General features: G+C 44.1%; 2 protein-coding genes across 2 annotated transcripts in view; one reads left to right on the top strand and one right to left on the bottom strand.

Annotated features, from left to right (window-relative positions):
• LOC136943113 (gamma-aminobutyric acid receptor subunit pi) overlaps positions 1 to 12,179 on the bottom strand; it is a 16,581-nt gene extending 4,402 nt beyond the window's left edge. The window contains exons 1-4 of the mRNA XM_067236314.1: positions 12,127 to 12,179; positions 2,630 to 2,742; positions 1,372 to 1,439; positions 904 to 1,121 (exon numbers count right to left, since the gene is read on the bottom strand). Of these exons, the coding sequence (XP_067092415.1) occupies positions 904 to 1,121; positions 1,372 to 1,439; positions 2,630 to 2,742; positions 12,127 to 12,179 (452 nt within the window). The remainder of the gene's footprint in view (positions 1 to 903; positions 1,122 to 1,371; positions 1,440 to 2,629; positions 2,743 to 12,126) is intronic.
• Positions 12,180 to 30,091: 17,912 nt separating this feature from the next.
• On the top strand, positions 30,092 to 66,265 carry LOC136942740 (cilia- and flagella-associated protein 46). Its single transcript, XM_067235710.1, has 59 exons — positions 30,092 to 30,140; positions 30,253 to 30,377; positions 31,383 to 31,514; positions 31,777 to 31,841; positions 32,751 to 32,915; positions 33,044 to 33,167; positions 33,269 to 33,363; positions 33,972 to 34,130; positions 34,306 to 34,405; positions 34,906 to 35,004; positions 35,273 to 35,463; positions 35,559 to 35,787; positions 36,462 to 36,582; positions 37,817 to 37,937; positions 38,539 to 38,711; positions 39,100 to 39,170; positions 40,143 to 40,255; positions 40,472 to 40,684; positions 40,950 to 41,175; positions 42,413 to 42,562; positions 43,024 to 43,134; positions 43,355 to 43,536; positions 43,897 to 44,028; positions 44,229 to 44,394; positions 44,519 to 44,564; positions 44,875 to 45,022; positions 45,343 to 45,526; positions 45,829 to 45,982; positions 46,250 to 46,470; positions 46,609 to 46,746; positions 47,176 to 47,337; positions 47,744 to 47,892; positions 48,590 to 48,688; positions 48,816 to 48,879; positions 49,441 to 49,593; positions 49,756 to 49,956; positions 50,057 to 50,163; positions 50,274 to 50,456; positions 50,647 to 50,782; positions 52,285 to 52,491; positions 53,646 to 53,834; positions 54,101 to 54,226; positions 54,521 to 54,703; positions 54,957 to 55,130; positions 55,371 to 55,468; positions 55,908 to 55,984; positions 56,668 to 56,846; positions 57,153 to 57,259; positions 57,670 to 57,734; positions 58,252 to 58,422; positions 60,733 to 60,812; positions 61,157 to 61,217; positions 61,322 to 61,354; positions 62,091 to 62,193; positions 62,436 to 62,548; positions 64,817 to 64,898; positions 65,135 to 65,271; positions 65,407 to 65,511; positions 65,679 to 66,265. Exons 1-59 carry the CDS (start codon positions 30,092 to 30,094, stop codon positions 65,807 to 65,809), a joined length of 7,878 nt encoding a protein of 2,625 aa, XP_067091811.1. The 3' UTR covers positions 65,810 to 66,265.
• The last annotated feature ends 4,042 nt before the right edge of the window (positions 66,266 to 70,307 follow it).

The following is a 70,307-nucleotide window of genomic DNA, read 5'->3' as shown; positions in this document are numbered from 1 at the left end:
TGCCCTCCTCCTGACACACGTCCTCCTCCGCTGACAGACTGAGGAGCCTTGGGTGGAATGGGTGTGTCTCCATGTCTGGAGGAGAGCCTCCATGTGGCTGCAGAAACACACACACATACTGGCATAGGACTGTGAAGAAACCCTCAGACGCACCACATGAACACACATGCTGTAGACGCTATAGATAGAATGCCGTAGTGAGCCGTCTGCAGAGGTTGGGTGCGTTCAGGCCTTGTTACTGTCATGCCCATGCAAGTCTAAAATGTGCACGCTGGACATGAGGCCCCACAAACGACATCATGCTTGAGTAGGACTCACGATAAGCACTGATTAACCATATGCATGGACACAGTTAGGATGCACAGCAATGCAGTGTGAAATCTTGGCTTTGTACTTATGGTAAACAACAGTAGCAATGGTGGTAAAACAAACAGTAGGCAGCTGTCCATTCAAAACCTCATGAGCATTCAGAACCATGGACAGCAATCATGGACACCAGCCCTTTAGCTCCCGTAGATTACCAATTACAAGTCTGTATAAAACTGTGGATCACAGGGGAATTCCCTCTCTTCTTCTTCCCTCAGAAGACCTGGTACAGAGCTGTCTATAATCCATTTGCTTCGTCCAATCACTGGCCAATATGCCCCTTTATCATGTTTCTGCTACACTTGAGCTCATCTAGATTATCTATATGATCTAGCATTCCTCAAGACGGGTCTACTGATTTCATTTAATTGGTCTGCAAGGTCAATGGCTTCGATGGATCGCTTCTTCAGGCACACAGTCAAGCACACCGATTGAGTATAAAGGTCTGCCCATGTAATACTGTCGGCCTAAACAAGAAGAGATATTGAACCAATCACTACTTGACACCGTTTGACTGTACACTGTGTAGTCCCTCACCTCAAGGCGTACAGGACAGTTCCGTTGGGGAAGATGCGGATCAGTCTGTTCTCCACCGTGATGTCGTGGAGGAAGGACTTCTTGGAGTCCACGATGAAGGTGTCGGGCACCCACAGCAGCTCAACCAGACGGCCGTCCAGACTCAGGCTCTTGTTGCCCTCGAACACCAGACGCTCATCCGTCCAGCGCTGGCGCAGGAAGATGGTGGCTGTGTAGTCCTGTACAGACAGTCGAAAGTCTTTTGGTGTGTGTTTTGTGACACAAGGATAGGGAGTTTGCAAGCACAGCAGTAGCATTTACTAAGATATGAACCAGCCACCGTACACAACAAACAGTCTTGTTTAAAGTTGAATCCTGGCTGGACTAGAAAAAAACACATGCTATAAGGATGATTCTTGGATCACATCGCTATGAACCAGTCAGGGAAAAGTTTAACTGTAAAGTAAAACTAAAAGCTGCAAGTCTCACCATGTTGATCTCGGATATGGTGTCAATGCTGGCAATGTCCAAACTCATACCCACTGTTACAGGGCCATCTACACAGCAGAGAAAGTACAGTTAGGGGAAAATGGAGAGAAAATGGAGAGAGAGAACACATCATGTGCATTTCAACAGCAGTACCGTAGAATGAAAAGGGAGTTATGCAAAATGCCTTAGGCCAGCAAGTTGGAAAAACTTGAATGCTGAAACTGAAAACTCCACATAAGAAGTTTTAACAGCCACAGTATGTTGCGTGTGGCTCAGACAGATGGGAATTACCCAGTGCTTTTCAGCAAGCCATAGCTTGCAGCTCTCTTGTTTTCTATCTCTACACCACACTGTGCCTAAACCACAAGAACTAACCATAAGAATTGAGCTCCAAAGTGCCCATTACTGAGTGAGTGCGCGTGTGTGTGTGTGCATGTGTGTGTGTGTGTATGATTGGCTGTATCCATAGTGCCTTCCAGGAACCTCTCCTCCAGGGGTTCATGTCCTGAGAAGCCCCCAAAAATCTTTCTGATGTTTTCGAATTCGCTTCAGTCTCTGCGATCACTGATCAAAGTGGGCAAACAAAGCCTTATCACACTGTCATAATCTCAGAGCCAGATATCAGATATAATAAATGAATAGACGAAGCTACAACAATGAGCTGGTGATCAAAGGCTACACATACCAACACTGTATATTGTAATGTTTACCCTAGGAAAGGCAGTTGTTTCAGGCAGATACAAGCAGCTTAATTCTTAAGTAATGAGACGTCTTTTTAGAAGACAAACAGGAACTATATGTACCGTATATATACCATACAGTATATGAAGTACTCAATTGAATACCATCTTGTGTAGTTATGTATTCTTCTGTATTATTCTTCCTTTAGAGATAGTTGTACAGGTTGTGTGTAATTCTCATGGAACAAGGCTACTTTTTATTTTTCTACTATTATGGTTCTTGATTTATTTATAGCCTTGCAACAAAAAAAAATCCTCAAACACATGCAGTAATAGGAAAAATAAATTCTGCAGCAACCTCTTCCTGTACACCCACACACACACACACACACATGCACACAAACACACACACACACACACACACACACACACACACACACACACACACACACACACACACACACACACATGCACACAAACACACACACACACACACACACACACACACACACACACACATACACACAGGTGCTTTGAGCAGCATCTCATTTTCCATGGCCATGTATAGTTTTTCTTACTGTCAAAGAAGGGCCTGAGGTACTTATTGTATCCTTTCATCAGCTTCTGAATGGTAGGAGGCAGAATCTCTCCCTCTTTAACCTCAGCGCTGAGCAGAGAGTTCTCTAACATCCTGGGGAAAAGAATTCACAGAAACAGGGAGAAGAAATGAAATTATTTAGCTCCACACTCCAAATGTATTCCTCCCCAGTGGACACCTTGCATATTCCCTATTAGTCTGCATCTAGAGACAGAGATCCACAACAACGCCTGAAGATGTGAAAATAATCTGTTGAAAGCATCCAAACAACTTAAGGTGACAGGAAAGAAAGAAAGAAAAACGTCTCTTTTCATAATTGGATTACTTTGAAGCTGTGAGGGTCCAAACACTAAAAAGGTGTCAATCAGCATTATTTAACTTTGTGCTCTTGCAGCTCATCTGTCTTTCCTCCTCTCACTAAGCACTCCCACTGATTGTCCTCTTCAAAGCCACGCAGCAGAGCATGAGGATCAGATTTGACCGGGGATCAGGAAGGGATTTCAATCATAGCGCCATATCCTGTCTCTTTGCTTTCTTAATGTACAGCACTGTATCGTATGTACTCTGGATACTACAAAGCACTGCAGTGCTCCACAGATGTCGCAGAAAAACCCAGTTTGCTCCCTATGCCAGATGTCCCCAAAGTGGAAAGGCAAACTCATCCTCAGCTCTCACTGACAAACGATATACTGGAATTTGCTGACATGAGGTCAGTGTTGTCCTTGTGCCTTCGTATTGCAGTGTTTTTTGTTGTTGTCATTTAGCAGCTCATCTGTTTTATCCCTTTCCTAAATCTACAGGTATACACTGCTCTGGAAACTGCTCTGCTCTGGAACCAGGAATTGTTTTACGCTAAAACTAAATAAACAAACTCAGTTGTTTTCCACATATGCAGTGGAATGGCTTTCATTGCAACAAGCACGGAACCTTAATGACCTTAACTGCAAGACAGTGTTAGCATCATCTCCAATGAGTCAATTTGAGGAAGCCTTCAACTGAATTTTGAGTCACCAACATACTGTCAGGCAAACACTTCACCCCCACACAAGCGCTCCTCCCCTCCCCAGACATGTGCAGATCCAGATGCATTCAGCTGCATTAGGAGCAACCACGGAAATAGACTGATTTAGGAGATCGGCAAAGCACACATAACAACGAGATATTCAAAATATCCTTGACTTTCACCTGACTGTGTCCCGAACACTTAGAGACCCCGAGGTGGCATTCTGCCGGCGTACTGTTGCTATGCTCCATGTATTCTCAGTCATTGGAGTGGCAAATCCAGCCTGTTGTTAGCCCATGTAACATTTTAAAGACACAGTGACATCTCCTGAGATGGAAAAGATCTGTTTGTGACAGTGTGCTGCCACTGGAACACAGCATTTTAAAACTGGGTCAGCTCAAATGACCTGCGTATCTCCATGCATGTCTTCAGCCGTCACAGTGCGTGTGTATGTGACTGGTGCCAAAGCCCAGCTACACCTTTGGGAGACATGGAAGACATGCCACAAATAGCTGAACTGAACTGTGGGTCTTAATTACTAGACAAAAAGCAAGAGTGGACAAATTCATGTCAAAAGAGAGGAAACATTTTTAAAACCACAGCCCAAAAGTGATTGATAGCTGAAAAAAACAACTTTGAGATATCCATCTATTCTGGTCATCAGTGCCAATGAATTCTTAAACATTAAAAACATGTTTCAATTTCCACCTCAGTGTTTCCCTCCAGTGCAGCACTGTGTTGGAGGCTGTGGACTAACTGCACCTCAGACCATCCACCCCACCACCTGCCAAACATCTTACATCTTCATCCTATTCACTGAGCCCTGACACAGTAGGAAGACAGAAACATCATTTGAAGGTCCCTGGAGACAGCCAGGAAACAAAGGCTAATAGCAACCATTAACCAGCATTTATCAACCATTCACATGCTAGCCGCCATTCGTCCAACACTCCTATATTGTACAGAAGAGAGGGAGTTTTGAAACACGGTATTAGCATATGTCTATCACAGCAGGATTCTCCAAAGCTCTATTCCCCCGATGAAAGCATGCTCAGTAGAGTGCTAAATCCCAGAGTGCTAGCCGACAGGAACTGCCACACCTGCCACGTGGGCCGACCATCAGGAATAACAAGCTGACACTTGGCTCAGACAACAGAAGAACTGAACAGGACCTATTGTGCACAGTTGGCACACCCCAGACTACCAGAAAAGCCTTGAAAACAAATCCAAAATAAGATGGAGGAAGCTCCAATTTGACATATCAACAGTGACTGATCATTATGGATGATGAAGTCTGCCTTATGACATAACTAGAAGATCATCAAGTTCCCTGATGACTTTGCTGTGAAGTGACTGCCTTTAAACACTATTTAAAAGACTTGATCTATGGTGGCACATTTTGTGTTGACTATATTATTAGCATGGACATGTGACACCATGGATCTAAATGTGCTAATTGGCCTCCTCATTGGCCTCGCGTGAGTAGTCACAACACATCTTCTTCAGCTCAGTGTTTAAAAGGGCAGTTGTTGGCTAAACCTCTCCCTCTCTGTCTCTCATTCCTTATCTTCCTTTCAATGTTAATGAGAAAATTAACAGTGAATTATAGTCTACCTCTACATTCTATTGCTAATATGCTTCAATCACCTGATCACCTTTGATCAGGAAGTAGATGAGTGAACACACAGAAGCATGCTTGTTCACTGTTAAACTCCAAAACTCCAATTGGCCGGTGTACAGTAGGCTGTGTGTGTGATTTGACTAATGGAAGTTTGATGTCAGACTTTGGGGGTGGAGGAAGAGGAAGGAGCAGAGATGGTACCACAGTGTGGTGGGGGAGATAGTGGGATGTGTGGGGGCGGGGTGGGGTGGGGTGGGTCAACCCTGTGGGAGCATCCGCCGTTTCAGATCCTGTCTCAGTGAAACAGGCCCCCTGGAGACTCCTCCCCCTCCTACCCGGGCACAGACACAGCTGAGTCTAGCATCGGTTCGGACCATGCTCTCGAATTTCACAACACATTAACTCAGTCCAACATGGCCCCTTCAGAGAAATGAGGAAGCTTAACGTTCTGCACACTCCCACTCTGTCTTTCACACACACACACACACACATACACACATAAGACAGCACATTTCTCCCAGAGCTTTCACCCATCCCCCCGACTTCCAACCCCATACCCCTGGAGAGATCCCCAAGGCAACTAGCAGTCCCCTGCCCGCGTGCAGTTAGAGTGATATGATACATACCATAAGTATAGAAGGAAAATGACTAACTGTAAAATTATTTGATTGAATGGGTATCCCCATTCAAGAACATGTTCAGGATACAACAGGATTTGATGAGACGGGGGCTTGGTTTCACCATAGGGATGATGTTTTCCTTTATCACATGTCCAAGGACCGGAGTGTGCAAGTCAAACGCATTTGTTCACCGTGCCGACAAGATACATTGTTGTATTTCTTTGGAACTTATAATTCCCCATATCCATCTCCACATCCACCAGTCTAATAAATAAAACATCATGTCTTTCAATACGGTGTTCCCTTTGAAATTGTTACTTTTGAGTCCATCAGGGTCAATCTATGTGAATCTAGATTCATGCATGAAGTTCGGTTTTCAATCCCGCAGCACATTTAAAATGTACGTGGGCAAGATTCCTTAAAACCCAAACAATAGTTTGAATTCATGCATATGGAATTCTACTCTAACCATCATTCTCTGTATAGCCCTCCATGTACAGCAAGGTCAAATAATCAGTCACGCTCATTCATGTAAAAACACCAGTTAATGACGATTCTACCGATCTGTGCTAAATCACATGAAAGCCCTTGACAATGGTTAATGTTCTGTCTGCATATGGGTCAAAATTAGATTAACTGTTTCACTGCGCATGGACCTTGAGCAGTAGACCTCGCTACAGAGCAGCCTTCTGACCTGCTCCCTGAGCCCGGGGCTCAGTCATAAAAGGCGCCGATCAGAGACAGGCGAGAGTGAGGGGGGGGGGGGGGGGGGAGAGAGACAGGTGAAAACATATGGCACAATCCTCGTCCTCAAGGTGCAGCAGAAATATTTGCCACACACCGGAATCTTCGCCTGTCAGGCCGAATTAAACCATCTTCCTCTCTCCTTTGCTCAGAATATTCATTTTGCAACTGTGAAATGGGATTTAAGGGAAGTCAGAGCTGCTCTCTTAGGTGGAGATTATTCTCCGCTGCACAGCTGGGACTAAGACATCCTCAGACCCTCACCTCATTCTCTCAGTCGACAGGCAGGGTAGGCAAGCCACAAACAAGTGGCACAGGAGTATGTAACGTTGTATGGATTAAGACAGATGTTTCTTTCTCTTCACGCTAGGCAGCTCCCTAAGCTCCCTCACAATCATGGTGGAAAGACAAGAGCCCTCTCTTTCCTCCCAAAGGCATCACATTTTCCCTCTCAGTCACACCTGCTATGGGAAAAACTGGCACCCTTCAGTGAAGCACAGTCCAAACAAATCCTCCAAAGGCTTTCCTTCAATCTCTACCCAGATCAACCAGGACCTACACATTTCTTTCATGTTAATCAATCAAAAGAATTACACCAATGCTCACATTTAGTATTGGCTGAATGGATTTGTTGACTGTATCTGTAACTGTGCACCTTCACTGTTTTTCTACATACATTTTTCATGAGTTTACCGGGCACTGCGTGTGAAACATGTTTTCTACTGCTGAGATTGACTTGCTTGTGGCTGATGCAACAGAGTGAGCAGATCCGAGTGGTCCGGAGATTTTGTGAGGAGGAGACAATCGTGTGGCGTCTCAGAAAGGTAATGTTTTGTGTCAGTACCCAGAGCTAATCAAGCTGAAGAAATGTTGCGGCAACGACTAGTCAGGGACTCTACAACTACATTCAGCTAAGTATTCATTATAAACCAACCAAAAACAAAAAAACGACCTCATAGAGACAGAATGTGTATCGTCATTCGCTGCATAGTGTTGAGTTGCCATCTGAGTGCATACCATTTTTACATTACTGCCACTGTCCAATGCATTGCTACTGTCATAACAGTTTAGTGATGTAACTTAAGATAAGAGTATTGCTTTCATTTCATTTCAACAGTCTTTGTGTTCATAACACATTAACTGAAACTGTGTAAAATGATGAAATGCCTACCTTGGAAAAGGACTTGTAGACAGAGAGAAGATTTGGGAAACAGGCCAGATGACATGTTGGCAACATTAAAAAGGAATTGTTCTCTTGCTGATTACTCTGAAGGTCTGTTTTGGCCACCTACAGTGAGACATACCTGGCCTCTGGGGAGCATTGAGTAGCTGCTTGGTGTCTATTGTGTATGGATCCATCATCAAGTCTCTGAGTGCCCATGTGGCCCATGCTTGGTAGAATCAGGCATGAGTAATTGATTGGATGCGTGCTCAGCCTCCTTGATGGGCTCCAAAGGAATGTCTGCTGTGGTTGAGCAGATCCTCACGCTCCTCTCCTCCACATTGGCCAAAAATAACGGCCTGTGCAATAATGCAATTCCCACAGAGTGCGGTGATGCAAATGTGAAAGTCTGGTCCTGTGAGGACAAGCTCCAGATATTCCCATCTCCCAACAGCTATAAAAAAGAGCAAACCAAATAAAAATAGCCCTACACAGATACTTTTTTCTTGTGTATTTTCTCTGCATGGATTCACAATTCATTGTTAAAATATGACTCTAAGTTAGAAAACATTATATTTACTGTGAATTGTATGGACTCAAAAAAGAGATTATGATAGAAGGCGAAGTTCAGCTAAATAATCCCAAAACCAGGCTAAGACATGATGCAAGTCTAGAAAAGGCCTGTTTACTGTGGCCTTTGGTTTAGACATGTGACTGCTAAGTGTTTGTCAGTTCGGTACTAAATTTAGTTGCATGCAGCTCAGTCCGGCAAATGTGAAATGCCTTGTACAGCTCGGAAATGCAAGTTTTGTGTTAACCCCTGTCTACACAAAAACTAAGCAGGGGATGTATTTAAGGCAAACATATGGTAACTGACAGTGGAAGTGTTTTGTTATGGAGAAGAGGGTATAGGTCAGGAAAAGTCTAGCTGTACAGTCTCTCCTTACATTTACATTTTGTCATTTAGCAGACACTCTTATCCAGAGCGATTTATAGTAAGTACAGGGACATTCCCCCCGAGGCAAGTAGGGTAAAGTGCCTTGCCCAAGGACACAACGTCATTTTGCACGGCCGGGAACCAAGCCGGCAACCTTCTGATTAATAGTCTGATTCCCTAACCGCTCAGCCATCTGTTCCCCCCTGTCCTTGATTGCCAGATTGCCTTGGAATAAGAAAGAGGCTCCTCCTATACCAAGAATATCAAACTAAAGAAACAAACTCCCCTCAAGAAATCCCCTCAAATGCTAAACTGAGTAATCTGACAAAGATGTTTTTGTGGAACACTGTAAGAGAATAATTACTTGAAGAGACGTTCCTTCTCATTATTGTGTTAACTTAAATTGTTACTTAATGACGTGAAGCGGTTAACCATCCATAACGATCCACTAAACAGAATAATCACTATGGTTTCTTCCACAACACTGGACGAAACACAACAACAAGCAAGCTAAAGCTAGTCTGGCCCAAAATATACTGCAGCTCAGCATCAAATGAAAAACCAAAGTAGCTGAAATTCAGCTTGAAATATTAAAGTCAGTCAAGCTTGTAAATAAATCCCAAACATTTCAGATTTATTTAAGGACATCTCAACACTTGACCAGTGTGCAATATTATTTTTTGGAGTTGTCCTTCAACAGGAATATCTGAAACTTAAATCACATAATTGTAATAGGAGGTTTGGGCATAATTTTCACACTGTATGATCCAAATATTTTCAGAGTTGTATACTCATGGACACCAACAAACTACTGAAATGTAGTGACCACTCCCAAAGGAGGCCGGGAGCTCCAAAGGAGTTTTAATACTGTAACTTCCATGTTGTGGAAACTTAAGTCATAGATTCATTAAGTAAATGGCTCTTGAGAGTTTTAATAGGAGAAAGTGTCTTGAATGTAATTTTGACATTTATTTAAAAAAAAACATTTTACAATACAACTGTATTGTGTATATGCAGGAAAGATCTGAGGGCTTCATGTAGATGCTGGCTAGATCAGATAAGACAGAAATAGTTAAAACAAACCATCCCCTTAACAAGTGACTTGGACAAGCCTGGGACATACATTCACAAAGAGCATGACACAAAAATGTGCTGTGTGATCTGGGATTATGTATGATCTATGTTAGGGGAAGAAGATATCTGCAGAAGCCGCCTGCTGAAGACTGAAGAACATGTGCTTCTTCAGTGGGTCCTCTGAAACAGTAGTCTCTGAGATGCTCCTGACTTTGAGAGCACTAAAGGAGGCTACAATCCCTAAATACGACGAAAAGCTCTGCTATTTCTTAATATGACAAACCGAACCATTAGCATATTAATAAGAGCTTAATCCATGACTCTAGCGCTTCTGCATGGGGATTTGCAGGGCACTTGGAGGAACTCTGGTACTTCAGTTCAGTGATGGACTCTCTCGCACATTGATTTATTTGAGGAGTTCTCCAACCAACAGTGGTTCGTCGTACAACAGATTTTCACCAAAACCACCAGCCAGAAGCAGTGGAACTGGAGCTTGCTGTGACTTACAGTTGGGTTATGTGATTTAATAGCAGTATAAGAGATCAGGGTGTTGTCTGTGAGCTCTCCACCGCAGTCTCCCTGTGTCTGAGATCAAAGACTGGAGCCAGGAGACAGAGGCAGGGGGCACGACAGGGGACAACACTCTACATTGGCCTGTGATCTTTCCTGATCTGGTCATGTGTGTTTGAACCATTTGTTCAGTCTTAAATTTGACCCAGGATTAGCAAGTGTTTTGTAAACATTGTTATTTCCCTGTCAAAACCTTAGCTAGTCTTGTCTTGTGGGAACACATTTCAAAGCTTCTCAAAGCAATGTCTTTAAAAGCCACCCAGCTGAGATCCAGCCTCTCCCTTGATTCTATCTCTCTTTGTTCTTCTGACTGGGAGGAGAGAAACAAGGCTGTGATGTTGCAAGGGTTTTCGGCAGGAGAGACAGGGACATGTGAGCATGTCCCTATCCCTGAAATTTTCTAAGGCCAGACTCACTCAGACTGTGCCTGTGCTAAGCTTCTCGTGCAATCATCCGATAATGGCGACACATTTTCAAAGCCAACATGCACTGCATGCCTGATTTAAGACATGTGAGCTCTCAAAACCTTCAACTCTCCTTGTGACGTAGTGGCTTTGAGGAGTGAATGCTTTTTCAATAATCAATAATAGGTTATTGCAAATGGTATGTATAAATGAACTTTAACCTGCATAGTTACATTTTGCCATTGTCTTTCTTACATGACCTCAAGGTACTGTGTTGATTTACTCTCAGTTCAATATTGATCAGGTCATACAGTAGGTCATGTATAAATGGGAGCAGCTCAATGGTTGTTAGAACGCCATAATGGTCAGTGCATTTCGAATCTTTCATCTAAAACATGTCCAGCTGCAGGTAACGTTAGTTTATGCCACAAGAGATCTCTGTATAACCACATCAAGACCTTTGTGGGAAATAAGCATAATAATAGCCTCTGCTATTAATAAGAATAATATGCTTATAATGAGGTATTAATCACCTCAGTGCAAATTACCCATCAGTGACTGCAACAAAATGGGATGAATGAATAAGATTGATGACCTGTCATGTCACAGACTTATGTTGGGTGGGGCACTGTGGACAACAGCATCTATACCAAGTGCAGATGGCACAGACCACTGAGACACCATGAGTGCCAGGCAATCTCACCAGGGATGGTGCCCTTGGCTGCTCTGTCATGGGCCAACATATCATGCCATGATGCCAGGAAGTGGTGTTTCCCACTGGGGTTCTGGTTATCCAAGTTTAGCGAAGAGTGTGCCTATTTTTTTCTCTGGAAAAATAGGGCAGCTGAAGGAGGAGAAAGTTCTTGTCCCGGTACAGGCAAAGCATGCACCAAGACATCCCATCATCTTCTCTGCATGACCTCTGTAGCCATTAGTGCAGCTGATTGGATGCAGTACATGGTTAATGCAGTGCAAGGGACCACCTCACTGATGCTACACAGCGTTTCTGTTGTACTAGCATGGAATTTCAATACCTCTGGTCTGACACATAGTGAGTCTTTACTGATGTCAAACAAGCTATCCAATGAAGTGTCTCACAATATTACCCACTGTCTGTCTCTCCCTGTGTCTGTACCTCTGGCTTACACGTTCTATCACTCTTCCCCTCTCTCTTTCAGTCTCTCTCTTTTCATCCCTCTCAAGTTCACAGACTGCAAATGGTTTTATAAAAGGCGCAAACTAACCCTTAGTAAAATTTTTAATTCACTTCCCCTTCACTTTTTTGACTTTGAGTGCCCACAGGAGCCAGATTTTGTGACTCTCCACCTAAAACCTTTCTTACCTGCTAATGAGGAGTAGAACAAACACAGTTCCTCCGGAGGGAAACAGAGCCATTGTTGAGGGGGTTGTGGAGCCGTCAGAGGTCTATCTGAAATATAAAGGCACAAGGAAGACAGAAGGAATTGCCATTATTTCGGCTGCTTGACTGGGGCTATGTGGATATACTATCAATATGTTAATCAAGGACGTCTGTTGTATCAATGGAATGACAGTTGTATCAGTTGCATCTCTGAAGCAGTGGCGAAAACTCCCAAACTCTGGTATTTTCAGGTGTTGTTACCAAACCAAAATCAGCTGAGGGGCATCACAGATGGTCTGCTCTATTTATATCTCTAAATAAACGGTACAACATACTGTATACTTAATCACATGAACAGATAGAATATCATCAAATGTATGTAACTGATATTATTATTGTCTAGATATTTGTATTTTTTTGTCAGTGCAATTTTGTATGTGTTGATGTCAACCCCCCAATTCAATGAGTCATAGTCTTCACCTGAGGGTATCTGCTCAACTGCATATTCATTTAACAAAATTGACTTCTCTGAAACTTCACCTCCAGTATTAAGCTTCAGACTTTGGTAAAAGCAATAAAATATATTGCATTTCAGTCATCCTTAGCACAAAATTGTCCCCACACTGCAAATCTCTCTCTGTAGTAGAAGTCTCCCTAAAATGAAAGCAAACAGAAATTCTCCCCAAATAGCTTGAAAACCCAGGTGCTGTGGACTGTTGGCTGAACTGTGAAAATATTCTACATACAGTAATATAAGTACTGGTAAATAGTAACAACTGCCATCTGTGCTGAAAATTGGATTATTATGGTTTAGATTACATCTGGAGACTGAAAAATAAGTTAAGCTACAAGGAAATAGCATACCTCCCGTATCCACCTCTCTTTCAATATAGTGTGTGTTTAACACACTATATTGTGTATTGTTGTGTTGCTCCTCACTTTTGTATAAAAACAGAATGGACAAATGGATTCAACAAGATCATTACCACTGAATTATTTCCAGAAGTCAAAAACGACAATAAATCGAATTGGTAGAGCCGAACACTGATTACGCAGAAGACCCAGCAGAGCAATTGATGGAAAAACAACAGGAAACTAACAAGTTGTTCTGAAATTAGAAGCTTTGATCTTCATTCCTCGTCTCTGGTCAGCGTTTTGCTTTATTGGATTTTTTCTTCATTTGACCATAATTTGATTTGATGTTCTAAGAAGCCAAGGATGGCGGATCATATCTTGGTTTAACACGGTCGAATACATCTATCAAATTATGACATGATCTCTTGTGGTGATAAGAGTGCTCTGATTGACAGCTGTCAATCATCCTGTCCTCTCATACCCTCTGCACAAAAATAACTGGTGAATACACTGGCAAACACTGAGGAAGAAATTGTTTTCTGTCTCCACTCAAACAGTGTGATTATCAGTTCAGATTCTGGGTTTATAAGTGTTAGGTAACCAGCTGATTGGAGGGAAAGTTGACGCACACCTCGACAAGAATGATGACCAGATTGAAGTATCAGGGGAGTCAGGTGGCTGAGTGGTTAGGGAATCGGACTAGTAATCTGAAAGTTGCCAGTTAGATTCCCAGCCGTGTCAAATGACGTTGTGTCCTCGAGCAAGGCACTTCACCCTACTTGCCTCGGGGGGAATGTCCCTGTACTTACTGTAAGTCGCTCTGGATAAGAGCGTCTGCTAAATGACTAAATGTAAATGTAAATCTCTCGCATGAAGGTCAGAAGATGGAATTTTGAGAATAGAGAAAACAAAAACAACATATAGCCAACAGGTGTTCCTTATTCAATCAGGCAGACACTTCATCATAGACACATGACTTATGAGTACACAATTTTGATAACAGTAGGAACAACATATATGAACAGATGATTCCCGCACACAAAAACTCACACCACAGACACACAAAAAACATTTTTTGGAGCAGTTTAAAAAAAGTAGAAATGTAGTTGAATGAAATGTCATCTTAAGCTCGCTGGTATAATCATTCCTAAACCACAAAACACTGCTCACTTGCTATTTTAAGATGCATGGACATATTTCCTTGACTGTCTCAATCTCTTCCCAACAGCCTTGCCTAATCTCCCCTGTCCAGCTGTTCTGATATATCATCAGTCTACTAAAACCACCAATGTGTATGTTCTGGAAAGTTCTCCCCTGGAAGCTCTCCTTTGCTGTGAGGCAATTGTTATCCAATCTCCTCTCAATTATTTGATTTTAATATGACATGAAAAGGGCATGTCAAGTTAAAACATATGACACGTTTCAGGTCCTGAGTCGCATGAGAAAAATTATCATCTCTTTCTACCCTCTCTGGGTAGAATCTCTGGGTTTCTGCCTGCCAGGATAGATGAGTCAGTTCTGTGTCACACCCCCATGTGGTCTTGGCATTCCCTGTACTTCAAAACCTGCTTTCTTTGAGACCCGCACCCCTGACTTTCCCACACCGTGATCCTGATGAATGGGACTTTGCCAGTAAAGTGTCTGCAATGTATATTTTGCTGCTTGACTTGTTAACAAGCGCACACATAAGCCTACTATACAGAATGAATCTCCCTTACACCGTGGTCCATCTTACGCAGCAGCTTAGAGGCTTTGATTTAGTCCCTGATTGACTTGTCTTCCTCATCAGTCCTGAAGAGGCTCTTTCTGAAGTCACCTTCCATCAGCATCAGGAGGCTAAGTGGCTAGTCGTGCTGCAACCTTTCTCTGGCCCCCTTAAGGCAAATGGACAAGTTATCTGCAGAGGCTCTCTGAGATTTTAATGGTTTAGGAAAGAACAAAGCATGGAGATGGTGGAGATGAGGATGATGATAATAATGATGGAAGATGACCATGATGATGACAAAGATATATGGAAAAAAGTTGACGATGAAATCCATTGAGTGAAATATGACGCTTGGTGTGTGGGAGAGCATCTGGAGCACTGTCCAACCTTGACAGCATGATGACTGATCATTCACATGTAATCCTTGAGATCCAAAGCCTGAGAGGAACCAGTCAATCTCAACAAGTATATCTGGACACTGCGATAGCCCGAGGGAATAAGCAGCATGAGGAGTACTTTTGATCTCAGATCTTATCACCATTGACAGATGACAGTGCCACCATGACAAGGCTGCCTGTCAGACTCCTTGCAGACAAATCCCAGGGGCACAACATTCTAGTTGAACTGCCAAGCCAACCCGAACTGACCCTTGCTCCCTGGGTTTGGGAGTCAATGAGGGTGATGGCGATGGAGGTGATGGAATTCATCAGTCTATATCAGGGAGGTGAGACGAGTCACCTGATTCTCCTGTGCCACCTTCTAGGCTGCAGCTGTTACCTTGGCACCCAGCCTCATTACAACATAGCACTGCCCTGCACCCGACCACACTTTGCCTCTTCCCAGCCTTCTGACAGCAGGTAATGGGCACAGAAGGTCAATAATGGCACACACATTGAGGGAGGTAATAGAGGAAGAGAAAATAGAGAGATAGGGGATACTGTGTACAGTTCTAACCAGAAGCCAATCCAACCAGTTCCAACCAGAAGCCAATACATTCCAAGTTAAGCAATTATAGCTATGCTTTTCTGAGACAGTCTGGATGCAGCATATTGTTGGTAGCCTTTCAGACAGTTTGTTGATTTTGGTTGACTTTCTCCAAATGCTTTTAAATCTGCAGTGTTGTCATGGTGAGTGGCAAGGGGAAGTTATATTATTAAGTTCTGGAGTTTTGATGATAACACAAGCATTTTTTATTGTCTGCGCACAAGCTTGTTTATGTTCATCTAATTCACTTCAGTGCCCTTTCCTTCTTTGAATGTTAAGCTTTTCTGAGAACTAAATCTGCTGATGAGAAAGTAACTTTTTTGACAAACAAAAAATATATTTTAAAAAGTATATCTTAGTATAAGCTACACTTTACTAAGCTCACACCTATCAAGTGTTTGTAGGCCAGGCAACATTATGTGAAAATACCAGACATGTAGTTGTTCCATGTTCTGCGCACACACTGTTTATGACTATACGGGTTGTATTAAATCAATTTCTCACGTAAACCTGTCATCTGACATGGGCATACTTATACAACTTAAATTAACTACGTGGACAATGGAGAACACCGCAATTTATTTGGAGGTCTTGACCATAGACATATGACCCTGGCTGGAATGTTGACCCCTTTGTCTAATGAGCTCAATTGTGACGAAAGAATTTGCCCTCCACTAAAAATGTAGCAGACATCTTGAAGCATATGCTTAATATGGTTAATAATGGTTTACCTCCCCATGCCATTATGTACTCGAGTAGAATCACGTACGTAGCCTACTCACTCTTTTAGGCATACACTCACACAGTCGAGATAGGTTTTTGCTCAATATTAAATATGCTTACGAAATTGTTTTGTTCCGCCCAAAGCTTGATGCATGAGATATTGCCACGAATGATCAAACGTCTTACTTTTGCGTGGCCTACAGTAGGGTGCGTGCTTTTTTACTTATATGAACCACGTACGTCATACAATGTAAACGTTCATTCTAGAAATGCTATAACGCAAGGCGCACTTGGTGAGCAAAATACGTATGCCCTTAACAACAGTTTTTTTGTACACGAAAATAGGAGCGCCCCATGTTCAGCGATATTTTGCAATTCATTTTATAAGTGATGATATTTTTTAAATGTAGTTAGACATATGCTTAAGTTTCTTACCTGTAGCAGTTGATTACCGAGCGCATTTCACAAATCTCAACGTAAACAAGAAAAAGCAGTCCGTGTCATAAAAATGTTCTTAAGCATTCAATTCAATATACTTATCACCGACACTTCAGTCCAGTTTTGTGGCAAGCGGCACCTGCTGTTGCGCGAACATCTGCCCGCGAAAACAACTAGTAGTGCTGCTCTGTCAGCGAATTCCCAGCAACTATAAGCTACGGTGATCCTAGCGGCCGCCGCATGCGTAATGACGCATAATATGGACCTGCAACACAGTAGCTGTGGATTTTCACAATTTTACTTAGATCTGTGATTTCGACTAAGACAAAAAAAAAATCTATTGTGCAATGGGCAAAACATTTTTTTACCGAAATTCGTTGTGATTTTTAGACGTCTGTGACGAATAACAAATCGAAGAAAAATGAAGGTGTGAGGGGATTGTTTTGGAGATGGAAATGTGGTTGATTTGGAGAAACAATTTAGAGAGTGCTTTCACTATGTGTGTTTTAATTAAAAGATATAAACGGTAAACGATAAACGATCTAACTGCAAGTAGAGCCTATACCTAGTGATACATTGTTTTAGAATCAACATAATATCTTTGTTGATACACATCTGTATCCACTACAACAAATTACTTGTCTGGACAAAGAAATTACTTCTAGGCAAATGAGTTCCAAGTAGGTATGGGATTAATCACACAAGGACTCAACCTTGAAGGTCACTAACCTCTTCACTGTGTGTCTGTCTTTGATGGATGTCCCCTCAGACCCCTCTCAGTTTTATTTGAATCCAATCTGAACATTTCCATCGCACTCACCTGCATGAGCCCCCATCTATCTGCTGAGTGGCTACTGCCAAACCACTTTACGACTCAGGGACATGTACCATGTTTTATTTATGATGTTTACACCACCACTATTCTTTCAGTTCTGTCGCTTCACACATGGGTCACCAGGGGAACCCTGATTAGAGAACCACCCAGCAATCAACATTTAATCCTGTTTTGTAGAGTGATCTCTTTTCCATAGCTTGGAAGAAGTCAGTCATACTTTATATCACATAACATGTATTTTTTATACGTTAAGAGTAAAGGTTAATCCATCCCATGTTTGTATGAAAGGCATGGCAATGCTAACGTAAAAGGGGTGAGTCACTGGGATTGTGTTAGACCAGTGGAACGACATAGATTGTCTTTCCATCCGTCACTCAACCATGCAAAACTGTAAAAAGCAACAAAAAGATTTCCCGGGAAAATAACATAGTCATTTAATTATGACGGGAAGTCAGGTGGCTGAGCGGTTAGGGAGTCGGGCTAGTAATCTGAAAGTTACCGGTTCGATTCCCGGATGTGCCAATGACGTTGTGTCCTTGGGCAAGGCACTTCACCCTACTTGCCTCAGGGGGAATGTCCCTGTACTTACTGTAAGTCGCTCTGGTTAAGAGCGTCTTCTAAATGACTAAATGTAAATGTAAATTATTCTGTATTTTCTGTCAATTTTCTGTTCAACCTGTGCTTCACACTGAGATGGCTCCTCTTTGAATTCAATATGGATGAAGAGATTCCATAACATTTTCTACATCCTATGTTTTCTATAGAGCATAACTTTATTCATCAGGGAAATTCACATGACCAAATGGTTTTCAGTAGAAATCATTACGAGGTATTGTAATGGACATGGAGGATTTTAAAGGTTTTCTTGCTACCTTAATAGTTGTTTACCATGGTTGACCAGTTGATTACGTGTCAGTGTCACACATTAGCTCTGAAGCTCTGCCTCAGACCTGATTTCAACCCCACAGACAGGTCAAGACAGACCCATTCAGAACCATGGACAAGGCTTGTGCTCAGCAGGCAGAATCACAATGGAGACTTTGGCTATTCCTCTCCCTCTCGATAATTTAACCTGGGGCAGTAACTGTGCAATATTGATTATGTTCTTTTACAGAGCAAGACCACAATTTCCCTCATTTAGCTGTCAGTCAGGACTGCCAAAGTTATTGTCAGGTAGATGAACCTAACTGGCAGTTGGTCAACAACAGCACATCAAACTTTAACAACACTGAATCCATTTAATTGAGGGTGGGTCTACATGTTGAGGCAATATGTGTTTTCTTTCAAGCTTATTATGAAGTCTGTATTGTTTGAACAGTTTGTTTTTATAGCTGTTTTCTAGCAGTTCTATGATATCCCCTGGTGTGAAGTATTACTACAATTATTGACAGAGGTAGAAAACCATGCAAAACCTTTTGACACTTCATTAGGATGTTTCTAAACAAAGGCATTACTGCAAAGCCCATGATATTACCCCTGTCATAGTGTACCATGTATGAGTTGAGAGCAGCTATAAACCATGATTAGACAGATGTTGCTGCTAAAGGGGACTATAATCTAGGGAAAAACATTTGGGGAATTGTTTCTTTTGCTCACAACAGCAGATGTGAGGATGATATGGGACCAAAGACTGCACCGGAATTCTACCTTGGGTTTACTTTCCCTTTCAGGTTGGTCTTACTGTAATAATGAGTCTGTGAGTCTGTTGTAAGGGTTCAAAAGGAGTGGGCAGTAATGACAATGTGACCATGAGCATGTTACTGGGTCTTGTGGATCCAAGACACAAAGCCATTTTGCGATTATTGGGTTTATTTACGAGCAAACAGAACCGAAAAGTGGTGTTACCTCCTCAAAGACACTGTTACTTTTAAGGAGCTGTGAGTGTCCATGTTCTCATGGGTTCCTACAATACTACTCTGTGTCCTCTCTCTTTTCTTCTCTACTTCCCCATCTTTTTGATCTCCTCTGAATGTCCTCATTCCACGCTGTTTCTCTTCTTCCTTCACCAAGTTCTCCCTCTGTCTTTTTTCTTCTCTTCATTTCCTTATGTGATTCCTCCCATGTTTCTACTGCAAATAGTGAAATGGAGCTGCTCCAGTTTTCTGCAGCCCCCACGCAGCCTGGCACTGTCAAAGCTCTTTAAACTAGAGGCGGCAGGGTGACATGGTATGTGTATAGGGTTCTGCCATAGTCATCTGCCATAACACATTATTTAATACTGAAGAAAAGAGGTCCAACGACTTACCTCAGTCCAGAGAAACATGCTGCATTCAAACAGCCAGTTTACATACATTTTAAATGGAATAAACAAAACTAGAAATTACAAAATGCAACAAACTGAGGGTTAGCGAAAACAAAACAGCTTTAGCTTGAGCTAAAGTGTCATAGAGAATCTCTCACTTGGTCCTGCAATTTATAGTGAAACACAATTCTGTACAGAACATTAATTTATGGTGTAGCAAACTGTTAAATTATGCAGACAAACCGAGACCTTTTCTCGACAAGAATGCCTTCTAACACCAGATGCTTGACTGAATGAGGATTTGCTCACCACCACCCAGCCCTCTACAGATCAGAAACAATTATGATGAGGAACATCTTGGTTTCTCAAACATTGCATCTGTCTCTGTGTCACAGAGACAGAGGCTGGGAGTGATGGTTTGTGATAGAAGGATGGAATGATGGATGGATTGCATAGATGGCCTGCATTTACAGGAACAGCGCTGCTCCTCCTCTCCTCTTTTTGCCTGCTGGGGAATGGTTCCGCATTCTTTGGGGGTTTAATTAGGGCATCAGTCTGCATTAGTGCCACAGTAAGGGAGAAGACATCACAATGCCTCTGCCACTTCCACCACTACCACCATAGACTGCTATACTGTCACACACACATGCAGAACACACATATAAACACACATGCAAATAGTAAGTGACTGTCACATCATTGTCAATGCCAGTCATATAAAATGATTTAATGATTAGCTTGTTGGTAAGATGATCTAGGTTAGTTTCAACAGCAGTTGGAGCAAACAAGTAACTTTGTGTAGCTTTCCAGGATTAGGGTTGCTAAGCCCTGCAGTATGAGGACTACTATTTAATGTGTTTACCACAGAATGTACAGTCGTTTTGCAAAGTTTGCTGGTTCAGTATTTGAGGAAAATGTTTTCACATGTTTCTATAGACTAAATACTGGAATACAATAAGGCACATTTCATATTTTTTAAAGCTTTTTTTTCAATATATGCAAATAGTCCCCTCTTTTACAGCAGTCAATCTACTCTGAAAATCTAATCAGAATGATAGATTTCACCTGACTAGAACTAGTTCACACTTTCCCCTGTGCTGATGATATGACTTACTGAAATTATGTTAGCAGTCATTTTATGCCAAGGCCCAGCAGGCTTTGCAAACAGAAAATGTGTGTAGCTTCCAATACCAATACCACGGCTGTAGTACTTCATTTTCAACATGTAAGATGTTTCTCCAAAATCAACATGTTACATTTAACTCTACAGTTTTAGGCCATGCTAAATCTTTATGTGAGAGAGGGGTGATGTGGAACGAGCTTGTCTGTAAGTGGTGTGTTTGTTTAAGTGGATCTCATAGTCCTGAGGGGTTATGAATTGTCCACACTTTTAGAGTGAAACCAATATTCCTATTGGAGGCTTTCTTAGTGCCTAGGAGGTAATTCAACAACAGTAAATGTGGCTCCAGCCTTCAATACAATGAAACATCTGCAGTGTGTTCATGTCATTTCAAGGGAGTAGACAGGCTTATCTGTAAAATAAGATCTGACCACTACTCCACACACCCATACAAACCACTTACAGACAAATAAGGATAATTTATTTCCTTGTTTGAGATAAGATAGGTCAGAGTTTTGTAGTAAAAGGCCTGCTTTTATCTACAGAACCACAAAGTGAACCATAATGTATTGTATACACTATGGTTTATTGGTAGCCTGTTGGTGTAAATTGACATTCTCGATACCACAGAGATATTACATCTCTGGGTGATGATAAATGACAGTGTGACATCTTTATCTTTTTGTAGAAGATGACACCCCCCCCCCCCCCCCCCCACCAAAGAAAGAAAATTGATACACTCACAAGGCTCAGGCCCAAATGGTCTTCACCTTCGTGTGACTTTTCAGATCTCTTCTCTCGCATGTCCCACATCGTCACATCGTCACACAAAAGTAATCACATGAAACATTTGACCAATGACACGATGGATTGTGTTGAACAGAATCCCTTCACCATCTCCATGTCACTCTACCAGTAACTTACATTTACATTTAGTCATTTAGCAGACGCTCTTATCCAGAGCGACTTACAGTAAGTACAGGGACATTCCCCCGAGGCAAGTAGGGTGAAGTGCCTTGCCCAAGGACACAACGTCAGATTGCATGATCGGGAATCGAACCGGCAACCTTCGGATTACTAGCCCGACTCCCTCACCGCTCAGCCAACTTACTCCCAACTTCACCCCCCACTTTCACCGGGCGGCTCTATTTTGGCTATCAGGCTCCTCCACCGGGGACCACGTGGCAGGGGTGTACACCAAGTCAGATTAGCAGGTCTGCTAGATCTACGTGAAGGGCACAAAACAAAACTCTGTCAAGCGTGAGAGCCGCGCTGTGTAATCTCTCAGAACAAACTCTGCCGCAGGTCACAGCAGCTGTTTTTCTGCTTCACTGTGGCGAGAGAGAGAAAGAGAGAGAGAGAGAGAGAGAGAGAGAGGGAGAGGGAGATAGAGAAAGAGAGGAAGAGTAATGAGGAGGGTGAGATAAGAGAGAGAGAGAAACTTGCCCTTCTATCCTTCTAAAAGAGAGCAAGGGCTAGTGAACGTCTCTTCCGCCTTCTACTTTTGTCTGAATGATGGCAAACATCTGATGCTGGCTGTTTGTAAATGATATCTGCCTCGTAAAGAGAGGGAGATCCTGACGGAGCTGGGTGCCTAGAGAGGGGAGGATTGATGGATGTTTCTCATCTTCTCTTTGCTGGCGCAGGTGCCACCATACAAATGGATCAGAGGAGGACATTTCGACTTTGCAATGCAGTGTCATCTTTTCACTGCTGGTCCCAATTTGCTCAAGCTAATGGCTTGTTCCTGTTGAAATATGTCCAGTCGTTAAAGAACATTTCATGAGGTTTTTTCTTGTCAACTTTAGCAGGAGCAGCATGAATCTTGTTGGGAGTTAGTTGGGGAGGGTTTAGGTATTTTTGATGTGTCCGCCTATGCTGTTACTAGAGTTAAACATCCTCACACAGCTTCAGAACACAACCTAATCAAAGGTCTCCTCTTGCCTGAATTAGTTATTTATGCAACGTTCACGATGAGAGAGACTTTGTTAGGCTCCAAAACATCACAAATTGACTCTTCAAAGCTCAAAGGGTGTCCCATTTTTCTACCTAATTAGGATCTGCCCCTTGCCACTTGTTTTTCTGAAGTAGGTCATGAATGCAGGAAATGAGAGATGGATTCAATGAAATCTGGGCGTACAGTACCCTAGTGTTGTTCTTCAACACTTATAATGAATGGATGAACTCCGTCAACGGGGGAAATTAGCAATACATCACTCAGACAGACAGCTGTCTGCAAAACAGCAAGACGTGATAAATGAAAAATAGATGACTCTCTAAAGGGATAGCATACCATGACAGAACAGGAAATCAACTTGAGGAACTTTTTTTATAGACATTGTTTCGGGATGCTTTAGACAAGCTCCAGCAGGAAACCTCCTGTGAATAGATCACATGGTCAGGAACAAGAATGTTTTACTTTGTGTCTTCAAGAGAATAGGAAACAGAAAATGTACACATGGACTTGTCCACATACAAACACACAGAGACATGTGCAAGTGCAGATGAGAAATCCAAGGGGCCAAATTCAAGATCTGACTTATCACGATCAGATTTATCAGGAGGGAAGAAGGCAATGGAGATACAGAGCTCAAGCCAAGGCAAGCCGTTAAAACGCAATTATCATTTAGGTCTTGGCAGGCACAATAAACACAGAGGTTTGGGAGGAATCCAAACACGAAGGAGAGGCACATAAGGCATACATTGCTGCTAAAGGATCCACAGCCCTGTGAATTCACCTTTACCTCTCAGAGGTCGTTTTCAGCCCCTCTGTCCATGTTAGCAAGGTCAGACTGTCCACTTCTATTATCTGCCCATTCTCTCCAGCTCCACCACTCTCCACATCTCGGAATTCCGTTGTTATGTATAACTCCTGTCTAACTCAGGAACAGCTCCAACAACGAGGTGTTTTGGGAATAGATTGGCGGTGTGTTGGTTAACGACAACAATGCAACGCAGCCTGAGCTCAATCAGGCCTGTCCGGCCTGCAGAGCCGCTGTGGTTGTCAGTGCGGAATGGATAAAGAATGAAGGAGAAGAGGAGGAGGAGTGGGAGAAACATATGCCGAGAGGCAATCAGAAACAATCCCTCTGTTCCCCTCACCCACAGAACACATTGCCACCCACTCCCCTAGTCACAAACACAACGGAGTGGTCACACTGTGTACGGTACCAGGTTACAAAGACACCAATGCTAAGGAGCTACAGATTTGCATCCAGGCAATAAAATTGTGTCCACACACATTAACATCAACAGTGACAAACAGCCATTTTACCTTGACTTGAAAATCTGTTGAGACTGGCCTCTGGCTCGTAGCCATTGAGAAACTTTGTTGACGTTACAATGCTGCACATCCAAATATGAATGTTTAGAGGAAGTGATGGCTTTATCTTTTGTGACATCATTCAGAAGTTAACCTTCAAGGAGTGTTATGAGTCCAAAGGTTTAGACTTTATTCCTTTTGAGTATGAGAAACAAAAAACAACCGAGCTCTCTTACAGTATTATGCAAACAAACAACCACAGCTCTGCAGCTGCTTGGAGGGATGCAGAACAAGCGTGTGCTGAGAGGACGAGGGAGGAAGTGTATGTATGTGTGTGTGTGTGTGTGTGAGAGAGAGAGAGAGACAGAGAGAGAGAGAGAGAGAGAGAGAGAGTGAGAGTGAGAGAAAATGAGGAAATAAAGCGAGAGAAGTAACAGAGAGACAACATGATCACAAATGTACAGATCATTTAGAAATGCCTCGTAGGAGGACACAGAGGGTGGGAGGAAAGGATAGGGAACAGAAGCTATACGGAATGGAAGAGAGGGGGAGACTTTCATTTACTGGTTGCAAGTGCAACTCAAATATACACCGTTCTCTGCTGAAAACAGCATGTGTACAAGAAGTCACATTTTGGTTTCTACAGATAGTTTTTTCCACACACACATGACTACCGCTCCTGCATGCACAACGTGTTTCTTCCATTTCCGCGTGTGTCCAGGCTTAATTTTAAATGATTACTGAGTCCCAATAAAAAGGGACACAAAGCTTATTTCTTTGTTCCTATACTCTATTCTTTGGTGTTGTTTTAACATGCTAGCTAAGGTGCTGCGAGTCACACTAGATATTTGTGTCACACACTGAATGCTACCATCAGCATTTAAAAATAACACTTAATGAATAATGGGTTTTATTGGCAAATGAATAAATATTGCATGGCTTCTCTGTGGAGACACCAACATATATGTCAATGTAATTGACATATCTGTTTGTGTTCATTTTTTCATTAGTTTTCATTAGTATGCATGAATTCCAAACCATCACCTTTCCAAAAACCAAACCCAATACCTTGACTCTAGGTATTTGGTCCCTGTGGGAGAGAAAACTCCCAGTTTGCATATAAATCCCCAAGTATTAGTGAGACAAAAGAAGAAGAAAAAAGCTGCAAGGTAAAATCCTATCTACACAAACCCAGAGCCAAATCCATGATTATACTGTATTATCCATCGAAGAAATGTCTACACCAAGTATTCCTCAGTGAGCCAGGAAAGACTTTGGCCCCAGTATTCGTCCCTATTTTAACCAGCCGAGTCTCTGAACAGTACTAAGGGTATTTCAAGACAGACACAGCTTTGTTACACTTAGGGGGATACCTCCCGGTTACTTACTGGTCAGGCACATTAGTCAAGTGTATGACTACCACCACATGAGATTAATGCCCTCATTCTAACATAGTACACCTAATGATGTGCTGTGACTGTGATGACATGTATGTCCTCATGTATGTCCCTGTAATACGACAAAAAGCTATGATGTCCTTGATGAGAGGCCTGGCCCCGAATGAACCAGTGCCAGAGTGACATGACCTTGTTAGCTGGACAGAGCCTAATTGGCAGAGACAGTGGAGTCAATATGTAATGGAGCTATATTAGGACTATCTCTTCAGTGAGAGACCATGGTGCAGGGATCAGGCAGATGAACTCACTCATAGAGGACAGTGGGTCGAAGGGGGGCAGGGTGGCATGGCAGGGTCTGCTCTTTCTAGATATGTGGTACAGTGCACAGAGACCCCACAGCTCGTACTGCCAGGTCCAGAGGGAACGTAAAAAGATAGAGAGAGCTGCAGGGCTTTGTGTGTTAGAGAAAACAGGAAATGCTATAGAGAGATAAGGGATGGGGAAAAGGGAACAACAGACTGTAAGGCAGAGAGAGAGAGAGAGAGAGAGAGAGAGAGAGAGAGAGAGAGAGACGAAGAGAGATAAAGAGAGAGAGATAAAGAGAGAGATAAATAAAGAGAGAGAGATACCCTTATAGCTGTGAGGGTGCACAGCTAGATGCATAGCCACAGAAGGGATGGATTTTCAGGAGCATAACAGCCCATCTGTGGCCTTACATAAAGTGTTTCCCTCAAGTAAGGATTAGGAGAGGGGGAAGATATGCCGGAATATGTGACATTCAGTCTGGTGAAAGCAAAGCCATGTGAACCATAAAACTGCTAGGGCAGTCCTGAAGGTTGAGAGATGACACAGAGAGGTATCAAATCCCCCTGTCTCTCCACCCTTCCTCCTCACTTCCTTACCTGTCCTTTCTACTGCTCTCTTGCAGATATGTGATGTACATTCTGTGTTTCTGTCTATTATGTATATTTGTATATACTTATATTTGCATAGTTAAATGTTTTGGTATAATCTAATATTTCAGACACTTCACATTAGATAATCCTGAGGATCAGCCAGTGATCCAAATAGCATTTGCTGCAATTTTAAGCAAAATGATTTTCTTTCGAGTAAGTTTACTATATTGAAGGATATCCTTGGCCATAGTTTTATTATGTTTAAAATCCCCTTTTTAAACCTCGGAGAGCATTTAAAAAACTCCAGTCCAGCCCACTCAAGAATGATAAGGTGTTGATATAACAGCCTTGATAATATTTTCCCATGAGCATGATCCTTTCCATCATCAAAGGGAAATGAGGAAAAAAGTGCTCACTCTCAATTGCTTTGATAATGTGACCGAAATGTGAACTTTCAGTCAATGCCTGGATGTTGACATGATGTCTCTCTCCCCTCCAATTAGGGAGAAATGCTCAAACTGAGACAGTTTGATGACAAGTTGCTCGTTTTAATTGCCTTTTTGTTTTTTCTAAATCTAGGTCATTTTACAGGGCAGACACCAAAGGAAGCCATGAGAGAGAAAGATGAGGGAGAAGCAAAAAAGGAGAGTTACCGACCCTGTTTCCATGGTGGTTCAGCTCACTGGTGTTGCAGAGCCTTAAAGATCGCTCTGGATCTTTATGCTTTTGATCCAGTTCCTCGAGACGCAGCCAGCTCCTCCTCCACAACCTGGCAGAGACCAAAACACCAGACAGCAGCACACTGGAGGGTTAGAAACATACCTGAGAAATGTACACACTCTTTTCTGCAGATCTTTTTTATCATTCTTCCAGACCTTGCAGTGACAGACAAGCTGATACCTCCTTCACACCAGAAAGTTAAAGTCACCATAAGAGCATGCTGTACAGGGCAAGAGGGCATACACTGTTTCCAAAACACATGGATATTTGGTATATTGTTAGCATTTCTGCAAACATCATACCGCACTCTTGGAAATGCATTAAACCTGTCACGTTCCTGTACTGCCCAGACAACTGATGTTTGAGAGAGTGTGGGGTGTTATCTGTGTGGACCCAGTCAACAGGTCAAGTACTGTCAATCCAATAAGTGTGAGGTTAGGACTGGTTGTATGAGGTGGTAAAAGCGTTGGAGTGCAGCTCTTGGTGGTTTTTGAGGCCTGCCACTTCATGCGGGAAGGCACATTGGACTAGAGTATGGATAATCACTGCTGACAATGTGTGACCATGACGAGAGAGCGAAGGGAAGAAGAGGAGAGGTTTGGTGAGTCGCTTAACGACCGGATCAATCAAACACAGCTTATCCTCCGAGGGATTTCCACCAAATGAAACACATCTGAAAAAAACAGGGTTCATTCATCTTGCCAGCACTTAACCGCACAACTGATTAACAGGGCCTCAATCAACTTCCTATCAGATGCATTACAGGGTTCTTTAATCACAGTATATCATATTAGCATATTATTAAGAAATATTATAGTAGGTAATTTACTGTGTAAATTAAACAGACACTCAAACTCTCAAAGGTATACATATAAGAGGGTGGTAACAGTTTAATGGGCATTTCTGACTGGGCAACCAAGCAACTAAGCATCAGGTAAGTTTTCCATGACTGATAGGCAACTACAGAGACTGTATATTTTTGAAAGACAATCCGTTTCAAATGGAAATTGAGTAACATTTCCAACGTTTCATTTGAACTGTCTGTTGTTCCCGTAATAGTTAGCATGTTGTGCAGCCACTCAATGCATCAATGGCACTGATGCATTCATCTTAGCTTGTAATGCTGAAGTACGCAGTCTACCAGAGCTGGAGGATCATGGGAAGGTTTACTGTAATGCTTGTCTGGCTTTCAGCGGTTCCAAAATGATTAATCTGTATATGGAATGTAACCAAATCTGCAGATGCAAGCTGAGAAGGATTGGGCCAGGTTTCACACTGTGAGAGCTGAGTACAAAGGGTGCCATCAACATCCAAATCCCTCTGAATTTGATGTTTGAATAAACAAATGACATCTGTCATTCTGCAATAACATCAGAACCAGTAGTTTTCATTCATCCTCACCAGCAGGCTAGGCATATGTAAGAGCTGAGTAGCTTGGTAAGAACGTCAACATGACATTGATGTTGTGTAGCAACCCACCTGTACAGTATTTCACTTACTGTATTAATTGTTAGTCAGTATTACACTCATTAAAAGTCATAAAGCATCTGGGTAGTTTGCTTTTGCCTTGCATTACTGCAGGCCTCAGCATAACATACATGTATTGGGAATAAGACACCAATAAGTCACTGTATGCAAATGGTCAATGCTCCCAGTGAGCCTGGATTGGGAATGGCAGGGGCTTTCAGAAAGCATAGGATGACTAAGATTATATCTCTCACTGAGGCAGCTAGATGAGGTGTAACACAGGCTGACAGTGTGCCAATATGATGATTCACACCACAAATTGCCCCTCCCCTGGTAGAAGTAGAATAGCGTATGAGAGATTGTAATTCAAACATGAGCAGATGTATGAACAACAAATATAATCATGTGAACATGTTACTTGAACACATTGTTTGGTTTGTCCTTGATCATGTGTTGCAATTAGCAAATGGAAATGATTAATTGTGATCACTGAAAAGAAAAAGAGGGAAGCGGGGCATGTAGGGAATTTTAACCATGGCTAATTTGTCAATCATTACTGATGGGAGGAGTGGCTTGTCTTGCTTCCATACGTTGTTTTCATGTAAGATGCTCTGGGTGTGTAGTCGGGCTAGTAATCAGAAGGTTGCCGGTTCGATTCTGGCTGTGAAAAATGACGTTGTGTCCTTGGGTAAGGCACTTCACCCTACTTTCCTCGGGGGAATGTCCCTGTACTTACTGTAAGTCCCTCTGGATAAGGGCGTCTGCTAAATGTAATGTAATTGCTACCAGTATCTCAATTACTTTTAGCCTAATATCCAAGCTATGGTTTCCTCCTTTGGACCTCTGCGCTTTCCGTTCATATGCTCGTTGCTAGGATACGTTAACCAAACCACCGATGCTGTTCGAAACTTTTGAACTAGCTAGTTAGCTAACTACATGCTGGAGACGTAATTCACATTTCCTGATACGGATAGCTATAGCCTATAACTATTGTAGTCCGGGTTTGTTGGATTTAGCTACTGTAGCTACTGTCTTACTTACTCAACTGCTTTTGAAACGGAATACGGTTGGCTTTGCAAGCAAAATCCGACCAACCCGTCATCTGGGTGACAAGTAGCTAGCTCTAGTCTAGGTAGACTATAGTCTAATTTATATACCAACAGGTACAGTAGCCAGCTAGTTACTATAGTAGGTACTGTATCGCAAGAACTACAGCTAGTTAGCATTGCTCTCTTTCAAAACTAGCACCAATTAATTTACTTACTAGACTAGTCAGCTAGTTTGATCTGATACTTGTCTTACTATGGACCTTCCCATTCGTCAATATTTAACTAAGGCGCAGCAACATAAAGGTGAGAAGTACTGTAGAAATACACAACGAAGAAATAACTAGCAATACCATTAAAACCGACAATTCTCCGTGTAAACTAGCTCAGCCTTTTCACTGTGATGTATTTGGAATAGATGTAGGTGCACTCCGTTCAGCTTACGAATTGATTGTCAAGGGAACATCTGAAGAGACTGCCTCAGACACTCGATGCTTCGGTCCTCCAGAGTTGTACGTTCTATGTGCCGAGCAAGCTCTTCAGGTAAGCACTAAGGTCGCAGGCTATTGCAGGCCTACGTTGTCATATTAATGTGAAGGTATTTTTTTCTTTCAAAACATTACGGGATATAGGATGGAGAATGTCTCAAGTATTACGTATATAGGTATAATTCTAAACGAATTAATATAAATGCAAGAGGTACATGTGATGCAAACATCATAATATGTGGTCGTGCATTTACTGTTCTCTTGGATGTGTTTAAGGTAAGCCTATTGCTTCATGTGACTTCATGAAAAGGTAGAAATTAATTTAAAAGTATGTGTCATCACTGTGTGTGACACATACTGCAAGTATGACATGACTGTGACAGAAATTGATTGGATATAGTTGCAAACATGTTATGTGTCATCAGCAGTCTATGTAAGTAGATGTGTATAGACAGCTCGTTTTTTCGCTTTGTTGTCTTATCTTCTCAACTCCCATAGAGAAGTAGGCCTATATGGCAGAGAGGAAGTGTTGTAGATATGTAATTCTTGCCTAGAGTGATTCCATCTCACATGGGGAGAATCTTACACAGATTTAAAACTTCACTTAAAGATTTAATTTAATTCCATTTTCATCTGAAACTTGTCAAAGTGAATTAATCAAGCTATATCTATGCAAAGTATATCCAAAAATAATGCCGATGGTGACTGTTATCCGCACTTCTTCAAGCTCAAAAAAACTATTCCTAAGTCAACATTGTTGTTGATTATTCATGAAACACAACGGATTAGTACTCTAAAATACTGCAGCTATTTCTAAAGGTTCGATTTGAATTCCCCCCTGCCTCACATACATTTTATTATATTAATATTGCATTGCTTGGCTTGTATTGCAATTATAAATCAGTACATAATCCACATTTAGGTCTTACATTAAGCCTACTCCCAGCTGTTCAAATTATAGTCTGTTAAAAGAAGAATTATACTGTGTTTTAACTATTATGATAGGGGTTTAGAACAAAAATATTAATTTGTTCATGACAGATGCATGGTTTTTTTCCAGCTGGGATGCAACAAGATCAGCAGAGAATGTCTAAGGATGTACTTTGAGGGTAAACCCCCTGATAATCAATTCCTGTGTCGAGCGTACCTCTGCCAAGGCCAGCTGAACTCTCCCCAGACTGTTGGGAGTGTGGTGAGACAGAATTACTGTGCAGTTTGCTCATTTGTTCTGTGCATGTCTCGTCAAGCTTGATCGAACCATTTCTGAAAGCATGTGCCATTGGCTTGTCGTTTGGTACATAAATACACTGATGCAAGCAACTTCTTTGAATCTTGGTTTTTCCATAGAATATCATCTGTTGATTAATGTCATAAATCATCAAGTTGTATTGCTCATCTGCATGTATGACCTACCTTTCTCTTTTTCCATTTTAACTCATTATATTCAATTTCAGGAAGAGATTGAAAAGGCTGCGATTTATTTTCTCAAGGCGATTGAGATTTCAAAGGACAAACCAAGGTTAGCAATCTGATGAGAACATGTTTCTAATTTCCCTGCCTCCTTTTTGACCAAAGTTAGTCTCGCTGGCACTGTTTGTGACAGAATAATTTAATAATTCATTTAAAATGTGCCTCATCTTTCATATTGTCTGCCGCAAAGCAGTATATCTTATCATGTCTGCCTCTGTTCAAAGCAATCATAGAAGGGAAATATGCATCGGAAGAGATGACATGAAGGGCTTGTGGGGGGCAGGTTCACTCTAGTGCACATTCAAGGATTCAAAGGTGTGCTCCATAAACTGCCATGTGTTCCAAAACTACTCAGTTCATTTTTTCCACTTAACACAATATCCCATTGAATTGTGAATTGAAGACCACAAAAAGTATCTATATGATAGGCAACAAACAAACCTAAGGAGGAAAAAAAAGAATATATACTAAAAGTATGTTTTAAGAAATGTTATATTATGCAATGCACTTTGAGACACTGCCTGTTTGCAGTACAGATCGGGCTAGAGATTCTTGTTAAAAAGGGTTGGATGATGAACTCATAATCTGCCAATAAGGACTGCTGGGATGATCCCAATTAGCACTAAAAGGAATGCATACTAATACAACCCAGACTAATGTTCAGTCAGTGCCCTCTCTGGTGGATAAATTAGCAACCTTTAGAAATAACACTTTTTGTTGAACAATTAATTTGAGTGTCTATCCCATAAGATTAATCCTTTATCTCAAATAGAGACACATAGTGCCATAAATATGTTCCCTGTTGATTTATTGAACTATAAGGATCTTCATCCAAGGTTGACACTTGGCCTTAATTGAGATGTACTAAAACATCAAACAGCATACTGTATTCTATTGCAAGATAGAGCCTAAATAATGTATCTTAAAACTGTTATCTTATCTGCTCTGTTGTCCTCAGATACCACTTTCTGGTGTTCAATGCCTCAGTGCTGTACTTCCAGAAGGTGCGCCCTCTCATGAGACCTCGGCTTCGCCAGCACCTGGTGCCCTCCCTCTCACAGGTGGTGAAGGCCCTGGAGGAGGTGGGGGAGCCAGATCACAGCTGGAGGGCACATCTCATGCAGTAGGTGGTACAGACTCAACGTGGATCCATAGCCATGCAGATAACCCACTGAGACCCAGAAGAACTGGCCTTGTTTCATGGGATTTGTGTCAAGGGTTATTGTCATTATGTTCTGTCTCTTTCGACAGACTCCTTGTTGAATGCCTTGTGGACGCTGGCAAATGGAAGGAAGCTTGCAGTTTTGCCAAGGCCACGTCTGACTTCATAGAGTCATATGCCCCTGATCTGTATCCCCAAATCTTCTCCCTGCTGGTAAAACCTGGTATTTTTCAGAAAGTACTGTGACAAATGATCTTTTGGCGCCATGTGCCAGTGTCTTATTAAATAAACTAATGGAGTTATATTCCCTATAGGTACGACACAAGTTGTTTGACTTCTCTAAATCCCCCAAACAAACAGAAGCAAGTCCTATGTTATCTGTTATTTACAAAATGCAGAACCTGAAACAGTAAGTTATGTTCTACCACACAATCTAGCCACCGCCCTCTGTTTCCTTAGCATTTTTCCTTGGTTTTTATCATAAAGATTTGCTATACACAGTTTGTTATTTATATTTATATATTTATCAAATTATTTATATGGCTGTGTTCTGCAGCATGTCTTCACTTGTAGATTGCACTATAGGATTTTGAATCTTCTTCAAAAAAATGTTTTTATCCTGAAGTTTCCATATGTTGACTGGGACCCTCTGTAACCACTAGACCTAGGTCACTTGGCAAATGATATGCAGGTCTCAGCATGGCCTTGGGCCTTTGGACCAGTTTCCCAGGGTTATGGTATACATGAGCAGTTTAGCATGGCTCATGGTGCTACTTGGAGGTGGTCCAGGCTCCTGTCCCCAGGCTTGTACTCTGCATGTCAGTCCTCATCGTTCACAAGCAGAGCCAAAGGCATGGGGAGGATGAATCACCCAGAACCCCCTTACCATCATCGAAATGACGTATATATAGTATATAGGTTATTACAGTATGCCTGAGGTTAATGCTTAGTTGTCTTTGTGTGTGTGTGTGTGTGTGTGTGTGTGTGGCGCACATGCCTGCATTCTGTGGTCCACAGTGACGTTGAGCTCAGCGAGGCGAAGAATGACTACCCTGCTAAGTTGAGTGAGATATTCCATCTGCTGGTTCAGTCCGAACCACCCCCGCAACCCACTGTGGTCCCAGACACCAGGCCGGCTCAAGATGAGAACCTCTTGCCCATCTCTCCTACCGACAGGTGTGGGACCCCGACCCTCCTCGGGCTCTTCTGACTCCAACATCACACGTTACCAACCAACTGGTTGATTTCAGATCCTCCATATAATGGGCGTATCACTCCACATAGCTATGGTTCTATTCATGACTCATCATACAGTTCAATACGTCCTATCCTTTGTGTCCCCGTTCTGCAGGATGTCTTTCCTCCTGGAGCTAGCTTTGCTGGCGTCGCAGCTGAAACATCAGCAGATGGCTGCTGACTGTCTGAAAGAGCTCAAGACAGTGGGAGTCCAAGTGAGTGAAGAATAATCTCAGATAGTCTGATGTTTTAGCGTGTATCTATATTTCAGACATTTTCATATCATGCAATTATGCAAATATATGCACGGAAATTGCCCCCGACTCAGTTGGCCACTCGTCAGGAGAACTGATTAGCCAGCTGAGTTTAACCCCAAATGGATTTATTTTCTCCGCTTCTCTCTCAGTTATGTTTAATCACAGCCGTGGGTGGAAATCTTATGGGTAAAGAGACTTACAGCTTCATCTGGCCAATGCTTGACATACTGTACTATACTGTACCACAGAGTGATTTAAATTAAAAGCAGCAAAGCGTAACACAAAACCACTTTTGCTGTTGACATAAAATTTAACTCGTTGTTTGGAATTGGGCCATCTGGTCTTCCAGTCAGTTAGCAGCAATGGACTGTGAGCTATTGTCTTGGCATCACGGGCTCTGTTGCTCAGATTCTCTCTTACATTATCATAACATGTCATTTTTCCATGTTCATTTCCAGAGTGTTGGGCAGGGCATAATGATCGAATGTGTCGAGTGTGAATTGGACCTACAGAAACAAGGGGGCAAAATGAAGGATTACTCTAAATCCAGCGTGGAGGTATTCTTATTGAATTGCTGCGTGATCATCCAGAACATAATTATTTCAGTTGGTTGACAGTGTTAACTAAATGTACTGGAGCTGTACTTCCTGTCCAATGTGCCTTCCTGCCACATCTTTTCTTAATGTTCTTTCTTAGTCATGCAAGGAAAATTGTAATGACCACATGTGCCTTAGCGTTGCGGTTAATCTGCAGTCTTACCAATAGCCAAGTGTGACTGCAGTGTGGTCTACAGGGATCTTACTGTAGGTGTTTGTTGTTCTACAGGCCCAGCTGAAGGTGGTAGGCAGGCTGGACCAGTTGCTGCAGAGTGCAGTGAGAGACGGAGAGGCCCATGTCATGCAGGGTGTGTGTGCCACACAGTGGAACGCCTGTCTACCTCTCCTGCAGCACAACCTCAGGAGGAAAATAAAGCCAGCGCTTCTCAGATTGGCCGAAGTCCTTGAAGACACCCACAGGTGACTCCTACTGTGTGCCTGTGCTGGGCGGGCGTTCATGTGCCCATTCGTGAATGTGTTCTGTTTCATCCCAGTATCGTGTGTGGGCATTTCAGCTTGCTGCTGGAGACCCGCTGTCAAGTCCACTCGGAGCTGGCGCTGATAGAGGAGGAGGAAGGGAGGTTGGACCCTGCCCTGGTTCATCTTCAGAAGGCCCTCCTGCTGGATGAGGGAGGGGTGCATCGCGAGCGGCTCTGCTCAGCCGTCCACCTCCTGCAGCTCAGTGGGACCCTCTATCAGACCCCCGCCAGGACAGAGGACCAGGCTGCCATGCTCATCCAACAGGTCCACTGCGGTCCAATACAAACAGTGGCAGCCCCTCCACATGTTATCTAGCACTGAGGCTGCTTTTTATCATTATAATGAAAAAGAAAACTTTTGAAAAAGAGCACTGGGGGTAATGTTGCTTTTTCAAATTGGTTCAGTTTTAAGGGTCATTCACTTGGTGGTGTGCTTTGAGATCGTACAGCATAGCTCCAAAAATATCTTTCTCTCTCTGTCCAGTGCTCGCAAATAACTTTTTTCCTCACTGTCCCAGTACCGTCCCGAAGTGCAAAATGAACCTTCCCAAACTGAACTTGACCTAGCCCAAAATGTAAATTCTTATGTTTTTGCATTTTGACATTCTGACATGGGTCTAGTTTATTGGTTATTACAGTCATGGGGCTCAAATACACAATTTTCTTGCTTGTTTCATGGTGGGGCTAACACAATTATTGGTGTGGCTGTAGTAAAAAAGTTTGTAAAGGTTTGAAAAACGTTTGGGGAAAAAAGTTTTGAAAGGTGTCAAAAATATTCTCTACTTATTTCTAAATTAACGGACGCCGTTAATTTCAAGCCCTGTCTCTGTCTCCATCTCACTCACTTTCTGTCTCTCTCTTTTATCTCTCTTTCACTCACTCACTCACTCACTCTTCCATTTCTCGTTCTCCCTCCCTCTCTCTTTCTCTCCCTGGCAGGCGAAGAACGGGCAGCCACAGGAGGGGGTGAGGAGGAGACGGCCCATGCTGGTCACCGCAGGGCTCACTCTGGCACCTGATGCTTTCCAGGTGGTACTGGACGCAGACAACACTGGACAAGGTACAGTGTTTTCACACTTTCTTTTACACAGTTTTATACATTACCTGAAGACGGGTGTTATAGGTCAGCTCATCATGGCTCTCGATTCCTTGAGTTTAAAAGGGAAACATTGGAAGAAGTTTAACTACCATTACTAAGCCATCGTGAGGAGGATTTCATGAGTCGGGATAAGTTCTCTAGTCTTGTCTTTCATACCAAACTCCCATAGCCTGTGTGTAGAGGAATGTGAAGCCTGAGGGCTGTGGGCTAGGGCTCTTTGATCCATTTCCCCTACGGGCTTCCTGGTGCCCAGGATCAAATGAACACTCAGCTGCCTAATGATCCAGGCAAGGGCCCCACTCTGAAAGTCTGCCGGGATCGTTTCTGCTTATACAGGCGCACAATACTCTATATACATGCATCTGTGTAGGTCACGACTCTGTTCCTCAGGGACACAGTAGATTACACACTAGAGGCTAGGATACCTATCCCCTAGCCCCGACAACTCAAGCGAAAGAAAATAAAACACACAAGGGCAAGGAAGGTGTTTAAACATCAAAGCAAAACCCAGTGACACTGGAGAACGAGGGAGCGAGCTGAAGTGTGTGCATGAAGATGAATTAGTCATAGCATCTCATTCTCAGGGTCTCCATTTGGCCCCCAGACTGTCACCAGAAATGTAGAGAGGTGTCTGTGAACTATGCCACTGAGAGCACCAGGGCCAACCTGCAGATATTTCCCGCTCTTTAAAAGGCAGCACGTAGCAACACCTATACATTATTCAATTGCTAACGTGCTAGCCGTTTCAGAGAATTACAGTTATGAGTGCTTTTGTTCTGAGGCTAAATGTATTCATTTATTCCTGATTAATCTGGGATTTCTGGCTTTCTGACTTCTCATCCATTTGTGTTGCCTTACAATTGACTGGTAGCAGCTTCCTCTAATTTATCACATGCCTTTGTATGTAAGACTAGGAATGTAGGAACATGGATTAGAAGCTTCACCACTGAACAAAAATGATTCTGTTCAATCCATACAGTACTGCAGCTGGAGAAATTGCAAACTTGATGAATAGGAACAAAATAATTTGGACAATGTTGGGCACTGTTGCCTGTGTCAATATTGAATAAGGAATTTGGTGTGCTGGTATGCACGAAAACTGTATTAAAATGAATCTACTGCAGTCGCTTTCTGTATGTAAATGTTCTATGTAAATCTATACTGAAGTGTGCTCCTGATTCTTCTGTCCCCTCAGGCACAGAGGGCCCTGGGCGTGTAGCCCAGCTCTCTGCCAGGGCTCAGCACCACGCTGCATGTGTAGGCAAGCTAGATGGACACGTGGCCAGACAGACAGACAGCAGCAACCACAGAGAGAGGTACGCTATGTTTTACGAACTTGATGCATATGTTTGCGTGGGAGAGAGCGAGGGAGAGGGAGGGAGGGAGGGAGGGAGAAATATATAGGACGCTAGCTGCTAATATTCACAAATCTACATTAAAGCTGCATGTCAAGGTTTTGCTGTACATGTACATTTTAATCATGTTTTGGACACTCTCGACATCATTAAGTTTCATGGTACATGGATGTATATAAATTAAATATACAACAAAATATAGAAAGATGAATGAGTCTCTTGGACACCGAGCTGAAGTGTGGACCAGTGTTCATTTGGAGTGCACACAGATCCCTTCCGTTGTTTACATCATTAGAGGGAAACTGCTCTGGGTGGGATAGGTTGCAGCCAGTAAAGTCATGAATCCATACTTCCAACCATCTGAAAAGCAAGTCATTAGGATAGGGTAGAAGCATACGTAATTGCAGAGTGGGCAGAAGTACAAAAAGAAACATCCAATATTAATATCTTCCCAAACAAACACCACTATAATACGGCTGTGCACAGTACCCCATGTCCCCATGCTTAGTCCATGACTTCTGTAGTAAAGGATTCCTAGATAACATATTTAAATTGTTTTCAGGATGAAACTGTGGGGAGCTTTAGCAAAGGTAGCCAGGAAGCAGGAAGTCTGGGATGTGTGTCGTGCTGCCTGTCGATTCTGCTTGCTTTATGACGATGGAAGATGGAAAATGCCCAAAACTGAGGGTGAGGAGCTTAACAACAATCACGCACGCAGTAATCAGTCACATCTTTGTGACTTCATGTGACCCCTGATATAAAGTAGTTATTATTTGTTATTTGTTATTAAACAATTGCATCAACCATCTAAAACCCTTCCAGTGTTACAAGCTAAGCTTAAAGGCTTGATCAGTCAGTTTAAAACATGGCAGCTTAACTGCATGATGAAATCATTACAGGGGTAGAGATCCTTTAACTTTATGTGAAAAGCAATATTTATTGATCACTGGCAGATTGAAGGTTTAAACCAAGCTTCAGTTTCAGCAATTGAGAATGATACGTGAGGAGCAGCAATCGAGGCACTGACGCCTACCTTAAATGCTAATCTCATCCCCCACAGGTGAACGGAAAGAGGACGAGATCCTTGGAGACGGTTTCCATGGCGACCTGCGTCCGTTGGCAGTAGGACTGGTCCAAAGCACAGAGAGGGACTTGCTCCGCCTCTTGGCTGAAGTCTGCTTCATTAACGCAGAGGTGACGCTCACCTTTGACCCCTGGTCATGTATACGGGGTCGCATAAATGACTAAATGTAAATGTATACATTCGGGGGGAGGGGGGGGAGGACGAGACGATACCCAAACATCTGCTTTCGGATATGTAGTTCTAACATGTACTACTGGACACGAGGGTGATTGTCCAGAGGAGAAGACTGAGCAACCTCCATGCAGTTTTTAACGTACTTACCCTTACTTACTACCCTCACTTCCCTTGTCAGAACTGTAATACTACGGTTGTCTGTAGTTGTTGATGGATTAGGCCTGACAGTCGGTTCTGAATTCCCAAATATGCTGTAATTGAGAGAGAACAAAGAACATTGTTAGTCGCATTGTGGAATTTCATCCAGCCCGAAGATGTAGATGTTGATTGGTTCTACGTAGGTAAGTCTTGATGATGTCTGAGCTATTGTTCTTGTTTTGTTTTTCCGTACACCCACTCAGTTGACCCACGGCACCAGAACTTTATTAAGTCTTCAGAGATAGTGGCTTTGAAGCGCTTTGAAGAAAAGTAAAAAGTAGCTTGAAATCTAGGAAAATAGATGATCCTGACAAAACTAGAAATGCAGTCTTGGCGCCCACCCCCCCCCCCCCCCCCCCTTCATGATATCACTCTCTTTGTTCTGAGAGAATGCGACTGCCTTTGTTTTATGGGAGGGGGGTTTCTTCAAAAGGTGCCCTCTCTTAATTTGATGACGGAGACCTTTTTTAGTTCCAACTGCGGTTGTCAGCTGAATTAGCCCAAAGCATTGTCTTCGAAGTTCACAGATGATTGTAGATCCCTTTGATCGCCTAACAGAGCCTTGATGACTGTGGCCACCTCTCTTCCTCTCCGTTAGTTAGCGGGAAGTGCAACGCCTCCGTTTGGTGGAGTTATTTGGAGGGCAGGTCACCTTCAATATCACTCAATGGTCTTTATCTGGACTTAGTTTCTCTGTTTGTCCCTGCTAGGCCACCATCCACAAGCTGCGCACCGAGGGAGTGCAGCTCAACAGCCCTGCCGTGCCCCCGGATGAGAGAGGGCGTGGCCCCTCAGACGACGATCCACAGTGGGCTGTCTACAAGTGGGTAAACAAAACGGAGCATGGGCTGGTGATGTAAACACACAGAACACACTGCGTTTGAGCCAATTATTTCCATGGACAGTAATCAACAACAGGTGCTTATTAGCCATTTTCTGTGTGAGTGGCCAGGCGTGTAATTGTAATCGCTGTTGTTACGGAGCCCCATTCTAATTCAGCAGATTGTTTGAGCTCTATTTATTGTTTACCCCCTCTCAGGGACTGGATCCAGAGTTTGTCGGCCTACGCCACCTCCAACTTCCTGCGTGCGGCGGACCTGGGGGCAGAGTTAAGGGAGGCCTGGGTGGTTGTCAACGCAGCAGTGTACTTGTGGAACTACAACAGCCATCTGCTGGCTCAAGGGGAGCACCGACGCCTCCTCGCCCCCTTTCAGAAGCTGGTAGAGCTGCTCAAACAGACGGGACACGCAGGGTTGGTCGGAGCCTCTTAACTCTGCACTCATACTGTTCTCAGTGGATACAATCAGAGGACATCCTCAGGACAACTTCCCTTCCTTATGTATAATATATAATTATACATAATGTATAGTGCATCAACAAGACCAGTGTTGGTCCTTGATCTTCTCTCATCAGTTTGAAAATAAAAACGCCCCCTAGTTTTCTCCAGGAGCTCCTCTCTCGGTTGCAATGGCTCAGGCTGATGTGACAATGGGAGCCTGGTCTTGTGTTGCTTCCAGGGAGCCGGTGTTGTTGGTGTTGCTGTGCGATGCGGTGGCCCAGGGGATGATCCAGCCCTGGAGCGGGGCCGGGGCCAGTCAGGAGGTGCAGGATGGTGGAGGCAGGGGGGCTCCTCCAGGGGATAAGGCCAAGAAAGCAGCTGGGAAGGGAGCTGAGAGGAGCAGCAGCGTCCATGGGGTCTCCCTGGACCCGGCTGCCCTGCAGGATGTACGCAAGGCACTGGAGGTGTGTGTGTGGGGTGTACTTGTGTTTGTTTATTTAACTGTGGCTTGGGGTAATGACTGTAATAGAATGCAGCCTGCGCTTGGTTGGATTGGGCATGAGAGATTTAAAGGTGGGCTAATATGGCTTGTCATGGAGGCAGATTCATCCCTGCCTAAGCACATTGGATGGGAAGCGAAAGTGTCATCGGCTTTGCCCTGAAGAGGCTTCGTTTGTTTTATTTACGTACACACAAACACAGTGTGTGACTCTGAGCTCATTGAGACAGACAGGGGTAGACCTGGTCCGGGGCTATCTTACACCTGGACTGTGGCACACTCCTACAGGGTATGTTTAGGGATCACAGGGCTGTATGTGTTCCTCCAGAGACCTTGCTCTTTGGAAATGCCAGATCTGTCGTAATCACTGAACTGGCCTAGTTCCTGTAGGGCTGCTGTAACTCATTCTGTTGTGTGCTTCACAAATGAGCACTTTCTCCTTGGGCTTGGTGTCTTGACATCACAGAAATCCAGAAGATGATGTGAAGTTGAGAAACGTTGTAGTCGGATGAGTGTTGAGAGTGAACTTTTTGAACCCCAGGGTGAACACGTTTTCATTGTTTAAGAAGAGCATAGGCAAGAATGTGGGCCCCAAAAAGTATTATATTTTTAATTGTTTAAGGAGATAAAATATACTGAATAAAATTGACAAAAATAACTTCGCTTTTTATTGTTTAAGAAGATAACATAGACTAGATAATAATACGGTCACACGTACTCCCACACACACACATGCACATATAGTAGCATACGTTATTTTACTTGTTTAATCTACCCACCATCAAATCACATTGAGAACATTTTGTTTAACTGTTCTTCCTGTTGCATTTGTTCCCAATTAAATCCTGTTTCCATTTTTTATCATAAAGAATGTACTGTACCATGTACATCAGTGCAAACTCTGGATGAAATAAGCTTTATCAGTGAATTATTAACTAAGTGTCTTCATAATGGTTCTCACTCAAGATAGGAATGGCCCTCCATTTTTTTAACACTTATCTTGTCAGATTTAAACACATTCCGATAAGGGCAACTTTGACTGTTCTTTGGAATGTGCAAGCCCGACAGCCCTGGGCTACAGAGCTGTAAGTCTAGAGCTGCATGTTGATATGCAAAGAGAATCTTCTAGATACTTAAGGCTTAGACTGGGCTTTAGAACCTTCTTGCCTCGGCTAACTTGTGTCCTCCTTTGTGGGTTGTAGCTTTGTGACTATGCACTTCACCTGTCCAACTGCAACATTCCTGGGGAGAGCATCCTCATCGCTGCCAGGAAACAGGTGGTCTCCACGTGGGTCAGGTCCAAGAGGCTCCTCCAGCAGCAGGTTGGCCAAAAGCTGGACATTGACGACGAGGTAACACTGTCCACTCTCAGTTAGGATACTTGATCAGTTGATGGGTGGCGAGTAACTCATGTTCTAGTATACTGCGAAAACTGTACATCTGTGTGTGCTGATCTTGTTTTTAGATTTTAAATATAGTTTGACTTTTATCTAGTATGACTTTAGTAAGAGACACAATATTTTTAAGAAATCTTATCAGGTTATATATTCTTACTGTGCTGGCAGTTATAAGCCAGCTCATAAAGTTTATTTTTGCATTTAAATACGATTGAGCATTTTTGCAGTGTATATGGCTTTAGTACACCAGTGACTTTGATGTTAGCGAGAACATTCAACAAGAACAGAATAAGAGAAAAATGGTCGATACACTTAAATCCCTGCGGCTTTCACCGAAACTCTGAATGTAACATTGTGATGAAATATAGGTTATAAAATATTGAGTCTCGTGTACGTGTGTTTTTGTGTCCCTCCAGTGTAAGAATGAGTCAGTGTCTGCCATGACACGTGTGCTGGTTGGAGTGGAGATGTTCCTGTGCAACAGTCACCCCAGACAGATGGAGTTCTCTGTCCCGAGTCTGTCTGCTGTATGTAGCGTGTCTGTACTGGGACCAGCAGGGCCTGGTTTGTTATTCAGACAGCAACTGCTGCCTTGAGGAAATCTTTCAAAGCCTGTTTTTGTTTTTATGTCAATGTTGAGTGCAAAAAGAAAACTCGAATATAATACCATGACTTGTTCAAAACAACATTTTACAATGCTCTCCTCCCCTCCCTTCTTCATCATTCTTCCTCCCCCATCCTCTCTAGTTGGTTCGCATGGCATCCGATTGCAAGTGGAGTGACCCTGTGGTAGAGCTGCAGGTATGGACCCAGCTGGCCTCCTTTTCCTACCACGCCCACGACCACAACCTTGTCAGAACCTGCACCCACAATGCACTGCAGCTGGAAGAAGCCGCTGCACAGAGGCTGAAGGTCATGCCCTATGCTCTGTAAGTGGCAGGCCCTTACTTAGCCTCTCACACCTAGAGGCTGGAAATATCAACAACACGTTGTGTCGTTTGGAGGCATTTCAGTGTCTTTCATTTCTCTGTGGGTCCAAATATGGCTGTAGGAGAAAGTCGTCTTTGTGTTGCGTTTAATATGTGGTAAGAATGACACCTAGTGACCCCGAAATGGCATTGCAATTGACATAGAAAGGAAGTCATATCAAAATCTTGTATTTACACTTAGCAAAATGTTGTTCTGTATGGACGTGTTCCCTTATCACATGCATGACTGTTGAATTGGGACTGATTAGCGGTGTCTTTTTCCCAAAAAACTAAAAGGCAAGGTGTGCTTTCTAATCACAGGTACAAGCCTTCAGCAGTGCAGGAGATCCTGAGCAACGCGGCCCTTTTGAGAGGACTTAGCATGGCCCACAAGTCCAGCGGCCATCCCCACAGTTACAAAGCAGCCCTGAGAATGCTCCAGTCCAGTGTCAGGTTGGTGTCTCCACCAGTTCTCACCACCCCCCTCAGGTAAAATCCTTTGAACAAAGCTTCAAACACCCCTTTGTAATCTCTCCATTTCTCATCCTTCCTTTAGATTTCTTTCTCTTTTTTCCCTGACTTTATCATCTCGATGTCTTCTGTTGAATTCCTTCGAGTAGCCAGTTCGACTCATTCCTTCTTCTCTGTTCCAGTTATGCAGAGCATGCTGGGAACCCTGCTCTGTGCGTGGCTGCAGCCAGACACTACTGGAACGCCTGCCTGCCCCTGACAGAGACCCCTGCCGAGAGGCAGCACCTCAGGGAGCCTCTGGAGAGCATCCTGCGCGCCCTGGCCCCCTGCAGCACCAAGGAGCCCAAGGTAAGGAGAAACCCCCCACGGCCTCAACGTTGCATTGAAGCAGCCGGTGAGGGCTGCCTCCGCGCCTTCAATCGTGGGAGCCTTGGAAGTGCTAATGCCTTTTCTTCCTTCCTGATGAAAACAGGGGAAAGGTAAACACCTCACTGCCGGGCCCTCTGGGAGCTCTTCAGGTGAGTCTGTGTTCAAACCTCACATGCTCATGCTACTCCAAGCTCAGGTGGGACTGACTGAGCGACTGGCTGACTAGCTGACTGACTTTGAGAAGATGCCCTTCCTGTATTAAGGACCCATGTGGTTGTATCTGTTCTCGAATGTATTCCAACCAGACCAGCGCGAATACATGTTTTCCATCTATACTCTTATGGTCGCCTGGCTCTTTTCATACAGTGCATGGTATGAATGCATAGAACATGATGCGCTCCTGTGTGGGCTCACTGACCTCTGACCTCTGCATGTGTACCCATGTGTGTGTGTGCATAGGCTCAGGGACCAGTGAGGGTGACCTGACCCTGATAGCAGCCATGTACGGGCTGCTCTTCCACATCCATGCAGACAGGGCCGACTGGAAGCAGGCTGTGCAGGTGCTGGACGAGGCCATCAGAGACATGCCCCGCACCAGAGCCAGGATGTGAGTACCCAGCAAGGGTTGGGATGGACCGAGGGAGGGAGGGAGGGGGAGAGAGGGCGGGAAAAGGAGAATGGTGGAGATCAAACAGGAGAAGCCATACTTTTTCAAATAGATTGCTTCACTCTTTGTGGACAGATGGTAATGCATGTACATGTTTTATTCGGGACTGAATTAATGTCAGAATGTAACAATATCATATTTGATGTAGAGGTTTCGAGATATTTGTTTTTATACTGATGTTTATATGCTTGTGTTCATTTGATTGTTTAAAAAGAAAAATCCAAACTGATTTGTTTAGTTGTTCTCTCCCCGTCCTCCAGACTCCTGTTCAAACACAGGGTGTTGGTGCGAGCGCGTCTGGGGGAGAGCGTGCTGATGGACATGCAGAAGTTCAGGGACGAGGGGGAGCTCTCCTGTTCCCACATGTGGCACCGGGTGGCGCTGTGTGCTCAGGACGTGCTCCAGCAGCTGGCCAGCTACCAGAACTCCATCACATCCCTGGTGGTACAGCCTGTCACAACACTCTGGATTATACTCTGTTTCGTAATACATGATAGGATTAGCATTAGAAAAAGTGAACATTAGAATCCCTTTTCCAAGTATTTGTCCAAATCCCACCTACTAGCTTTTGAGTTAAACACAGCTGAGCTGTAAACAAGGACACGTTACTGTATGTATGGACATCTTATTGAACAAATCCTCATCTCTTTTTCCAACTGTATACATAAGGTATCCCATTGAGCAGTGTGTTACCCACTACAGACTAGACTTTGATAGCATTACTGTGTTTTTTGTTGTATGTCCAGTCTTTGCCGAGTCAGTGGCAGAAGGTCGACTACCTGTTGGAGTTTGGAGAATGGCTGTTCTGTCAGAGCTTCCCCCTGGCTGATGCCCAGTACCAGGTCCAGTGGGCCATCGACATCCTGCTCCTCGTGGACCCTGATCAGGGAGGAATCACAGGTACTGGCCCCATCAGAGGCAACTAGTGTAGATTCTGTAAACACGGTTTGTATGTTGTGTCTTTTATACCTTATACTGTATGTTTTATTGACTCTCTAGATAAACCTTTGTCAAAGGGTTGTGAACCGAAAGGATTGGAAAGGAAGGAGAAGTTGCAAAGTGGAGGTTTGAACGTTCTCAGGCTTTGTCCAGTCATTGTTAACCTAAAGTTGACCAAGCGGTGTCTGTGTTTAAACCGTTACATATAACAGTGTATCCTTCCCCCAGAGCCAGCCGAGGGGGCAGGTCTGATCCCCGTCAAGTGTGAGTCTCACATCGGGGTGCAGGGGGTACAGGCTTGTCCCTGTCTGTCTGACCTGAGGGATGTGAGGCGCCTGGACGGCCTGGTCCGAGCACACACGCTGCTGGCCGTCATGGCCGACAGGACAGACCCCCAGCACCAGCAGAACCTGCTCAGGGCCTACTGCTGTGTGCTGCAGATCTGGCAGGTTAGCAGCCTCTCTCCCACCAGACCACCTGTATGCTCCCTCCTTCTCCAGGAGCTTGGACAGCTTTTACTTTCAAATGCATATTTCAATATTCGTAAGCTCTAGAGATAGCATTGACCTGTGAGCTTTTCTTCCCAGGTGTCCATGGCAACAGCTGTGGAGGTCATCAAGGAGATGCAGAAGAATCTCGCCGGGCAGCCGTCCCAGCTCCCCCCCTCTGCCACCTCCAGAAAAGACAAGGACAAGGAGAAGGACAAAAACAAGAAGACCAAAGATGTACATGTAACCTCCGGTCCACTCCCAGGGCTGTACATTTTAACCCTTGTGCTGCCTTCGGGTCACATGACCCAAAGGTTCATAACGAACCATCATTGTGTGTACCCAATTTTACCCAATTCAAAAACAAATAAAAATAATTTTCTTTTAACTTTCGCAATGTGGGGGGGTCTGAGACAGCCCAACGGTTAAAAGAAAATGCTTCACTTTGTTTTTGTATGCTGTAAAGTTGTCGCAATACGACGGTGGGTCACAATGACTGATGGGTCAGCATGACCCGAAGATAACACAAGGGTTAAGATGGAGAAATGGCATTTATCAGAACAGCCTCCATTGTCTAGCCGGTGAAAAAACCTTTCCTACAAGAGTCAGCTGTATCATACACAGCAGAGATCCCATCACAACTGTTCCATCTGTGTGTCCCTGCAGCCACCCCCCCTCGAGGAGAAGCCTAAACCCAGACCTTACAGCAACGCCCTCCCCTGCTCTCCTGAGGAGTGGGCCCGCTACGACTGCTCTGAGGAGCTCCGCCAGGCCTTCAGATACGACTCCAGCCCCAACAGCATCAACACACACAGCATCCGCAAACAGGCAAGCCCCTCAGCCTATGCTGTTTCCTGGCTCCAACTCCCAGACAACCTCTGTCAGAGATGTTGGTGTCGAGGTAGCGCGACAGCTGTCTGAGCCGTTGTGAGATAGCGATTGTCAATGATTGTTTATCGTCGACTGACTTGACTGTGGCTCATATGCCACTGGATGTGTAATCCAACTGTAATGTCATCATCTTTTTTTCTTCTTCCCCTTTTAAAGGCCTACAGATAAAGACATTTAACTCTCCTCGAAAGTCAATCATTTGTCAGATCAGTCTTTCAGTTTACGCAATTATATATTGCAGACGTATAGCCCAAAGGATTGTATGAACTGATATGAGAACACCATTGATGAGCTCATAAATGGTTGTTTTTCCCTGGTCCTCCTGCGTGGTGTTGCTGTGCAGACACAGAGCATTTTCTTCCTGGATCTGCTGGCCAAGGAGCTGCATTCTCTCTCCCTCACCCACCTCACCCTGCCCATAATGCACCTGGCCGAGGTCATCGCCCATGACCTGCTGGACAGGCAGAGCCTCTCCGATCTCTACCGCCTCAGGTAGCCTGAAGCACGTCAGCATGAAGCACGTCAGCATGAAGCACGTCAGCATGAAGCACGTCTGCATGAAGCATGTCAGCATGAAGCGTGTCTACATGAAGCATGTTAGCATGAAGCATGTCAGCATGAAGCATGTCAGCATGAAGCATGTCTGCATGAAGCATGTCTGCATGAAGCATGTCAGCATGAAGCATGTCAGCATGAAGCATGTCAGCATGAAGCATGTCTGCATGAAGCATGTCAGCATGAAGCATGTCAGCATGAAGCATGTCAGCATGTCAGCATGAAGCATGTCTGCATGAAGCATGTCAGCATGAAGCATGTCAGCATGTCAGCATGAAGCATGTCAGCATGAAGCATGTCAGCATGAAGCATGTCTGCATGAAGCATGTCAGCATGAAGCATGTCAGCATGTCAGCATGAAGCATGTCAGCATGAAGCATGTCAGCATGTCTGCATGAAGCATGTCTGCATGAAGCATGTCAGCATTAAGCATGTCTGCCTGTGCCGGGGAGAAAGTTTAGCCAGCTTCTTTCACCAAAAATCCTTGCTACGTCTTTTGGAAAATATCCGACAATCTAAATGCTGTGATTTTCCCTCCGGGTGCTGTCCTCCACAGTGCAGGTGTGTTGATCTATTGCGAGTAGCTGACATGTAGTGTACATTTTTTTCTGTTGGTTTGTTTCATCCTCTTTAGAATCGTAAAGACCTGTTGCGAGTCGGGGATGGAAACATGTTCCCCGTACCGTGAGAAGCTCCTGAGCCTGGCTGGTCTCCCTGAGCAGGAGCAGATGGAGTACGTCTGTCAGAACAGCCCAGCTCACAGGGGGGGTCACAACCCTTTTCACACTGCATGTTTTGCTTTCCCGCCACATGATCTCGCATCAAGATAACGCTACAGATGATTGTTTACCACGCTGCAGGTGCCGCAGAGCCCTAACCCTGCAGGCAGAGAGGAACGGTCTAGAAGGATGCAAGAGAGATGAGGTGAGCTCCACCTCCAAAGCTGAAACGGCCGAGTGGAACAGAGAGAGGCTGGGAACAATACCTCAAAGGGGTTTAACCATCCCACGGGTTTATTAAACCTGGAAGTGCCTAGAACGAAATGACCCTTGAAATGAATACCTTACATTGAGGTTCATATTTTATTACAGTTGAGAGCATGATTGGAACGTAGGGCTGGTGAATTACAATGTCGACTGGGATTTATGCCCTAACTGCACTTTTATATTGTGTCAAGATACCACATTATTATTACAGGTTCATGAGAGTTAAATTAGTTCTGCCATTAAAATTGAAATGGCTGTCATCACTTCTGCCAATCTTGTTATCACCACCATTACGTTTTATGATCATTATTAATGGTTGTAATTCTTCCTCTTACCTTACGCTTATCATGTAGCCCACGAAAAACCTCAGATTAATGGTAATCCCTTCAGATTCCCCATGATGTGATTCAGTTGTATACAGTCAGCCCAAGGGTTCAGAATGCAGACAGTGTGCTTTCATATCATGCCAATGCATCCACTGTCTCCTCTGTGATTGCAGCCGTTTGTGCTGGACCACGGGGGGGTGTCTGGGAAGCAGGGTGCAGATGTGTGGGCCCCGGGTGTCTGGGTAGACAAGGCGGAGGTGTGTCTGAGCATGGGGCTGTACCAGCCGGCCAGACAGCTACTGGCAGAGGCCCAGCTGGTGGCCAAGGTGAGCTGGCTGCCTAATCACCATCATTATCATTTATCTGATCACTGTCGAACTCTGTCAGCAACCGTAGAACTTTGGTTCCATTGTCCATAACATTTCAGTGATGGTCAGTGAATGCCGCACGCAGTATTCTTTTCCTTTTGTTTTCTTGAATCTGGTCAGGTGCTGGGTGACCAGGCTGCAGTGGCTAGGGCATTCTACGGTCTTGCAGTCCTGGCCAGCTATGAACAGAACCACAGCCAGGCTCTAGCCCTGCTGGAGAAGGCCCGGGAGCTGGGGGGCGATGAGGAATTTTGGTATCAGGTCACGCTCGCTCTGGTGAAATCCACTGTGGACCTGAAGGCTCCGGATAGCGCCGCTAAGGTTGCAGACAGCCTTATGTAACTCGCTGTAAACCTAAGCCTGGCACAACGATCCCTATTCATGTGTTTTTCAACGATGGAAATGGTGTGCCTCTCCACAGGTCGATCAGATCATAAAGCGGGGCTGTGGGGCTCTGAAGGTGGTGCTGGGGCAGAGGCAGAACAGCGCTCATTACCTACGCTTCCTCCTCACCTCTCTGGAGACCAGGTAAAGCTGCAGCTAGGCGGCATTCGCAAGTCTCCCGCTGCAGTCACCCGACCTGCCCTGCCATGTCCAGACATGACCTGCAGAGGTCCCTGTGCTGCTCTGTCTTCCAGAGGGGCGCGAGAGCGTGTGTGCGGAGCCAGGCCTTGCGAGCCCGGAGAGACTCTGTCCAGCCAGTCAGTACAGAAGCTGATGGCCGCTTGTGATACGCTCAGAGAGGCAGTGGGAGGTTTCCTACAGCTGGGCCGGAGAGAGCAGGCTGTTGAAGCTCTTCTGGAGCATGCACAGGCTCTGAGGTACATTTAGTCATTTTAGTCATTTAGCATACGCTCTTATCCAGAGGTAAGGGTGTAAGAGACACACATACAAAATCTCTCGCACACACACACACATACTCACACACAAATACCCCCCCCCCCCCCCCCAACATAGATGGATGTTAGTGACTGTATTACGTTTTGACTGTTTTACTATGTCATTTCACAGAGTTCTGGCCTCACACGCTGTCAATGTGGAAGGGAAACAGCGCCATCTATTGGATGCATTTTCCCTTCTGCAGCAAGCTGTCTTCGTACAGGAACATGTGGCGCTAAATGCCCAAAGCCTGTTCCCATCACAGGAGGTACAGCACATCCTTTACTCAACACTTAGTGACAAACAAGACTCCACATGAACCATACATTTCAGCTCTTCGTCATGGAACATCTGACCTTCTATATTCTATTATCCACGGTAGAAATTGCTATTTTCCCCCATTAACTAGTTAACCACAGATTTGAGATAGCTATTGAGATAAGAATAGATTGGTATAGAAACTCAAGAGATTGTTTTTTGACACATTTCTTGGCAGTCATCATGCTAATGGAGTTTTCTTAAGAGCTGTGCAAATCCAATTTGCTTGCATGTTAGACACCCATCTCTACACAGTTCTGGGCTATTTTTCTTGGCTCTGACAGGACATGCAGATGGCAAGTAAACGATATCCTATTTCGAAAGTAACTGAACATGTTTACAGGGCTGGGGAAATTGAATTTCCTGGTGAACAGTTTTGTTTATGGCTGGTTGTCAGGAACCCTGGATCCATTCCTGCTAGGACTGGCTAGTTCTCCCATGTGATGGATTCAATGCTGCATCCTTGTTGTTTCATAATACAACACTTTTGCAAATGTCAGATGTCAAATTGCGCCGTGTATAGGTTGCCAATGAGCCTAAATGAGCAAATAAGTAGATTCATAACCTTGTTAGGACACTGCTGTGCCTGTTCACAATCCCTCAGTAATGTCATCATCTCGGGGGCTTGATTGTGTTTGATGTCTCAGCCAAATCATTAGTGTATGCATGTGTAGGGACCCACCTGTTTGTGACCAGATCTCATGTACAGGGCCCAGGGACATACATATGATAAGGCATTTTCTGAAAGCTAGCACCAGATGGATCAGCATCAACGTCCACACACATCATCCAAGAAGCCATATGCAGACAGAGGTCTCCAAGAACGCGAGTCAGAGATGAGCTAGGCCTGGCATACGCTGCCATCTTGAACCCCAGCTTGATCGGATCACCCAAGAACATTCGAAAAACAACACAGCGGGTTATTAAACCACCTGCTGGAAATCCCTACGAGAATCCAGTAGATATAATCTGGTGTGACGGTCTGGTCTCACCTGGAGATGGTAACTGTAGCTCTGTGCTCTCAGCAGATGGTGCTGCTGCCTCAGTATGTTACACAGAAACGACACTGAAGTCTTAATGAAAAGATTGCCACATTTACATGATCATCAGCGAATCAATATCAGTTTAAAAGTCACCTAGCCTAGCCACTGTCTGTGTTTGGCGAGACCTATGTTGTATCCTTTCATTGGTATTCCGTGGGAAATGTGTTTGTCGATGTTTGTATGAGCTTTTTCATCGCAATAGGAAATTACATTCTGATCTCAGGCTTTCAAAACTATTTTGAGGAAAATGTCATGATGACATTTTGATGCTGGTCTACAGCACTTGTTTATGTCCTCAGAGAGGAAATGTGCGGAGCACCATCACGTTGGCCTTCTTGCCTCTGTGTGACTTCTCACCATGCGGTGGTTTTTAATCACATTTATATCCAAAACGTGTGTGTGTGTGTGTGTGTGGCAGGGTCGTCCCCTGGCCCTGCCAGCTATGCGTGTGCTGGTGCGTGTGAGACTGGCCCTGGCACGGTTGTCTCTTACCATGCTGGAGCAGGTGTGTGTGGAGGAGAAGAGGCTCGCCCTGGCCCAGGACAGGAAGGGCTCTGTACAGAGGACCCTGGAGGAGTTTGGGCGCAGCACACCTGACCTCAATTCATTGGAGCAGGTAAGCCCCGTAGTCACAGACACACTCATCGCTCACGAACCGCACTCTAGCTACTGGAAGGGAATCAGCTATAACCTGACTCGTTACAATTTCCTCGACTCTGTTCCTCGGCTCATTACATTTCAAGCATGTGGGGTGAACCAGATGGGATATTGGCGATTGCGTCAACCAGCCTCTTTTGAATTTCGAATGGACCATCTAATATTAATGTGTCTGGATGATGAGACTCAGACAGGGATTTTCTCGGGGTGTGGAGTAAGCAGCACACATTACTCCAGGCTGCCTGTAGTCCTTCTGAGAAGATTGAAATTATGTCTCTCTCACTTTTCTCGCTCTCTGTTTTTGTTTTTTTATCGGCTCTCTCTCCCTCTGTCATATTCTGTCTTTCCCACTCCTTTTATCTGTCGATTTCCCCATCTACATTTAGTCATTTTAGCAGACGCTCTTATCCAGAGCGACTTACAGTAAGTACAGGGACATTCCCCCATCTCCCTGTCAAGCTTTCTGTCTGTCTGTCTCTCTCTCTCTGTCGTTCTCTCTGGCGCTCTCTCGCTCTCTCTCGCTCTCTCTGTCTGTCTCTCTCGCTCTCTCTCTCGCGCTCTCTCTCGCTCTCTCATATTTTCTCTCACTTCTCCCCCTCGTTCTGTCTCTCCCTGCTCTCCTCTCTCCTCAGTGTTAATCTCAACCATTGGCCGATCAATACTGACAGTGATAAAGCTTTATTGCAAGAGGACTCACTCTGTGTTGTGGCTCTCCTGTTATATGATTGTAAAATAACTGTTTTTTCAGAGGAAGATCTGTCCGACAACCTACAAGAGGATGTAGCCTACTTGTGAGATGAAAGCTCAGCTGCAGCCAAGACCAGATTGCCGATCAATGTGCTTTAGTAAATTTGGCATCGTTGTCTGAGGAAACATCCTCAATCATTGCATGTGGACAGGCTACTCATTAGAGGTGTTGGCTTAGAAGTATGAGTACAAATGGATGGTTATATAAAGAGGTTGTGTGATATCTCAAGTGATATCTCATGTCCTTTGCCCTGTTTTCCTCAGATCCTGTTTACATCGTTTCCTACCCGTCTATCCAGTATTCTATCCATCCCTGACCCCTCTGTTCCCTATCCTGCTGTAATCCCATTGCTTTCTCTTCTCCAGGAATGGGTGACTGTGGGCAGGACCCTGGCGCAGGTGGCTCTGTGTCAGCTGATCACGGTCACCTCTCTGTCCCTGGACTGTGTGGACAGCAGAGCCCACTCCCTAGGCCTGATGGGAAAGTGCCTGAGGCTGCTGGCCATGCAGAAGGACCCTCTGTACCCTTCCTCCCTCTGGGATGGACACAACTTGGTAGAAGCACACAAACACACACGCACACACACACCCACCCACTGACGGTGGAAATGTCCACTCACACACACAAGCGCACACGCACACACACACACACACACACACCACTTAGAACGGCAACAGGAGGGGTTAGCTCAGAGTGATTACGGGGATGATGTAGGTTCACTTCTTTTAAGCCGTGGAGATCAGCTTTTTATTGTCAGTGTTTATGAGCGGATTGCAAACGGACGGTGATACTGTGTGATCCTAAACTGAACCCCGTGCAGGAGGAGAGCCGGCCCGGGGGCCAGGCCCCCCCAGCGCTACGAGACGATGAGTTATCCGAAGAGAATGTTGGGGAGTCAAGCGGAACGGAGCCCAGGCTATACCCGGCCAAATGTGCTGAGCTTCAGGTAGAGCAGCTAACCACTGACCTATCACTCCATCCACTCCAATGTGATGTCTCTGCTCAAAGGGTTCCCACCATCCTCCCGCATATCTCCTAAGATCCCCTTTCACCTTGACTTTCACCCCTACACTGAAAGTTTCACAAAGAATCGCAAATGTGGATTGAACTTTGTCGGAACTGCGGTGGAGGAAAGCGGTCGTTTGATTTCAAACGCACACTCACAAACGCGCACTCGCACACATGTAGGTCGACTTCTGCCCCAGCGTGTGGTCTTGTGTTGTGGTCTTGTGTTGTGCAGGGGAGGAGGCGTGCGGCCCAGGAGCTTCTGGCCCAGGCCACGGAGACCCTGGGCCAGGCCATCGCTCTCTGCCTGCAGCACGGGCTGCCCACTCCCATCCTCTCACAAGCCTGCCTCGACATGCTGGAGTGCCACGGCCAGTTTGACCCAGGGGCCACTGGTCAGTACATGGCCCTGCTACAGGTAGGTGTGTGTGTGTGTGTGAGTGAGTGAGTGTGCGTGCGTGCTTGTCACTGTTTCAGTGTTTGCGTGCGTGTGCAAGGAAATGGAATTGTCCTTTTGTCCTGTGGAATGTGGTTTAAGTCTTAATCGTCTCTCTCTTCCTTTTCTGTCTCACGCTCTCTTTCTCCTTCTCTCGCTCCCCATTGCTCTCCCTCTCTCTGTCTCTCTCCCACTCTCTCCCTCTCTCTCCCTCTCTCCTTCTCTCTGCTCCCAGAGCTGCTCCTGTGTGTGTCTGCTGGCTGACGTTGTGAGCTCAGCCTGCTCAGACACCCGTGTGTCCCGGCTCTCTGCCCTGCTCAACCTGCACAGGAACCTGCTCATCACCCAGGAGGACATCCCCAGGAGGCTGCTGGGGGCGGCCGAGGACTCCCTCCACAGCCTCTCTCAGGTACTCAACACTCCACTCGACACTCACACTTTATGGAAGAGAACGGTTGCAATGAGCCCCCCGAATCTTGATTTATGGTTCTTGTAATTCGAATTGTTATTTTTGCCAATGCTTAATGTAAAGTAGATGTCAATGTAATTCTTTGCTATGTAAAGTATTTGGCAAATTAATATTGAAATTGTTGACAGCCATGGATTTGAATTGCTCAACAAGCATGTCTGTTTTGTGAACCTTCTAAAGGTTTATAGCCACCTGTCAGTAAACCCCAACCACCTGAGTCTGTTAGGAGAGCTGCCATCCAACATGAAGATCCTGCTGCTTCAGCACTCAGAGGACAGGTGTGCTCTCTCTCGCTCTCGCTCTCTTGCTCTCTCTCTCTATCTCTCGCTATGTCGCTCTCTCTCGCTCTGTATCTCTCTCTCTGTGCATCTCCCTCTCTCTTTCACTCTCTCTTTCCCCTTCTGTCACTCTCTCTCTTCTGTCCCCGTAACCCCCCCCCCCCCCCCCCCCCCTACACACACACACACTCACTCTATCTGGCCGCATCTGTTCGTGTCGCATAGACTTAATGTGTGTGACCGTGGGTCATACGTCACCTTGGGTTTAGCAAGCCGCCTCATCTAGAGCAGAAGTGCATGCAGTTTCATAACACACCACTCGAGGGCTAATGGTATGCAACCTCGGAAGCAGTGTTTATAGTATACTGTGAACATATCTCCACGAATGTCATTTTCATAAAGCACACAAGCGCATGTGACATATGTGTCTCTTTTCTAGATCAGTCCTCTATGCAGCTTTCTATGAGAGGAGCAAACATACTGAGAGTCAGAAGGGAAAGGCCATGCAGGGATCAGGTGAGGAAATCTTTCATTTGGACACTATGTTCAAATTAAAATGGCTCGGATCAATCGAGTCACATTAAAGAGACAGCAATTACCCACATCACTTTGTACGTGCGTCACGAGGCTGTACTGTAACTGTTCTACACGCCGTGTATTGAGTTTCCCAGGTCAGGGAGAATGTTCCATTGATATGACACACAGCAGCCTTTGCACCCCACACGTCACCGCATTCAATAGTAACGGAATACGTTCCAGCATAACATTTATTAGCAAGTCAGGTCTCCGCCTAACAACACAGCCTGGGAAAGGTTCCGAGTTAATGAAGAGGAAGAGGCAGCGGGGATGAGCCACAGACTGAGACACCTGGACCGACCTTTAAACCTCGCAGCCCCAGCCAAGCAGGGGAATACCGGCCTTCAAATGTCCAAAAATAACAAAACAAGCATTTGCATAAAACCTCCTCAAATGACCTTTCGGGGGGGGGGGGGCTCCCTTAAAGAAAGCCACAGACTTGTTTTAGGAATAGGAGAGCAAATTAAATAATCACAAAGAAAAGTGTGTGTGTGTGTGGGGTTGAAAGGGGGGACAGAGGCTCCGAGTTGAGTTTGAGGATGAGGGGAGCTCCGGGGGACCAATTACACTGTGTGTGTGTGTTTGTGTGTGTGTGTGGGTGCGTGTGTGTGTGTGTTGTGCAGCAGGTACACTGGTCTGCAGTCGGGTCGCCAAGGTCTCCGTCCACCCTGGGGCCCTGCTGGCCCTCCGTGCCAAGATGAAGGCCTTCCACCACCAGACGAGACACGCCCTGCTCAAGGAGGCCCGTTGGCACGGCAACCACAACCGCCCGGGGGCTGTTGGCGAGCGTCACACCCCTCCCGTAGGTGGTGAACTCTGACAGACCTCCCACCCTCTCTCTCTCTCTCTTCATTAACATTGCCACTAGCCTTATAAATAAAGTGGGGCTAGAGCGATGATCCTGTATACATCCAATCCCCATATACACTGACTCCCCAGATACACTGACGCTGAGGTTTTTCAATGTGTAAATACGGTTCTCCCTGGCCTGCATAATCACAGTCCTGACACAGCACTCCAGATAAATGTTGCTCAGGTTATACTGTATTCCCACTCGCTGTGCAATTTCTTTCTCTCTCCCTCTCCCTCTCTCCCTCCCCACGTAAAGAAATGCACCTCGGAAGATGGGCTGGAATCTCTCTTCAGAGAGGTGGTGCATGAGATGGAGGTCTACCTGCATCCAGCTCTCTCTCAGTTTGAATTTTCAGGCCTCAGGTACCCTGTCGCGACTTCCTGCTTTGCACACCCACTAGAATAGTAATGGTATCGTTTTTGGGGGGTTTTGACTGACAGAAATCTTTGATGCGTGGATGTGTGGTGCCTTATTATTCAAAGTTGGTCTTCGGCTTTATTGCATAGTGAATTGTAGATTTCGATCAAACAACTTTGGTGTGCCTGCTTGTGTGTGTGTGTGTAGACACATTTGTAGACGTGTGTGTGCAGTGAACTCTCCTACCTACGGTAGCATGTTTGGTGGAGACGGTGTGAGACTGCCTGCACAGTCCGCGGCCCACCTCCTCCGCCTCTTTCCCCAGGCCCTCGTTTGCTTCCTCTCATTTCCTCACGTCTAGGCCAGGTCCCTCCTGTGGCCCTACTGTTCCCCTCTCCTTATCTCTCCCACTCAGGCACCAGACTCCATCGATATCCATCCCCGAGTCCAGCAAGCCCAAAGAAAAGGAAGAGAAAGCCGGCCCAGATAAAGGTCTAAGGGGTGCGTGCTCGCTTGAGCAGTCTGATAGTTAGGCTCCTCCGGGGGCAGTGGAAGGTCTATACAGGGTATGGATCAGGGGAGGGCTCTTCAGAGCAGGAGAGCTGTCTTCATTGTACCTTGTACCTGCTCGTGGCCAGTGATCCCACTTCTGGGTCTTTACTAAGATAAGAACTTCTTTATCTAAACTGCCCCGACTCCTCTGATCCAAATCAAGCTTTGAGTAAACGGGCTTAGACTAATGACCCGGGGACAGTACTCAGGTACCGGACGTTTGTCCTTGCAAACCTTTCATTATGCAATCCATTCATTATAAAATGCAATCCATTCATTATAACATTATGAATGTTGTCACCAAAGGGGGATGAGGGAAGAACCTCGGTAGCATTCTTCCCTGTGTTTCCTCCAAAATAACCTCCAGTGATTAATGAGATGGATTTATTGCGTGCAAACAAACATTGCCTCACGAAATGAAGACGGTTGATGTGTGTGTGTGCAGTGGGCTCTCCCGCAGAGCTGGGGGAGTGTGTGGTGCTCCTAGCTGATGGGCCGCTGATGGAGCTGCCTCTGGAGGCCTTGTCCGGCCTGCAGGACGAGGGCCTGAGCTCCGTGTCCCGTGACCTCTCCCTGCAGCTCCTGCACTCTCGCCTGCACAGGAAGGAGCAGCCAGGTCAGACACACCTCCGCTGCCGGGGGGGGGGGGGACATCCGCAGGCTTAGACATCACGTTTGCAAATGGTTCCATCCAAGTGTTCATCAATGATTCAAAGTGGCTCATTATCACATACAGGCACACATTTGGAGCACAGAAACATCCTGACTGGCTGGCTCGTGGCCATGGAAGTCACGGGATATTGTAGGCGAGTCTAAGCCCATCCAGAGGGTCCCTGCTCTACATGCTTTAATCCCTTTCTGCCCATTCAACCATTTGGCAAAGCCTCGTTAAATTGTTTTGAATACTAATACAGTTTTAATGACATGAAGTACAGTTAGGATTAAGTGTCAGGATGTTCCCCTGACAAGTCCCAGCCAACTAAAATGACACATTGAAATGCCTCAACTGCTGTACTTCAAATGTTAAATCCACCTTTAATTCCTTCTAATCTTCCCATCTGCTTAATTGAACACAGACAATGTCAAAATCTTCACATCGCTTAATTGAACACAGACAATGTCATATGAAAAGTCAAAGTGGACGAAGGCTGTCTATCAACAACAGCACCCCTAATGATTCAACAAACTCAATGATCCCTTACATAAGCATCTTGGCCCAACACCAGCTCTTACCCAACAAGTACCAAAAAGATTATGAACCTCTTTTAACTTTTTTAATAGCAACCAATGATTCTGCCCGAGCTCCATTCCTATTTAAATTGCATCATGCCAAATTATTAGAAATATAATGAATAATATTGTTGATAGGTTTCTTTCTTGTTGACTGGCAGCCGCTGTTCACCACACCTTTGGAAATGCAGAGTGGAGTACATTACAGACTGCAGGGTTTCCGCAGAAAAGGGTGGGGGGGGGGCTTGTTTGTGCGATAGACTAATGCGTTCTGCAGAGAAGGGAGACTGGCGTTGGTCACGGTTTGGAATGAAAGGGAGAAAACAGAGTAACATGGCGGATATCGATTTAAAAAATTGACTACGTAGTTAAGGCGGCAGGCGTGTCTTGCTTCGGCGGCTGCCTAAAGTGCAGCAGGAAACCCTGGACTGCACACACGCGCTCCCATTTTAGTATAATCTAATTCAATATGATTTAAAAGTAAAAAAAAGCCCTTTACCAAAATGTTATGTCTATTGGTTGGAAATAAACAAGGGACATTGTTTAATGAAAATAATGTTGAGAGAGAGGCATGCATGACAGGCCATTACAGTCTTATAATCGAGAGCCATCTTGCTTCCTTTCCTGTCTCTATGGTCTGTTTCTAGGCCTCTCCATTGTATACTGTACTGTAAACCCCAGTGGACTGCAGAATCTGAGAATCCACTGAATCAGTATGGGAAAAACGATAGTTGCATGTAATAGACAACCATCCATAGATATTTTCCTAAATAAAATGTACTGCCACTCTTGCATAATAGAAGTAAAACCATTTACCGGTAATAATTTAAATGTTGAATTTGTTTTAGATATCATCAAGAGACAAGGATATCCTACAGTACATCCTGCCAAGGTCTTGTATTTCGAAATGAAGTTAACAAAAAAATAAACAAGTTCCTGGTCTTTTAAATAATGGCCGTGGTATTTTCTGCACATGCGGAGATTGTAATGCAGAGACAATGAAGATGGAGAATCTTGTATTTGAGCCTAATGTTCAGGCAGCTTGTCTACCTTTTTAAAAGGTTGAATCATTTGCATAACGCCAGCGGATGTTACAAAGGTTAGCATTAAATTAGCAGAGACATCTGCACTGATTCTGGAGGGTGTGTATTAGTGTGTGTGTGTGTACAGTACAGTATGCTGTGTTATTAATGTGCTCATACACATGGTGTAAGGAGAGAGGGTCGGTTGAATCGTTGAGGATCAAACCAAACTGAATATCTGCCGTCACCTCAGAGCCACATTAGCATAATTTTGACATCTGTACTTTACCACTGTCTCAAGAAAATGGATTGGCTAAAGCCAATTTTGGAAATTACTATTTGTTATTCTGAGCAGTATTTTTCATAAAACATGCCCCAGATGAAGGGGAGCTTACAAGACAAATCCTGCTTTTAGGAAGAAAATGCATATGTTCTTTGAAAGAACTATTTGATTTGAGGGGTCATTTATGTTAAGCCTAATGGTAAGGGCTGCTGGGCAATTAATTGTTTGTGATCCAGTCAATGATGCCAAATGTCATTGGCTATGCGAATAAACCACAAAGTTAACTTGTTGGGGGAGTGGGTGGTGTGGGGGGCACACAGTCAAAATGCAGTGTAATTTATCTTTCCAGACAACTGCTTTCTGTATTAATTCTGCATCCTGTTTGTAACAGTTGAAAGTGACAATAAAAAGGAGACCAAAGGTGGAAAGGGAGCCAAGGGAAAAGGAGATCAAAGCAAAGCCATCAAAGTGGTAAGTTCAGTCAATTAATCTGGGCCTGTCAGATACAGGCACAAAACTATTACCTGCCGTCAGCACTGGCAAGATTCTCTCTCTCTCCCTCTCTCTCTCTCTCTCTCTCTCTCTCTCTCTCTCTCTCTCTCTCTCTCTCTCTCTCTCTCTCTCTCTCTCTCTAAGTCGTCCCTCTCTAAGTCGTCCCTCTCTCAGTCGTCCCTCTCTCCTTCGTTCTCTCTCTCTCTCACCCTCTCTTTTGAGCTATCTATCTGTCTTATTGGCTAAATTGTTGATGTTTAAATACTGTACCTTTACTAGCTTTAGGCATATATTTGGCTGATGAAAATAATCTTGTTCCCCAGGTGCCTGTAAATCGTGTGTTGCCTCCGAACACCCATCCGGTTGACACACACAAGATCAAATGTATCCTCTCAATCATTAACATTAAACAATGTCATCACTTGTGTTTCCCTACACATTTGGAAAATGTGCCTTTTTGAAATGTTCTCCTTAATGCACCTTTTCAGATATCATCGACCCTTATGACGAAGGAGAATTTGGTAGGTGGATGTGATCTCTGTTAGCTATCACCATCATTTGTGATTTCCCAAATATGTTATCCGTTAAACAGAAAGTTTGTTTCTTGGGCTAAAAAGATTGAACGTTTCATTAAAACTGCACATTCCATTTTCAACTGAAGGGTCCTGACAATGAGCTCTGTTCTGAGTGTTCCATCTTGTTATCTTTATGATCTTGCGCTGTGGGCATGTTGCTACATACCGTGACATCCCAGAATACAGGCCATAAAGAGGGGCCTTAAATCGGGTAGAAGGATATCAAAAGATAACAATGTTTTCATCCCATTTATTATCCCTGGGTATCTCTGGTTTAATGAGCATGAAAATACCTCAACAAATGACTTAATAAGCTTAATGGCCTTTACCCTGTTATCCATGGACTGTAGGTGTCTGCATGAGCAGCTCTGCTGGGGCTTTGTGCATCCAGCAGAGTCCTTCCAAGCTCAGCCAGGGGAGAGTAGAACAGTGATTAATGTTCTGTTTGGCGAACCTCTTGTGTGTCCTTGGCAAGTCCAACTGCCCTTCGTATCTGTCCCCCTCCTCCTTCCTTAGCATCTTTTACTGTGCTTCCTCCATGGTGGCGTCTACCCAACTCCGACGACGATAAAAAAAAAACACACAGAGGGTTTCTATTAATAGGTGCTTTTATAATAAGACTGCCTTGTTGTTGACGAACTGGAACTGATTTTGTGTTTGTTCAACTCCATCTGGGTCCCAGAGGGTGCTAGCCTGTCTGAGAGGATGAAGAGGACTCTGGAGGCCCACAGCCAGCAGTTCACACCATTCTGGGAAGGCTTCATGGGGGGTGAATGCACACCCAGGTTAGAGGCCAGACTAAGTGTCAAGGGTTATAAACTGTACAACTAAGCACATTCATCCAATCACTGAGATCCAATGCAACAGTATATAAGGGTAACAATGTTATCCTTATAACATACAATGCTGTACTATCGTGTTTTGCATGGCTACTGCTGAGACCAAGGCGGACATCGCACCGTAACCTGAGGGATTTAACTATGTGTTTGCACAAACTATTAGGCTAACTGTTCTGCTTGTGTGTCAGTGTTGCCGAGGTGGAACAGCTGCTGACAAGCGGCAGTGCTTTCATCTTCCATGGAATGGAGCGCTTCCTGGCCAACATCCCTCCTGCCACGCTGACTGCCCTGAACTTATCTGGTACTAGATCTGACTTCTACCTTTTCTCATGGCCTCCCGGTTTGTTTTGAAAACACACAAAGAATGTGATTTTCTTTTATCGCACAATATTTTAACCTCTATCAAATACCTATTGGTATGCAGACTGATTCTCAGAAAAATTGCATTACCCTAAAAGACGCCAGAACCGTAACAAAACAGTAATAATAATAAGACTTTATGTATATAGCACATTTCATACAAGAATTGCAGCTCAAAGTGCTTTACATAAAATCAATAAAAACAATAGTATAAGTAATAAAAGTAATGAAACCCTTCTGAACACAGGCCACAGTCTTTGCGGTAATCCAGAACACACAAGCCGCAGTCTTTGCGGTAATCCAGAACACACAAGCCGCAGTCTTTGCGGTATCTCGAGCCACAGTCCAACCCTTTAGAGCAGCCCAGAACCTATGATGAGCTCAAGCCTTTTAAAGAGCAATCCAAAACACACAATCTCAGACCTTTTGCAGAGCCAGTCCAGAACCTATGTTGCTCAAGCCTTTTGATTCTAATCCAAAACACACAATCTCAAACCCACCTGACACACGTACCTATTCCTCTTAGTTAGCTGAAGTTATGCCTCCTCCAGAGTTCTGGTGCAACGTACATTACTCAAAAGCAACAAAAAAGGAAAGAAAACAACTTGTTCTAATTTGCAAACATCTTACTACTGACAGAACCTTCATTAAAAACTTTCTCAAATGGTACATCAAAATCTGAACCGCTTTGATGATAAATGATAACAATATAAATATAATGGTAACACGATTTATTCATCTAAAAGCTGTTTTTTTGAGTCAAATGGTGAGGATGAATGATTACATTTATAAACATGGCTGTGTGGCTCTTATGTAAGCAGTAAATGGAGCAGGAGAGTTAATCTCTTTAAACACATCAATCTTTAATTCCCTGAGCCGTTAAATTTAGAGGAACCCACAGCAATGTGAAATCAATGTGATTTAATTAGTGGCAAAAAAAAATGCTAAAGTTTAACAAGGCTTTTGCAGAATTGAATCCGAGATTGAAAGGAGTAAATTGCAATATGTAGTCAAAGTTTTCACTACTTCACATAATTTAGTGCTGTGAGTTGGATCATATTAATCACAGTCATCAAAATATGTCAAGTCCCTTGTTAAAGAGAATTAATTAGTAATTACACTGCAGGCACAGGGGAATAAGGTGTCAAACTATATTGATTCTGTATTGAACCACCAAGCAGACAGCACCACTGCCTGTTCTGTTTCAGCCTGTCATTGTGTCGGATTCTGACAGACCACCACCTGTGACCTGTCAATGCAGACTGGCATTTCCATTGACAAACACCTTTCTTGGTCACTATGTGTCATGTAAACAATGCACACAGATTTAAAATACACAGGAGACTGTAGCTTATTTTGTAAGGTCACTTTGGGTAACAAATAATTTTTGGGGAAAAATCGCTGTCCTCATTGCAGAACTTTCTTTAACTGATTAGTGAACTGTTATTTATAACCAAAGCTTTTCAGTATTTTGATTTCCTTAGTGTATATCACAGACCCTTGTATTTTAGGGACAAGGAGACTCTGCCCTCTTGTTACAGACTGCTGTCTCCATTCATTTATTAGATGTGCTTTTATAACATTCCTTAAATAAATGATCACACGCCACAAACCGCCTTTCAACTTTTCACACCTTTCAAATGCTTTTCAGGGCTGTTGCTGGCAGCTTAGCTCGACTATTTTTTTTTGTTCTCTGACCCACACAAAAACAAAGGAAGCAAGGGTTGAGTGATGCTGGATTTATTTGATCTGATTGACAGGAAGTCAAGCTGACCTTACGCATAGCCTTGGGCTTGACAATCACACCACCCGCTAGCTGAGTGTTAGCACTGCTAACTATAGTATGTATGACACTATAGTCTGCATAACAGCTGTTAGTCCCTAACAAGCCAGCACACTCAATCACCATGCCAGAAGGAACTGGGTGTTAGCAGGCGATGGCAGATTTGGCCTCAGAGAGAGATGACAGGGCAGAATGAGTTATCTTACTCTGCATGCGCTCAAGCCCCAGTGGCTGCTTCAATAATTAGCTGGGATACATTGATGCTCTTTTAGGAAAAGTGTACTTAGTGTAAATTAGCAGTTTTTCTTTGCCAATAACTTTTCGGGTGTACCCATTCAATTTTTAAGTAACTTGTTAAACTTGCATGCAAACATATCAAGAGAAAGACAAAAATCATTTTGGGGGGATTTGCTGTTCCATTATCAGAATGCCAGATGGCCGTCCTGTTTGACCTGGTCCAGAATAGCGCCAGCATGCTCCGTCAATCCAAGCTTGACGTGAACAAGAGGTAACATAACGGCTCCACTTTCTACCATTTATTGAATTAGTAATGTCCCTCATGCACAAAGCCTGCCAGGTACTTAACTCAGCTGTTACCACAGGACAAATCCCTATACACAAATATCAAACCATGATGCTCGTCCAGAATGTTTGTCAGGAGGAACCTATGAGTAACCTATTCCTGTGCCTCAAGCTCTCATCTGTCTTTCTGTGCTTCCTTGTTGGCCTCCTGTGTCGTCCCAGTGAGAGACACATGGCCTTGGAGAAACCCCTGGAGACAGTCCTGCTGCTGAGTCTAAGTGGGGTGCGCTGCGTCACCCTAAACCAGTGGCACAGCAGCCTCCAGAGAAATGTTTGCAACATGGATGCCATCATGGACAGTGGGTGTTAAATAGACTGCCTGTATGCAGATGTGTGCTGTACACACACACACACACACACACATGCATACACACCTGGAATAATAATAATGCAAAGTGTGTGTGTGCGTGCGTGCGTGTGTGTGCCTGTTGTAGATCTCCTGAGGGTAGGACTAACATCTGGCCAGGCTGTCCATTCCCTTAGGAAAGGAGAAGTTCAAAGCAAAGACCAAGATGCGAAAGCTACTCCTGCATCAAATGGTATTCTTTAACACTTTTCTTTTTCAGTGCTGCGGTTGCCTGTTCAGCTTATGTGTGCGGCCTGTGCCTATCCGTGCTTTATTCGACCTTTTTTTTTGCAAGTGAATAAAGTACATTATGTATGTTCATTCCCCCATGCTCCATCACTGAGGCTCTGTCCTCTGCAGATGCTGTTTCACGTGTGGGTTCTGACTCAGGAAGGGCTGAGAGCTTGGACGACCCACTGCACCGCAAGCCTCCCCCGCTCTCAGCCTACAACTACATTATCTACGGACTGCCCAACTTGGTGGTTACATGATACACTTGAGTCCCTGAAAACATGTTTTTCTATTCTTAAAGAATATGTGGCAGGTCCCCAGTTGTAACCAAAGTACTGTAATGTAATTAAAGAGAAACTGCTAAAGCTCTTAAATCAAACAAAAAAAGCATATTCCTTAAGATGATCCAGTTCACCCAGAGGCAGGTTACGGTGTTCTTGTCCTGACTTCAGTTACATAAACATCTTGCTCTTCCCAACCTGTTTTGCTGTCTGTTCACTCTACACTACACAGTCCTTGGCGCCAGACCTTCTATAGGGGAGTAGGGGGGCAGTAAGGGGAGCCCTCTGAGGCATGGTGGTTCTCCTGACCCCATTACTGCACAGTACCTCACACTGCTTCTCTGAGTTTGCAGTCATTCTATTTCACTTGAAGTATATTGAGTGTTGCTGTCTTTATGTTTGGCTTTTTAAAGCCACTCCTTTGTTTATACTTAATGTCCAATAAAATATAATGTATCTCTTCTCCTGGTTATCTTGTGGGGTTGTGTGTTTATTCTAGATATCTAAGGAGGGAGATGAATAGCTGATGTGCAGAAAGTCTTATCTGGTATCTATGAGTCCATGTGTCAAACTTTGTCTGCATGGAGACGGGTGTGGAGATTCCTCTGACTAGGAGCTGGGTGATCATCTGAGAGAACCAGTTATAACTAAGAAGAAACATGGTCAAGACTAAAGACTTGAGAAAATACACCTCTACCGGAACAGGTATGTTGCGTTTCATTGCATTGTTGTGGAAGATTCTGGGAATTCTCTGCATAAAATTATTTTACAATGAGAAATGTTGGAAATTAAAGTAGCTCAAGTTGCTTTTTTTATGTTGGAAACTGGATGTTGTCCTGTCAATGTATGCTCAAAGAATAACAGTGATAACATATAACTTTTCAGTTAAAATTACACTCAATGATCTCATTGGAGGCTCTCAATGTCAACATGAGAACTGCAGATGGCTCAATACCATACATTGACTGGGAACAACATGATTCATGGTTTCAATTAAACAGGTTCTTGTGTGGGGTTCATTAATTCAAATTCAGGAAATGCGTTTATCAGAATGAGCAATGCATCCCAAAAATTAACCATAAGCTTGTAATCCTCAATTTCACAATATTTATGTTCAAATCCCAGTGACTTTAATCAAAGAACTCATAATTGGTAAACATGCTCCCACTTTTTAAAAAAAGAAGGAAAATCTGGTGTCTTCTGGTGGGTGGATAATACTCTTGCTTTATTAGGTCTATGACTTCTAGTTTTAATACAGTCCTCAATTAGTTTAAATCAGAATCAAAGTACAGAGCCTGGTAAATCCTTTGTGTGTGTTCCTTTCGTGTCAAAGGTTCCTCAAAGAAGCCTGGGAACTGTGGAGCCAGGTGGGATAAAAGCAAGACTGACAGTGATAATGAAGGTACAGTACATATCTTACTGGCTTCAAGTATGATGAAAAAGGTTAGCCTTTCCCACTCCCTGTTTCAAGCGATGGTGCTCGTTCCATATGTACACAATGTGTTCAGCACAGGTCATATTGGATGGTGTATGTGGTTTGTGGGTAATAACGTTTCGATACCGTGGCTGATAAGAGCAAAATGAAGGGCTCAACTTGGTCTCCTTGGCTAGAAAGACAAATCCCCACTCATATTGAAGATCATACAAATGTATACTGTCCATGTTCCATAGCAACATAATAGGCCATATAAGTGCTTTGTTTTTATCAAGACCCTCAGATAGTCCAAGGTTTGTTTGCTGAAGTCAGAGCAAAGATGGAAAAGGAGATTAAACAGATTGGTTTAGCATACTGAAGATGGCTATAAAGCACCGCCATGCGTATGATTGATTAGTACCGTGTCAACCCTCATGACTGCACTCAATTCCTTTTCTGCATCAATTTATTTTCAATAACATGCCTAAACAAGGGCAAATCTACATCAAATAAGATTATTTCAGAAATAGAGGACAAATCCTTTAAGCCCTGAGATGTACTCTTTTCTCAGTGTGCCCTCTTGAACTGGGTACTCTTATCTGATCCAGCCTGTTACCCCCCTGTAATGAGTCCTGACTGTGTCCTGAAAGTGTGGCTGGCTCTGCCAGTGCTCTCATGGAAGCACTAGTGGCTCAGCCCTCCAGGACACCAACAGATGTCCCTGTCCAACCCTCTTCATTCCTCGTCTCAGCCTTGGAACACTTTCACTTTTATTTGTCATTGTGGACCGTCCACTTGTAATGGAAATAAAATCAAGATCAGTCAATGTGAGTCGTCTTAGTGGAAGACTGAAAACCTTGAATTAGAAACAAATTCACCAAATGCAGGAAAATACTTGTTTGTCAGTGAGAATGTTGAGATACTTGTGAAATGTACTCCCCCATTCACTCTATCTCTCTCTCTCTTTTTCTGAATTTAATGTGAGGCCCTAACGTCCCAAGGTGAACAGTGTTGTCTCTGCTCCAGTTCTAAAGACAGGGGTTGCTGTGAGCCCACGATGTCCTGAGACATACGTGTGGCTGCTCTGTGCATGTGCAGGTGAGAGCGAGCTCGTAGCCCTGCAGCGGACCCACCTCCACCTGCAAGCTGCTCGGAAAGCTCAGGAGAGGGAGTCCCAGGAGAACATACGCAGGCAGAGGTACGGTACCAGCCTCCACATCAACACAACGGAATTCTTGAACATCCAAACTAATGACCACAGTCATTCACGCCTGTGCTCGCATATAAGTCCCTTTGAAGTACAGTCGTTTCTTCTGTGTGGTGCATGTAAGGTGAGTGCTGGGGGCTGCTGTTTGACTTAATGTACTGTGGGAGCTTCCCTTTGTGGAATCCTAATGCCAGTGTGACATTGACCCCAAAGTAAGCCTGCCAAGCGAGTATGATTGATGTAGCCTCCAAAACATCTATGGTGCTAAGACTGCTTCCACCGCTGCCTGCTGCTTATAATTCAAGGCCCGGGTGTCTGCATGCTAACACTGGTACCCAGACGGCTGATTTATGTGATGCCACAACGACCACCCTCCTCCCGTGATGCAACCAGGGGGGTGTAGCACCCATCACAGATACATCGTTTAACCTTTTCCATGGTGGAGACGTTAGAAAAGTGTTTTTCCAGCTGCTTTTCTTATGCTCCTCTGACAGAAGCGCTCTCGGGGGAGCTTGTTTAGGTTGTTTCTCTGGATTCTGTTTTCTAGGCTGCTGATTGGCTCCCTGAGTGCAGAGCAGGAGGACCTTTTGAGCTCGTTAACTGGGCTGCTGCCTGACTCCACCAAGAGGGTCAATCCCGTGACCGAGGCCATACGTGACAAGCACCTGCAGAGTGATGGCATTGACGACCTTATGACCCAAGAGAAGGACAACCTAGCGTGCTTGGAAAAAGAGGTTCTCCTTTGACTGACTTTATTAACAGAAACACATTGTGGTTATCTCCTTTACGTGCTGAGAGTTTCTGTTGTTTGAAGTAGAAATATAGGACTCGAAACACATCAGGATGAATCGTGTTTTCAGGAATGAGAGAACGATAATGCCAAAGTGAGCGTGTCTGATTTGCGTTTGTGTGGTTGTCAACTTAGTCATTTGCTTTTTATTAACAACAGCTTGTTGAGCACTTTAGAAATCTGATTTTAAACCAATCATTGTGTGCTCATGGGGATGATATTAGGGTTAATCTACTTAGACATGAAAATGGAAATCTCCTAGGTTCACACTCTGTTTACTATGACGGAGGGAATTAGAAGGTTATTATAGGTCTCCCAGAACCATAATTGTACTGTTCATGCCAGTGAAAATGCAATTACAGTGGACAGTACAGTCATGATCACACATGACGTTCCCCTAAGGACATTTCTTGTTGATTCTGTCACTTTAACATTTTGTCGTAATTTTGCCCTGGCAGCAGGGTGTCTCAGAATACACCCTGAGTCTCTTCATGCTTTCTGTTATGATGTGTTACCTGCTCTCCTGCCCTCTTCATTTGTTGCTTGATGTTTTCTCCAACCAAATGCTGAGATCATGGTGATCTGATCAAGGGGGGCCACTGCTTATTTTGCCCTTTTAGCCATCCACCTGAATGGATTTGTGGGATGTTCTTCAAATGATAGTTTCCTATCATAGCCCACAAATTTACTCTATGTGGATGAATAGCTGACTCCTGATTATGCAATCCATAGTAGGAATGAATACAATTCACTTGGGATTGGACTACAGTGACATAACTGTATATTGTTCCCCATAAACATAAGCAAAGCATTAGTATGCTAATTCAGGAGACAACACATTTGTCAATCAAACACAAGATTTAATCTCAAACTCCACCAAATGATTAGTTATTGAGTGAAGTGAAAATCAAACCGCCCGCTTGGTGAAAAATTCATCCTCTTGTCTAAATTCCATTTCGGTTCCAGCATATTCATCAGGCAATGGATCTAGCTCCAAACACGGGTTAATCAAGAACAAATTAGCACCTCAAACAGGCCGGCACAGTGTTAGTTGGATTAGTATGCT

Source organism: Osmerus mordax, chromosome 5, assembly GCF_038355195.1.
Source record: "Osmerus mordax isolate fOsmMor3 chromosome 5, fOsmMor3.pri, whole genome shotgun sequence".
Taxonomy (NCBI): Eukaryota; Metazoa; Chordata; class Actinopteri; order Osmeriformes; family Osmeridae; genus Osmerus; species Osmerus mordax.
Note: the sequence above shows the minus strand (reverse complement) of the source record. Positions and strands in the feature narration are given on the sequence as shown.

Excerpts from the sequence above, each read along its gene's own strand:
- LOC136942740 (XM_067235710.1), top strand. The coding sequence starts at position 30,092 with ATGGACCTTCCCATTCGTCAATATTTAACTAAGGCGCAGCAACATAAA. Across the intron at positions 35,005-35,272 it reads ACTCTAAATCCAGCGTGGAG|GCCCAGCTGAAGGTGGTAGG; the intron begins GTATTCTTATTG and ends GTTGTTCTACAG. Across the intron at positions 50,783-52,284 it reads GCCTGTTCCCATCACAGGAG|GTGTGGCAGGGTCGTCCCCT; the intron begins GTACAGCACATC and ends GTGTGTGTGTGT.